This window comes from Pseudophryne corroboree, chromosome 5 (genome assembly GCF_028390025.1).
Source record: "Pseudophryne corroboree isolate aPseCor3 chromosome 5, aPseCor3.hap2, whole genome shotgun sequence".
In the NCBI taxonomy this organism is placed as follows: Eukaryota; Metazoa; Chordata; class Amphibia; order Anura; family Myobatrachidae; genus Pseudophryne; species Pseudophryne corroboree.
The window spans coordinates 431,364,784-431,436,872 of record NC_086448.1 but is presented as its reverse complement, the minus strand read 5'-3'; positions in this window follow the sequence as shown (position 1 = coordinate 431,436,872).

The window sequence follows — 72,089 nt, the reverse complement described above, 5'->3', positions numbered from 1 at the left end:
CAATGGTTTGAATTAGGTAGACATTGAGGAGTTTATCAGGTAGAAAAAATTGCTCATCTGAAGCTAGACACTTACAAATATTCAGGGTTATTACCAAGTGACCTTGCTCAGCTACTCTTTAGAGTAGAATAGGGGCAGCAAAGCCAAAGAGTGGATTGAGATTGAGGAACAAATTATGCACATACTGGTTAATATTGTTCCATAGGTACCCAACCATCCTAAAATGTTTCTGCCCACCATCATCTCCACCCTCTCCTCCTAAAAAAGCCTCTCAGAAGTCAAGTCTATCTCTTAACGGTCTCAATATAAAAAAAAAAAAAAATTTAATAAAACACATTAGTAATATACATATGAAAAAGTAAACAATACAATATGGAAAGTAAAAAATAATACATAAATTAAGATACAGTACAATATTAAAATGGATTTCTAAAGGGTGTCCACAGGATTTCTGTGAAACTTGAAATCAAAAGTTTCTTGTCACAGCACCATTGTTAATTTTAAAGAATGCTCAAAACAATGTATATAAATAGAATCCAATTTGGTGCCACTCCAGAGAGCCTTCCTTCTGTATTGCAAGCTTGCTGAAAATAAAGGAGGGCTGCAATCACTGATAGAAGTGCAGGGTTGAATACCTCTGCTTACTCTAACAGCCCAACAGCAAGCATAGCAGTGTGGACAGTAAGAAATGGTATCAGGTCAACACTAGTGATGAGCGCCTGAAATTTTTCGGGTTTTGTGTTTTGGTTTTGGGTTCGGTTCCGCGGCCGTGTTTTGGGTTCGACCGCGTTTTGGCAAAACCTCACCGAATTTTTTTTGTCTGATTCGGGTGTGTTTTGGATTCGGGTGTTTTTTTCAAAAAACCCTAAAAAACAGCTTAAATCATAGAATTTGGGGGTCATTTTGATCCCATATTATTATAAACCTCAAAAACCATAATTTCCACTCATTTTCAGTCTATTCTGAATACCTCACACCTCACAATATTATTTTTAGTCCTAAAATTTGCACCGAGGTCGCTGGATGACTAAGCTAAGCGACCCTAGTGGCCGACACAAACACCTGGCCCATCTAGGAGTGGCACTGCAGTGTCACGCAGGATGTCCCTTCCAAAAAACCCTCCCCAAACAGCACATGATGCAAAGAAAAAAAGAGGCGCAATGAGGTAGCTGTGTGAGTAAGATTAGCGACCCTAGTGGCCGACACAAACACCGGGTCCATTTAGGAGTGGCACTGCAGTGTCACGCAGGATGTCCCTTCCAAAAAACCCTCCCCAAACAGCACATGACGCAAAGAAAAAAAGAGGCGCAATGAGGTAGCTGTGTGAGTAAGATTAGCGACCCTAGTGGCCGACACAAACACCGGGCCCATCTAGGAGTGGCACTGCAGTGTCACGCAGGATGGCCCTTCCAAAAAACACTCCCCAAACAGCACATGACGCAAAGAAAAAAAGAGGCGCAATGAGGTAGCTGTGTGAGTAAGATTAGCGACCCTAGTGGCCGACACAAACACCGGGCCCATCTAGGAGTGGCACTGCAGTGTCACGCAGGATGGCCCTTCCAAAAAACCCTCCCCAAACAGCAAATGACGCAAAGAAAAAAAGAGGCGCAATGAGGTAGCTGACTGTGTGAGTAAGATAAGCGACCCTAGTGGCCGACACAAACACCGGGCCCATTTAGGAGTGGCACTGCAGTGTCACGCAGGATGTCCCTTCCAAAAAACCCTCCCCAAACAGCACATGACGCAAAGAAAAAAAGAGGCGCAATGAGGTAGCTGTGTGAGTAAGATTAGCGACCGTAGTGGCCGACACAAACACCGGGCCCATTTAGGAGTGGCACTGCAGTGTCACGCAGGATGTCCCTTCCAAAAAACCCTCCCCAAACAGCACATGACGCAAAGAAAAAAAGAGGCGCAATGAGGTAGCTGTGTGAGTAAGATTAGCGACCCTAGTGGCCGACACAAACACCGGGCCCATCTAGGAGTGGCACTGCAGTGTCACGTAGGATGTCCCTTCCAAAAAACCCTCCCCAAACAGCACATGACGCAAAGAAAAAAAGAGGCGCAATGAGGTAGCTGTGTGAGTAAGATTAGCGACCGTAGTGGCCGACACAAACACCGGGCCCATTTAGGAGTGGCACTGCAGTGTCACGCAGGATGTCCCTTCCAAAAAACCCTCCCCAAACAGCACATGACGCAAAGAAAAAAAGAGGCGCAATGAGGTAGCTGTGTGAGTAAGATTAGCGACCCTAGTGGCTGACACAAACACCGGGCCCATCTAGGAGTGGCACTGCAGTGTCACGCAGGATGGCCCTTCCAAAAAACCCTCCCCAAACAGCACATGACGCAAAGAAAAAAAGAGGCGCAATGAGGTAGCTGACTGTTTGAGTAAGATAAGCGACCCTAGTGGCCGACACAAACACCGGGCCCATTTAGGAGTGGCACTGCAGTGTCACGCAGGATGTCCCTTCCAAAAAACCCTCCCCAAACAGCACATGACGCAAAGAAAAAGAAAAGAAAAAAGAGGTGCAAGATGGAATTGTCCTTGGGCCCTCCCACCCACCCTTATGTTGTATAAACAAAACAGGACATGCACACTTTAACCAACCCATCATTTCAGTGACAGGGTCTGCCACACGACTGTGACTGATATGACGGGTTGGTTTGGACCCCCCCAAAAAAGAAGCAATTAATCTCTCCTTGCACAAACTGGCTCTACAGAGGCAAGATGTCCACCTCATCATCATCCTCCGATATATCACTGTGTACATCCCCCTCCTCACAGATTATCAATTCGTCCCCACTGGAATCCACCATCTCAGCTCCCTGTGTACTTTGTGGAGGCAATTGCTGCTGGTCAATGTCTCCGCGGAGGAATTGATTATAATTCATTTTAATGAACATCATCTTCTCCACATTTTCTGGATGTAACCTCGTACGCCGATTGCTGACAAGGTGAGCGGCGGCACTAAACACTCTTTCGGAGTACACACTTGTGGGAGGGCAACTTAGGTAGAATAAAGCCAGTTTGTGCAAGGGCCTCCAAATTGCCTCTTTTTCCTGCCAGTATAAGTATGGACTGTGTGACGTGCCTACTTGGATGCGGTCACTCATATAATCCTCCACCATTCTTTCAATGGTGAGAGAATCATATGCAGTGACAGTAGACGACATGTCCGTAATCGTTGTCAGGTCCTTCAGTCCGGACCAGATGTCAGCATCAGCAGTCGCTCCAGACTGCCCTGCATCACCGCCAGCGGGTGGGCTCGGAATTCTGAGCCTTTTCCTCGCACCCCCAGTTGCGGGAGAATGTGAAGGAGGAGATGTTGACAGGTCGCGTTCCGCTTGACTTGACAATTTTCTCACCAGCAGGTCTTTCAACCCCAGCAGACTTGTGTCTGCCGGAAAGAGAGATCCAAGGTAGGCTTTAAATCTAGGATCGAGCATGGTGGCCAAAATGTAGTGCTCTGATTTCAACAGATTGACCACCCGTGAATCCTTGTTAAGCGAATTAAGGGCTCCATCCACAAGTCCCACATGCCTAGCGGAATCGCTCCGTGTTAGCTCCTCCTTCAATGTCTCCAGCTTCTTCTGCAAAAGCCTGATGAGGGGAATGACCTGACTCAGGCTGGCAGTGTCTGAACTGACTTCACGTGTGGCAAGTTCAAAGGGCAGCAGAACCTTGCACAACGTTGAAATCATTCTCCACTGCGCTTGAGACAGGTGCATTCCACCTCCTATATCGTGCTCAATTGTATAGGCTTGAATGGCCTTTTGCTGCTCCTCCAACCTCTAAAGCATATAGAGGGTTGAATTCCACCTCGTTACCACTTCTTGCTTCAGATGATGGCAGGGCAGGTTCAGTAGTTTTTGGTGGTGCTCCAGTCTTCTGTACGTGGTGCCTGTACGCCGAAAGTGTCCCGCAATTCTTCTGGCCACCGACAGCATCTCTTGCACGCCCCTGTCGTTTTTTAAATAATTCTGCACCACCAAATTCAAGGTATGTGCAAAACATGGGACGTGCTGGAATTTGCCCATATTTAAAGCACACACAATATTGCTGGCGTTGTCCGATGCCACAAATCCACAGGAGAGTCCAATTGGGGTAAGCCATTCCGCGATGATCTTCCTCAGTTGCCGTAAGAGGTTTTCAGCTGTGTGCGTATTCTGGAAAGCGGTGATACAAAGCGTAGCCTGCCTAGGAAAGAGTTGGCGTTTGCGAGATGCTGCTACTGGTGCCGCCGCTGCTGTTCTTGCGGCGGGAGTCCATACATCTACCAAGTGGGCTGTCACAGTCATATAGTCCTGACCCTGCCCTGCTCCACTTGTACACATGTCCGTGGTTAAGTGGACATTGGGTACAGCTGCATTTTTTAGGACACTGGTGACTCTTTTTCTGAGGTCTGTGTACATTTTCGGTATCGCCTGCCTAGAGAAATGGAACCTAGATGGTATTTGGTACCGGGGACACAGTACCTCCAACAAGTCTCTAGTTGGCTCTGCAGTAATGATGGATACCGGAACCACGTTTCTCACCACCCAGGATGCCAAGGCCTCAGTTATCCGCTTTGCAGTAGGATGACTGCTGTGATATTTCATCTTCCTCGCAAAGGACTGTTGGACAGTCAATTGCTTGGTGGAAGTAGTAAAAGTGGTCTTACGACTTCCCCTCTGGGATGACCATTAACTCCCAGCAGCAACAACAGCAGCGCCAGCAGCAGTAGGCGTTACACGCAAGGATGCATCAAAGGAATCCCAGGCAGGAGAGGAATCATCAGAATTGCCAGTGACATGGCCTGCAGGACTATTGGCATTCCTGGGGAAGGAGGAAATTGACACTGAGGGAGTTGGTGGGGTGGTTTGCGTGAGCTTGGTTACAAGAGGAAGGGATTTACTGGTCAGTGGACTGCTTCCGCTGTCACCCAAAGTTTTTGAACTTGTCACTGACTTATTTTGAATGCGCTGCAGGTGACGTATAAGGGAGGATGTTCCGAGGTGGTTAACGTCCTTACCCCTACTTATTACAGCTTGACAAAGGGAACACACGGCTTGACACCTGTTGTCCGCATTTCTGTTGAAATACCTCCACACCGAAGAGCTGATTTTTTTGGTATTTTCACCAGGCATGTCAACGGCCATATTCCTCCCACGGACAACAGGTGTCTCCCCGGGTGCCTGACTTAAACAAACCACCTCACCATCAGAATCCTCCTGGTCAATTTCCTCCCAAGCGCCAGCAACACCCATATCCTCCTCATCCTGGTGTACTTCAACACTGACATCTTCAATCTGACTATCAGGAACTGGACTGCGGGTGCTCCTTCCAGCACTTGCAGGGGGCGTGCAAATGGTGGAAGGCGCATGCTCTTCACGTCCAGTGTTGGGAAGGTCAGGCATCGCAACCGACACAATTGGACTCTCCTTGTGGATTTGGGATTTCGAAGAACGCACAGTTCTTTGCGGTGCTACTGCTTTTGCCAGCTTGAGTCTTTTCATTTTTCTAGCGAGAGGCTGAGTGCCTCCATCCTCATGTGAAGCTGAACCACTAGCCATGAACATAGGCCAGGGCCTCAGCCGTTCCTTGCCACTCCGTGTGGTAAATGGCATATTGGCAAGTTTACGCTTCTCCTCCGACAATTTTATTTTAGGTTTTGGAGTCCTTTTTTTACTGATATTTGGTGTTTTGGATTTGACATGCTCTGTACTATGACATTGGGCATCGGCCTTGGCAGACGACGTTGCTGGCATTTCATCATCTCGGCCATGACTAGTGGCAGCAGCTTCAGCACGAGGTGGAAGTGGATCTTGATCTTTCCCTAATTTTGGAACCTCAACATTTTTGTTCTCCATATTTTAATAGGCACAACTAAAAGGCACCTCAGGTAAACAATGGAGATGGATGGATACTAGTATACAATTATGGACGGACTGCCGAGTGCCGACACAGAGGTAGCTACAGCCGTGGACTACCGTACTGTACTGTGTCTGCTGCTAATATAGACTGGTTGATAAAGAGATGAGGTAGTATGTATGTATAAAGAAGAAAGAAAAAAAAACCACGGGTAGGTGGTATACAATTATGGACGGACTGCCGAGTGCCGACACAGAGGTAGCTACAGCCGTGGACTACCGTACTGTTCTGTGTCTGCTGCTAATATAGACTGGTTGATAAAGAGATGTAGTAGTATGTATGTATAAAGAAGAAAGAAAAAAAAACCACGGGTAGGTGGTATACAATTATGGACGGACTGCCGAGTGCCGACACAGAGGTAGCTACAGCCGTGAACTACCGTACTGTACTGTGTCTGCTGCTAATATAGACTGGTTGATAAAGAGATGTAGTAGTATGTATGTATAAAGAAGAAAGAAAAAAAAACCACGGGTAGGTGGTATACAATTATGGACGGACTGCCGAGTGCCGACACAGAGGTAGCTACAGCCGTGAACTACCGTACTGTACTGTGTCTGCTGCTAATATAGACTGGTTGATAAAGAGATGTAGTAGTATGTATGTATAAAGAAGAAAGAAAAAAAAACCCACGGGTAGGTGGTATACAATTATGGACGGACTGCCGAGTGCCGACACAGAGGTAGCTACAGCCGTGGACTACCGTACTGTACTGTGTCTGCTGCTAATATAGACTGGTTGATAAAGAGATGTAGTAGTATGTATGTATAAAGAAGAAAGAAAAAAAACCACGGGTAGGTGGTATACAATTATGGACGGACTGCCGAGTGCCAACACAGAGGTAGCTACAGCCGTGAACTACCGTACTGTACTGTGTCTGCTGCTAATATAGACTGGTTGATAAAGAGATGTAGTAGTATGTATGTATAAAGAAGAAAGAAAAAAAAACCACGAGTAGGTGGTATACAATTATGGACGGACTGCCGAGTGCCGACACAGAGGTAGCTACAGCCGTGGACTACCGTACTGTACTGTGTCTGCTGCTAATATAGACTGGTTGATAAAGAGATGTAGTAGTATGTATGTATAAAGAAGAAAGAAAAAAAAACCTCGGGTAGGTGGTATACAATTATGGACGGACTGCCGAGTGCCGACACAGAGGTAGCTACAGCCATGAACTACCGTACTGTACTGTGTCTGCTGCTAATATAGACTGGTTGATAAAGAGATGTAGTAGTATGTATGTATAAAGAAGAAAGAAAAAAAAACCACGGGTAGGTGTTATACAATTATGGACGGACTGCCGAGTGCCGACACAGAGGTAGCTACAGCCGTGGACTTCCGTACTGTACTGTGTCTGTTGCTAATATAGACTGGTTGATAAAGAGATGTAGTAGTATGTATGTATAAAGAAGAAAGAAAAAAAAACCACGGGTAGGTGGTATACAATTATGGACGGACTGCCGAGTGCCGACACAGAGGTTGCTACAGCCGTGGACTACCATACTGTACTGTGTCTGCTGCTAATATAGACTGGTTGATAAAGAGATGTAGTAGTATGTATGTATAAAGAAGAAAGAAAAAAAAAAACACGGGTAGGTGGTATACAATTATGGATGGACTGCCGAGTGCCGACACAGAGGTAGCTACAGCCGTGAACTACCGTACTGTGTCTGCTGCGACTGGATGATAAATAATGATATAAAAAATATATATATATCACTACTGCAGCCGGACAGGTATATATTATATAATGACGGACCTGCTGGACACTGTCTGTCAGCAGAATGAGTTTTTTATAGAATAAAAAAAAAAACACCACACAAGTGAAGTCACACGACGAGTGTTTAACTTTTTCAGGCAATCACAATATAGTATACTACTAACTATACTGGTGGTCAGTGTGGTCAGGTCACTGGTCAGTCACACTGGCAGTGGCACTCCTGCAGCAAAAGTGTGCACTGTTTAATTTTAATATAATATGTACTCCTGGCTCCTGCTATAACCTATAACTGGCACTGCAGTGCTCCCCAGTCTCCCCCACAATTATAAGCTGTGTGAGCTGAGCACAGTCAGATATATATACATAGATGATGCAGCACACTGGGCTGAGCAGTGCACACAGATATGGTATGTGACTGAGTCACTGTGTGTATCGTTTTTTTCAGGCAGAGAACGGATATATTAAATAAAACTGCACTGTCTGGTGGTCACTGTGGTCAGTCACTAGTAAACTCTGCACTCTCTACACTTCTACAGTACTCCTAAGCTCCAGTAAATCAGGTCAATCTCTCTCTCTCTCTTCTAATCTAAATGGAGAGGACGCCAGCCACGTCCTCTCCCTATCAATCTCAATGCACGTGTGAAAATGGCGGCGACGCGCGGCTCCTTATATAGAATCCGAGTCTCGCGAGAATCCGACAGCGTCATGATGACGTTCGGGCGCGCTCGGGTTAACCGAGCAAGGCGGGAGGATCCGAGTCTGCTCGGACCCGTGAAAAAAACCATGAAGTTCGGGCGGGTTCGGATTCAGAGAAACCGAACCCGCTCATCTCTAGTCAACACCCCAGGATCTTATATAGAATCCAAAACTGTGAGAATCCGATGCAGAGATGATGATGTTTTGCCTTATTTCTAATCCAAACAAGGCAGGAAAAAAAGAGCCACCGCTTGGATTCACTCAGATTACTGAATTTTGCGTGGGCTCGGATCTCTGGTATCAGAGCCCACACATCTCTATTCAGAAGATCATTAAACTTGTTCAGAACATTGAAATGTGTACCCTTGGAGGCTTGCTTAGCTTGCCACACTTTAGGAAAGGTTACTGTTCCCAATAGATGTCCACATGGATAGCGTTCTGAGGCAGTTTAGCTATGCTAGTCCAGGGGGGTCCCATGTTCTGAACTTCAGCCATAACTATTTAGGCTATGTAAAACTTTTCTGTTATAACTAAAGGTAAACTGATTCACTGAAAAATCCAATTACTAGTACTATATTAGAAACATGAAATAAACTGAATTGTGGTAAATTACTGGAGTCTGTGGACCTGATTCAAAGATGTCATGTACACATATATCATTGCAGCCCCAATCCCGACAATCACTTTGTGAATAAATCCTCTCTGGTTCTGCCATCACAAGACCATTGTGGTAGCGCAATTCTTATGCATGTGCAGTGGCAAAAAAATTGCTTAATTGTGTACTACCTCGGCATTGCATCCATCTCTGAATCAGGACTACAGTACATTGTTTTAAACAAAAATGCAGGAAGGCTCTGATTTAGATTCACACGCAAAATGGCTGCATCTCAGGCCACCTTGTACACATGAAAATAGATGAAAATCTCCACCTGTAGTCAGATATTAATGGTTGCACCACTCCTAAACTGTACATCCATATGTGAGAACAGCCATCATAACTTTCAGCACACATTTGCACCAGCCCTATACTGAGTACAAGAGATCCATCTGAAATCTCTGGATCTTTGCATATGCTTACCACGGACAAGGACACAATTCTGTCTATCTGTCCTCAACACACCCACAGAATGCCATGTTACCATCTACAGATGTATCCTTATACATCTAGTCTCATTATATCATAAAGTGCAAGATGCCTGGCATTTTTGAGCTGCCAAGTCCCATGCAACTGTGCTAATGAGGAGACTGCGCTGATTGATTTAATATATAACACTTGTATATTGCGTGTGACTGAGTCTGTATATGGAGCAGAAGAAAAATTTGTATTGGAAAAAAGCTGCATCTATCTGTACACATACAGAGACTTAGTTGCACACAGATATATAAGTGACATAAAATAAATTCATCAGCACAGTCTCCTTATGTGTCCTAGTCACATTGCATAGCGATTAAGACACATTTTCAGCAAAATAAGCTGCAAACAAAATACCCAGCAATACAAGATTCTCACACGACCTGGCATATCAAGAAGGGCTGTTTGGTGTGGCTGCAGCAAAAATGTATGAGGGCACATCTGTAACTTCTGTGCTACTTTAAATAACTCAGAGATTATTATTATTATTATTATTATTATTATTATTATTGTTATTACTTTTATTATTATTATTATTATTATTATTAGAGATGAGACCCAGCCGCACATAGCATTTAGAGCCAGGATCTGAGTCCAGATCAGATTTTCCTGCCTGACTTAGATCCTAAAATGAAGCAAAATGTCATCCTCCCGCTGTTGGATTCTCATGGGTTTTGGATTCTATAAAGGTCCCCATTATTGTGACATTTTCACTCTGGCTGTGGAGCTTGTATCGCACAGACATGTCCCATGTCCATGCTGGGTCTATCCAGGGGTGCTGTTCTGACAATCCAGGGGTACTTTGCTATGCTGTCCATAAAGGGGCTGCTGTGAAAATGCAGGGGTGCTATGTCCATCCATAAAGGGGCTGCTGTGTCCTCCATGGGTGCTCTGTCCATCTAGATGTGCTCTGTCCCAGTGTAAAAAAATAAAAGCTAATATCTAATTTTATATATATATATATATATATATATATATGTACATACATACATGTAATGTAACACTGTAGGTGGAACCCCAACTGTAGGTGGCCTGTCCCCAGGGGTGCTTTGATGTATATAAAAAGATGCTGTAACCATCCCTAGGGGTGCTTTGCTGTACATAAATGGGTGCTGTGTTGTCCATCAAGGGGCTGCTGTGCCCATACAGGGGTGCTCTGTCAATCTAGGGGTGCTCTGTTGGTCCATCAAAGGGCTGCCGTGTCCTTTCGGAGTGCTCTATCTATTCATCCAGAGGCTCTGCCACAGTGTAAAAAAATAAAAGCTAAAAATATTATTCAATACATATATTTTTTTGTGCTATACCCCAGTGTACTATACTATTATTTTGACAATGCCAGTCAGACTGCAGTGTAATAATCATACACATACTGTGATGCTGTAGTTCATACTGAAGTGTAATTTTCATGCAAGCATTGTGACACAGTAGGTAATACCCTAGTGCATTCACATAAGCGGTGAACAAAGTTTAAAAAAGTTAAAGAAAGCTAACTTAAAAAGGGCATTTTTGAATAAATTCTATTGTGTGCTGTACCCCACTGCATTTGTGTTTGCTGATATGAATGTTGAGAGAGCAGGAAACACATACTAGTGCTACAGCTGCTGCCACCAGTCATGATGATAATAGTCCATCAAAGTGACCATCTAAAGCCAATGCTCAAGGGTATAGAGGGCTTAAGTAAGGGAAATAATTTACAGTGCTAAAGAAAAAATCAAAAGGAAAGTTATCTGCAGAAAGACATAAAATTGCCAATATGCACTTCACCACACATAATGGCAAGGAAAGGATAAGGCATTGCCCTTTATTTATGACTAGTGGTTCTGCCTCTGATGACAAATATAAGTTCTTTTCCCTGTAGAGGAGGTATTAAAATATTTAACTTGTTCGGGCACAGGAACCAACTGTATGCTCAGAAACATAACAAATCCCTGAAAAGAGTCAAAGGATGTCTGCAGGTTCCATGTGTCAGCCTGGCCTTTCAAATACTGTGCTTGAAGAGGTTCCTCCATTCACCATTTGTGTTCTCTGTGCAAATGTGGGGATGAGTAGCACAAGTTCACATGCTGACATATAAATTGAGGATGCTACTGGCTGACATATAAATTGAGGATGCTACTGGCTGACATATAAATTGAGGATGCTACTGTGGAATTGCACCAGGATAAGGAGTATATTTGTGTAGCTGGTGATAAGGATTATGAGGATGTTGATAAGTATGTTGATGCCAAGGATGTTGTTTCTTTAACTCAGGCAATGGTGGAAATGTATTGAATGATGGAATGAGTTGTGGCCAATGATATGAAAAAGCCCATTTTCATGCCAGGGCAAAAAACAAAAAAGCCACTTCTTATGTGTACAATTATTTCTACCAATATCCGGACAACATTTGTCAAGCCATCTGTACAATTTGTAAAGCAAGAGTAAATAGAGGCAGGGATCTTAACCATCTAGAAACCTCCTCCCTGTTACATCACTTGCAGCATATTCATCAAAAGATTTTTGTAAAATTCAGAAACTTTGGATAAAAATGTACCAACCAGTCCAGCATCACATAGCTCCCTTCTCTCTGCTATATCCAAGTGCCAACAAACTGTACCACCAACACCTTCATCATCAGCATTCTCAATAATGATCGGAAGTACTCCTGCATCCAATTTCATAAGCATTACTGACTCCTCTCCTATCAGGGATTCATCAGAAGAATCCTTGAGTGCTATGCCTGTTACTGCTGGTGCTGTGAGTGGATCTTCATCCCAGATGGGGACCAGGAGGTCTACTTGTAGTTGTTTGATGAAACAATTGACTGTTAAACAATACTTTTCAAGCAGAAGCAAGTATGACAGCAGTCACCCAGTTGCACAGCGGATTACTGATGCCACAACAGCTATGCTGGTATTAGATGTTCATCCAGTGTCCGCCATTAATGCAGTGGGTTTTAGACAGTTAATTGAGGTCCTGTGTCCCCACTATCAAATCCCATCTAGATTCCTCTTTGTTAGAAAAGCAATTCCCAGTCTGTATAAGGACATTAAAAAAAACTCTTATTAGTGTCTTCCAAAATGCCATTGTACCCACCATCCACTTAACCACAGATATGTGGAAAAGCAGGACAGGGCAAACTAAAGATTACATGACTATGACAGCCCACTGGGTAGGTGTATTGCCATCAGCATCATAAACAGAAACAGCAGCAGCATCCAATAAATGCCAGCTCATTCAGAGGCAGTCTACTGTGTGTATTATCGGTTTCACTAACAGGAATACCACTGACAACCTCTTAGAAAAGCTCAGGGAAATCATTGCAAAATGGCTTACCCCGCTTAGACTATCCTCAAGATTTGTGATTTCTGACAAGGGCCCTCATTCCGAGTTGTTCGCTCGCTAGCAGATTTTAGCAGCATTGCACATGCTAGGCCGCCGCCCTCTGAGAGTGTATCTTAGCTTAGCAAAATAGCGAACGAAAGATTAGCAGAATTGCGAATAGAAAATTCTTAGCAGTTTCTGAGTAGCTCAAGACTTACTCCTACACTGCGATCAGCTCAGCCCGTTTTGTTCCTGGTTTGACGTCACAAACACGCCCTGCGTTCAGCCAGCCACTACCCCGTTTCTCCAGACACTCCCGCGTTTTATCCTGGCACGCCTGCGTTTTTCCGCACACTCCCAAAAAACGGTCAGTTTCCGCCCAGAAACACCCACTTCCTGTCAATCACACTCTGATCACTTCAACGATGAAAATTCTTCGTTCGGACGTGAGTAAATCTACTAAGTTTTGTGCTAAAATACTTAGCGCATGCGCACTGCGTACCATGCACATGCGCATTTTTGCCTTAGTCGCTCCGTTGCGAAAATCAGCAACGAGCGAACAACTCGGAATGACCCTCAATGATAGCAATATTGTGAGAGCATTACTGCTGGGTGAATTCCAACATGTCCCATGTTTTTCTCACACAATTAATTTGGTGGTGCAAATTTCTTCTAAAAAATTACAGGAGCATGCAGGAGATGCACTTTGTGGCCCAAAAAATTTTTATTACAGCACCTGCAAGTAATGTTGAATTTGTCCTACCATCAGCTGAAGCAATAGGTAGTAACTAGGTGGAATTATACCCTTTATATACTTCAGCGGATGGAGAAGCAGCAAAAAGCCATCCAAAGCTACACAATGACCTATGACAATACTTTCTGTGTTTTGCAAGGTTCTCAAATCCTTTGAAGTTGCCACATGTGACGTTAGTTCAGACACTGCAAGTTTAATTCAGGTAATTATTATAAGACTCAGAAATGCAGCTGGAGAATCAGAAGGAGGAGTTGAAATTAATTGATTCTGGTAAGCATGTCCGACTTGTATATAAAGCCCTTCATTCATTTTGCCAGGATCCAAGGGTCATCAATCTCTTGAAATCAGATCACTATATTTTGGTGACCATACTTGATCCTGGTTTTATCATACTTTATGCCTTTCCTTCCAATGGACACAAATCTGAAGTGATGCAAACAGCTGTTGGTGAGCAAATTGTCAGCTCAAGCAGTACGTGACAAGGCAACATCTCCTCCTTCACTTTCTCTGGCAACTTCGGCTGCCAGAAAGAAAAACTAAATTTTCCTAAGGGACCTGCTGATGGTGATGTAGATCTATCAGCGAAAACTTTGACATTTGGTCTGGACTGTAGGAACTGCCTTCCATTAGTGACATGTCTACCATGACTGTATATGATACGGTCACCATTCAAAGAATGGTTGATGATTATTTCAGTGATATCATCCAAATAGGCATGTCAACAGTCCCTTTAACTACTGGCAGGAAAAAAAAGGCAATTTGGAGACCCTTACTGGCTTTGGTTTACTTAAGTTGCCCACCCTCCATTGTGTACTCAGAAAGAGTTTTCAGAGCAGGCAGGAACCTTGTCAGTGATCGGCTTAGGAGGACACTTCCCCAAAATGTGAAAAAGATGATGTTTAGCAAAATGAATTACAAATTCCACAAATAAGAACTCTACTAACATTTATGTCCAAAAAATGCAGAGGCACCTGTAATGGTAGATTCCAGTGGGGACAAATGAATAGTCTAGGAAGAAGAAGATATACACACTGATGTGGGTGAGGAATCAGATGATGATGATGATGATGATGATGATGAGGGTGGTGACATATTGACTATGTAGAGCCAGTTTGTGTACGTAGAGACCATTGGCAGCTTGTTTTATGGGGCCCAATCAAAGTGATTGATTTGTTAAACTTTGCATTTCCTGTTTGCATTATGCTTTATTTGGAGTTTTGCTGACTGTCTTCTTGTGTAGATGACAAACATTTTCAGAGTTAATTAATCACTTAACTGATGATTTTTTTCTCTCCAAAAAACGCTCTGAAATTGCTGTTTTTTTTTCAACGAGTGAATTAGGTTAAGAACATGTAGTTAACCTTATCCAAAATGATTTTAGTGAAAAAAAAGGTTTTTTTTTATATTTGAAAAAAAAAATATAATAATTGTTTTAAACATCGGAACATCAGTCATCACCATCAGAACTTCACAACCATCAGAACATCGTGGCCATTACAGCTTTCATTTAAAAAGAAGGGCAACCACCAGGTACACAGTGGGGTGGGGGCGGAGTTTGGGGTGCTTAATTAACGCTTTCCAAGCGGTCATGTCGTGCTACCAATTAGCAGTGCTTGGCAACATAACATGCACTGGGGGAGGGTGCAGGGAGGCAGAGGGACCTTCTGGTCCCTCTGACAGCAGCAGCGGAGGGAAGTTTCCCTTCCCTGCTGCTGCATACACTGTCTATCCGACTAGACACATCCTCTGCGAGCAAGTGCATCTGATGCGACCATGCCATGCAAGTGATTAAGCTGCCACCCTGTCTGCCACCGCAGTGCCATTGTTACCAAGATGTGCTATGTTGGAAGTTTAAGTGCCACATGTTTGTGCTGCATGCAACTCAGGTCCCAAGTGTGAAAATACACCTAAGGGTGCATTAGATAAAAAAACAGATACAGCAATGCTAAATGAGACATTTGTTTGTGACAATCCACTGAAGCTAAACCCTCTAGAGGATATTGATGATCCACAAATATATTTATATATTTGCAGGTGTTTGCGTAAGTGCATGTAATAGATGTAAGAGGAACAACAAAGGATTTTCACCATTATTGCTAGAATTGGGAGGGGGAATGGGGGTTGTGGGGAAACTCACTGTTGCTATTTGCCCTGTTTGAAGATTTGGTAAATCTCTTAATTTTTGTATTTCCTGAAACCAGAAGGATAGTAAGATGGAAACTGAAAACCTACAATTCAAATGTAACACTGTGGCCTATGGACAAGATCAAAGAAACATCAAATAGTGGTCTTTCATATCTTACAAAATAATAATAATAATAATAATAATAATAATACATATTTTTATAATCATCGTCATCATCATCATCATCATCATCATCATCATCGGATAACAACAATAGTTAATTTTTTAAACATAACTGCTACATTGTGGTCCGTACTGTGCATTGTATATTTGCAAACAATGGTTAGAAAAAATATCATATGTAAATCAGCTGTAGAAAAGTGATTCCAAGTTACAATTTTATCAGGAAAATTAATAGAGCATTTAACTTACTTTGCCAAATAATGATTTTTGAAGACAACATTGATTTATATAACATGGGAGCGCATGTGTTTTATAAGAACACAAATAACCCTGCACAGCACATTATACTTTTACATTATTTTAAGTAACTGTTAAGAACAGTTTCTTTTGTATTAACTGAAATACCCTTTGAATTAATTATATCACTGTATTGTTATGGAATAATTAATAAGAAATATTATACATTCTTTTTCTGTGAAAAAACAGTTACCTTTGTTTGTCAAACACAAGATTTATTCAATTAATGACCATATTTAGGAAAAAAAACAGTTTAGGTTTTTAGGATTCTATTGAATTCAATGAGATCTCATGGGATCTTGTCACCAAGAAGTGTCACAAAATCCTTAATCCTGGGATTATAGTCATAGAAATCATTGCTACACATCAACTCATGCAATATGCTCTGTAAAAACATGATCAGATCGTCTCATGATCAGATCATCTCTCAGTATTTGCCTTTGTCTTAAATAATTTTAGTTTAAAATCAAAAATTATATTTTATCTTATTTTGCTCCAATAATTGTATCTTCATGCAGAGCTGAACATTGGCTACATTCTCTGGTGGGCAACATGAACTCTGAGAAGGGTTAATCAGCTTAGGCTCAGGTGAACTTGCTTTGGTTTTGATTCACTTCATTGCCCCTCTATAATAGTTATTAGCAAGCTTAAGGACCTTTGGGAGCTTAGTGATAACAATGCTTCACCATGGAAGGTGGGAAATCATTATGCAAATATGGCTGCTCTAATGCATTTCAGTCACACATAGTTTCCATACTAATCCTTGGGGTTGGGAGAGGTCAGGAGGTCTGCAAGTCTTTCATCAACACCACAATTTTTTCCCTTCATTCTTTTTAATTAACAGATCTACACAATGACATAAATATGAAAGATAGAAGGTGAATAAAATATTATTTTCATGCACGGCTACTTATTTTTAATTGCCCTGTCACTTATTTTTATTTAGAACCACTGTCTAATTCTGTTTTGTCTCTATAGTGTAGAGTAATCTCTACTTATCCCTCATCCTCCCATTCCATGTCTACTGCCATCTTTTCTGCTCAGAGCTACAGTACTGTATGTCATCTGCACTCACTTCTTCTCAGAATCATGCCAGCTGTACTCACTTCCTCATAACTCAATTTCAGCTGCATTCACTTCCTCTCAGCTTAATGTCAGCTGAACTTGCTTCCTCTTAGCTAAGTGTAAGCTACACTCACTTTTATTAATAATAATAATAACAATACAGGTTGAGTATCCCATATCCAAATATTCCGAAATACGGAATATTCCGAAATACAGAATTTTTTGAGTGAGAGTGAGATAGTGAAATCTTTGTTTTCTGATGGCTCAATGTACACAAACTTTGTTTAATACACAAACTTAATAAAAATATTGTATTAAATTACCTTCAGGCTGTGTTTATAAGGTGTACATGAAACATAAATGCATTCTGTGCTTAGACTTTGGTCCTATCATCATGATATCTCATTACGGTATGCAATTATTCCAAAATACGGAAAAATCCGATATCCAAAATACTTCTGGTCCCAAGCATTTTGGATAAGGGATACTCAACCTGTAATAATAATAATAATAATAATAATAATAATATTTATCTACAGTTTGCTCCAATAATACGTAGGACATAAGACATACACAGTAGATAAGTAACAGAGGGTTGACAGTAGAAGGGACTGTCTCATGAGAGCTTAGGACTTTATTCCTGAATGAAAATATTGTGTACATATGGGTGATTCAGAGTCAAGCAGAGCTCTGTAGCTTTAGGCTATATAGAAAATGGGTGTTTGTGGGTGCAAGTGGATGTATGCAGAGAAGATTTTCTGCACCATTAGGATAGACTTAAACGCATAAGATCAAGCTGCTGGGTAATTGTATACACAAAGATGCATGCAACATAATATGTAATACTGCCATAGACTTCCATTTGCATAGTGATAGTATAGTGCAGTGGTTTCCAAACTTTTTTGAATCACGGCGCCCTAGTATATCAGAATTTTTTTCACGGCACCCCTAGGCCAAAAAATTCTAATTGATAAATTTAGAAAGAAATATTACATTAAGTAGATCGCATTTATATTTCATCCTTAGGGTCAGTTGTGTGGTGAGGGACAAGATTTGCTTCTGTTTGGCCACATATTTTATGACTGGCAGCCACCAGCACTGGTTTTGCCTATTATATTGACCATGAATAATTTGAATTGGTCCTGGACCACCAACTCAGGGCACCCCTAAAAGTGTCCCGAGGCAACCCAGGGAGCCACGGCACACAGTTTGGGAAACTCTGGTATAGTGTGTGCAGTGCACGTATGCAGAATCATATGCATAAATGTATGCAATGCATGAGTGACTCAAAAACAGAGCCTTATAATCTAGTAGGGATGGAAAAAAGACAGTGCATAAGAAGGAAGGAGAACTGGAATGTTGGTTGTAACAGCAGCAAGCAAGTGTGAGTGTGGCAGACTATGGTAAATACAGTAGATGGGTTTTAAAAAATAATTAAAAACTTTGAAGGTTATGGGAGATTGGAGAAATAATGTTTCAACCTGCGCTCACCTTATAGGGTGTTGATGATGTGTGGGTATAATATACAATGACAATAGGTGTATTACATAAATTGTCCATTATTGAGACACAATGCTCAAATTACATACATCAAGCTAATTATTTCATGCTGTATGTTATATATAAGCAGTGGTGAGACAGCAGTGTAGAGTATGTATAACTTTTGATAACATAAGTCTATATGAATACAGAATTGTGTCAAAAAAACAAAAACAATTTGCAGATCAAAGTATAACAGTGGGACAGTTCATTCGGTCCCAGATGTTCCATGACGGTATCAACTGGTAAGTATGTATATTGTCAGATTCAGAGCTTGTGAACCAAGTCCTGTAATTCCTGTGTCCCAGATGTCCAAAATCAGCTGGGAGTTTATCAGTTTCAATGACGCCCAAAGTGTGGGAACAGTACAAAATCCTACGGGAAGCTATGTGCTGGTGGGTCGGCGTCCTAACCCTCCAGGTTCCAAAACTTACCCACTTCAGATGGTTTGTGATGCTGAGGATATCACCTCCTGGGGAGTTCTGCCCACTGGACTGTCATTAGTTCCATACCCCTTACTACAGTCCCAAAATGGCACCAGATCATGCTGGGGTGCGCTGGTGTTCCTCCCTGCTAGATAGGCAAGAAATTAAATGGATATTTTCTTTAAACACAATGTCACCAAAAGGTCTAAACATAGACTTTAACAACAGCATTCTCATTGGTTAACTCTAAAAACATGTAATCGATGAGAACACTTACAACTAGGCACAGCATTCACAATATTATACCAAATATTATATATTGACAAAAACACTAGCATTGGATCCAGTACATTATCCAGCAACTTACCACATGTTCACAATACTAACTCTCAATAAAGCAGCCATGTAAAGTCAGTATTACATGTAAACACAACTCAAAAACATACTACCAACGGTCCAGCAGGCAACAATTACCAGGAGGTGATATCCTCAGCATCACACAGCATTGGAAGTGGGTAAGTTGTTGCACCTTAAATGTCGAGATGCTTGATGTATTTAGTCCAAGATTGTGCCTCAATTAAGGACAATATACATAATATGCCTATTGTCATTGTGTATTATACCCACACATCATCAACACCCTACAAGTTGAGCACAGGTAGTAACATTGATTTACCATATGTTATCGAGCCTGGACAACTCCTACCACTGGCTGCTCCCAAAGCAGAAGTTATAGATACATTGCTACACTGATATCCTCACCCCTCTGAAGATTGGAGAGTACCATAGATTTGGGGTTTGTGACTTTGAAAAGGGAAAGATGATCAGATCCATTTTGGACATTGTCTTAAATAATGTTAGGACATCCATCTGGAGATGTTGGAAAAAGCTGGGCATGCCAAATAGTAGAGAAGGGAATAGATGTGGAGAAGAAAGTAGATTTCAAGGTTGACATGGAGGGGGTACTCAGACTGAAGGAAATTATTAGATTGTACTGAGCTTGAAGGAGAAAATTAGATGGAACTGAGGGCCTAATTCATAGCTGATCACTGCAACGGGAGCGAACACAGCCTAAAGCCCATAGTCTTATGTGCAAGTGCTGTGGCTGTACTTCGCGTGCGCACACAGTGAGATGCAAAAGCTCACTGGTGCAATCGCCTCTGCCTGATTGACAGGCAGAGGCGGTCGTGGGGCAGGAGGGGTGTGCTGGCGGCATTCGAACAGCATTGGGGGGGCGCAGTCTGGACAACGCAGGCATGTCCAAACAGTTGCTGCAGCGGGCCGCGGCAGCTGCATTACATCACATGCAGCTGTTGTGACACAAAACATGGCAGGTAGCTGCCAGCCACCAGAGCTAGGCTGTGTAGGCAGGGAGCAGGTGCAAAAGCATCATCGCTGTGTGATGCTTGCACACCTCTTGGCGGGGGTAGGGATTGACATGCGGGATGGACTAGCCCTGTGCTGGGTGTTCCCCCACATGTCAGAGATTGTGATCATAGATGTGCTATTTTTAGCACATCTACGATCAGCTCTGAATCACCCCTTGAGTCTGAAGGAATAAATTAGACTACCAAGTTAAGAGATACAGTACGTGGAGGGAAAAGCTGAGGACAGAGTGGAGAGCATGATGAATCACAATAGGAAAAGGGAGTAAAGAGAAGGTTGACCTAAAAGTAGAAACAGTGTCAGAGTTGCTAGAAAGGCAGGAAGTTCAGCGCGAAGAATTTTGTCATGAAGACTGATGGTGTAGATATAAAATAGAGTAGGGTAACATAGTTTTCACTGCTGATGATTTTTACACCCTTGTTCTGAAGCCAGTTTTGGTATTTGTGTTTGACACATTCCAATTAGGGATGAGCAGGTTCAGATTTTGGAAATCCGAACCCCACCAAACACCATTGATCCGAGTCAGGAACTTGGTTCCCAGAACGAGGCAAAATTTCATCATCCTGGTGTCGGATTCTCACGAGATCCAGACTTTGTATATTTTGCACCTCCCACCCTGACATCTTCACTCCAGTCCTGGAGAGTGTAGCGAGAGGACGGGTCTCCTCAGTGTCTGTGTGGGAAAGTGGCGTGGGGTGGTGAACTGCTCTTTTGTATAATTCCAGTGGTGCTGTCTTGTGCTGCATCAGTCCAGTGGTGGTGTCTTGTGCTGCATCAGTCTAGTCACAGTGGTGGTGTCCTGTGCTGCCATAAGTCCAGTGGTGCTGCTGTATAAGTCCAGTCAAGTAGTGCTGTCTTGTGCTGCATCAGTCCAGTGGTGGTGTCTTGTGCTGCATCAGTCCAGTGGTGGTGTCATGTTCTGCCATAAGTCCAGTGGTGCTGCTATAAAGTCCAGTCCAATGGTGCTGCCATATAAGTCCAGTCCAGTGATGCTGCCATATAAGTCCAGTGGTACTGTCATATACGTCCAGCGGTACAGCCATATAAATCCAGCGGTACTGCCATATAAGTCCAGCTGTACAGCTGTATAAGTCCAGCGGTACTGCCGTATAAGTCCAGCAGTACTGCCGTATAAGTCCAGTGGTACTGCCGTATAAGTCCAGTGGTGCTGTCCTGTGCTGTATATTATTTACTCCAAATAAAGGGGTTATTAATATTTAATCCAAATAATTTTTACAGGATTTGCTCTGTGTGGTGTAGGGGTACACTTTCCTGTGCTACATATTATTATAATAACTCCAAATAAAAGGGTTATTATCCAAATAATTTTTACATGATTTACCCTGTGTGGTTTAGGGGTACGCTCTCCTGTGCCGCATATTGTTATATAACTCCAGAAAAATAATGGAGAACAAAAATTTGGAGGCTAAAATAGGGAAAGGTCAAGAACCACTTCCTCCTGGTGCTAAAGCTGCTGCCACTAGTCATGACATAGATGATGAAATGCCATCAACATCGTCTGCCAAGGCCGATGCCCAATGTCATAGTAAAGGGCATGTAAAATCCAAAAAGCCAAAGATCAGTAAAATGACCCAAAAAAATAAATGTAAATGCTCTGAGGAGAAACGTAAACTTGCCAATATTTCATTTACAACTCGGAGTGGCATGGAAAGGCAAAGGCCCTGGCCTATGTTCATGACTAGTGGTTCAGCTTCACATGATGATGGAAGTCCTCATCCTCCCACTAGAAAAAATGAAAAGAGTTAAGCTGGCAAAAGCACAGCAAAGAATTGTGTGTTCTAAGATGGTATCACAAATCCCCAAGGAGAGTCCAAGTGTGTCAGCAGTTGCGATGTCTGACCTTCCCAACACTGGATGGGAAGAGGTGGCTCCTTCCAGAATTTGCACACCCTCTGCAAGTTCTGGATGTAGCACCCAAAGTCCAGTTTCTGATATTCAAATTTGAAGATGTCACTGTTGAAGTACACCAGAATATGGATGTAGCTGGCGCTGAGGAGGAAGTTAATGAGGAGGATTCTAATGGTGATGTGGTTTGTTTAAATCAAGCATCAGGGGAGACAGTAGTTGTCCATGGGATGAATAAGCTCATCATAATGCCTGGACAGAAGACCAAAAAATTCACCTCTTCGGTCTGGAATTATTTCTATCCAAATCCGGACAACTACTGTCTTGCCATATGTACCTTATATAAAGGTGTAATAAGTAGGGGTAAGGACATTAACCACCTAGGAACATCCTCCCTTATACGTCACCTGCAGCACGTTCATAAAAAGTCACTGTTAAGTTCAGAAACTATGGCTAAGACTGTAATCAGTCCAGGGACACCTAAATCCCTTTGTCCTGTTGCAGCCAAGTGCCTGCAAACTACACCAGCAACTCCCTCCTCATCAATTTCCTCCTCAATCAGGATTGGAAGTAGTCCTACAGGCCATGTCATTGGCATGACTGACTACTCCTATCTGGGATTCCTCTGAAGGATCCTGCATTACTACGCCTACTGCTGCCACTGTTGTTGCTGCTAGGAGTCGTTCATCATCCCGAAGAGGAAATTGGAACACCACTACTTCATTCACTAAGCAATTGACCATCCAACAGTCCTTTGCAAGGAGGATGAAGTGCAACATCAGTCATCCTGTTGCAAAGCGGATAACTGAGGCCTTGACAGATATGTTGGTGTTAGATGTGTGTCCAGTATCCGCCATTAGTGCAGTGGTATTTAGACAATTGATGGAGGTAGTGTGTCCCTGGTACCAAATCCCATCTAAATTCCACTTCACTAGTAAGGCAATATGAGGAATGTACAGAGACATCAGAAAAAGTGTCCTTGGTGTCCTAAAAAATGCGGTTGTACCCACTGTCCACTTAACCACGGACATGTGGACAAGTGTAGCAGGGCAGACTAAGGACTATATGACTGTGACAGCCCACTGAGTAGAGTGGCACCAGTAGCAGCATCTTAGAAACACAAGCTCATTCCAAGGCAGGCTACGCTGTGTATCACCGGTTTCAGTAAGAAACACACTGCTGACAACCTCTCAGAGAAACTGAGGGAACATCACCCAATTGCTTACCCCACTTAGACTCTCCTGGGGATTTGTGATATCAGAAAACACCACCAATATTGTGCGGGCATTAAATTAGGGCAAATTCCAGAATGTCTCATGTTTTGCTCACACAATAAATTTGGTATTGTAGCATTTTTTTGAGAAACGACAGGGCCGTGCAGGAGACGTTTTCAGTGGGCCGAAAAATGTTGGGACTCTTTTGCCATTTAGCGACTGCGTGCTGAAGACTGGAGCACCAGCAAACACTCTTGAACCTGCCTTGCCATCACCTGAAGCAAGAAGTTGTAACACGGTAAAACTCAACCCTCTATATGCTTCAGAGGATGGAGGGGCAGCAAAAGGCCATTCAAGCCTATACATCCACCTATGACATAGGCAAAGGAGGGGAATGCGCCTTACTCAAGCGCAGTGGAGATTGATCTCCATGTTGTGCAAGGTTCTCCAACCCTTCGAACTTACCACACATGAAGTCATTTCAGACACTGCCAGCTTGAGTCAGGTCATTCCCCTCATCAGGCTTTTACAGAAACAGCTGGAGAAAGTGAAGGAGGAGCTAAGATGGAGCAATTCTGCTCAGTATGTGGGACTTGTGGATGAAGCCCTTCATTTGATTTGCCAGGATCCGAGGGTGGTCAATCTGTTGAAATGAGAGCACTAGATTTTGGCCACCACGCTCGATCCTAGATTTAAAGCCTATGTGGTGTCTCTTTTTCCGGCGGACACAAGCCTGCAGAGGTGCAAGGACCTGCTGGTGAAAACACTGTCAGCTGAAGTGGAACATGACACAGCAACAGCTCCTTCTTCATTTTCTACCGCAACTGGGGCTGCCAGGAAACAACTTAGATATCCGATTCCTAACCAACACGCTGGTGGCAATGCACGGAAGGCAGGACCAACTTTGGACATCTGGTCCAGATTGAAGGACCTGCCAACATTTTCTGACATGTCTACTGTCACTGCATTTGATGCTGTCACCATTGAATGAATGGTGGACAATTACATCGATGACAGCATCCAAGTAGTCAGACAGTCCGTACATGTACTGGCAGGAAAAAGAGGCAATTTGGAGGCCCCTGTAAAAAATGGCTCTATTTTACCTAATATGTCCCCCTCCAGTGTGTACTCCGAAAGAGTTTTTAGTGCAGCCGGTAACCTTGTCAGTGATAAGCGAGGGCGGTTACTTCCACACAATTTGGAGAAGATGATGTTCATCAAAATTAATTATCAATTCTTCTGGGAAGACCAGCCTCCAGAAAGTACTGAGGGACCTGTGGTGGTGGATTCCAGTGGGGACAAATTAATACTCTGTGAGGATGTACCAACACTGACGGGGATGAGGAATCAGTCGATGAGGATGAGGATGACATCTTGCCTCTGTAGAGCCAGTTTGTGCAGGGACAGATATATTGCCAGCTTGTTTTGTGGGGGCCCAAACGAACCAATAATTTCAACCACAGTCATGTGGCAGACCCTGGTGCTGAAATGATTGGTTTGCCAAAGTGTGTGTGTCCTGTTTATACAACATAAGGGTGGGTGGGAGGGCCCAAGGACAATTCCAGCTTGCACCTCTTTTTTTTTCATTATATGCTCTTTGGAGCATTGCCGGCTTGTTTTGTGGTGGTCCAAACTAACCAATCATTTCAGCCACAGTCGTGTGGCAAACCCTAGCACTGAAATGATTGGTTTGTTAAAGTATGCGTGTCCTGTTTATACAACGTAAGGGTGGGTGGGAGGGCTCAAGGACAATTCCATCTTGCGCCTCTTTTTTTCTTTGCATTATATACTCTTTGTGGCCTAGTTTTTCAAACTGCTATCCAGTCTGCCACTGCAGTGCTACTCCTAGATGGGCCAGGTGTTTGTGCCGCCCACTTGTGTCGCTTAGCATAGTCATCCAGCTACCTCGGTGCAACCTTTTGGCCTAAAAACAATATTGTGAGGTATAAGGTGTTCAGAATAGACTGGAAATAAGTGGAAATGAATGTTATTGGGGTTAACACTAGCATAGGAACATAAAATAAACAAATTCTGTGATTTTAGCAGCTTTATGCTTTTTTCACAAAAAATACAGATCCAAAACCAAAGCCCGCAATGGTGGTTTTGGCAAAACCAATCCAGATCCAAAACATGAAGAAAGATCCAGATCCAAAACCAAAACACAAAACACAAAAAGTGGCCGCTGCACACCCCTAATTCCAATAAATATTTTTTTATTCTGTACCAACACAAATTACATTTCTTTCTTTCAAAGAACATTGCAGTTTCAGAAATTCACATTAGTCTTTTAGTAGATTCATACACTTCAAAAGTTTGCCAAAATAGTTTTTAATGTACAGTAATTTCCAGAAAGTTAACCATATACAAATGTGATTTTCTTTCTTTTTCTAAAATCAACTAATAAATACTTTATTGTTCTTGATTTACTATTAATTCACTGTTCCAAAAGTATGATTTCACGAAAGCTCAGCACTTGATAATGATAATACATTTTTATTTTGCTAATTTACACCAGTAGATGACATAGACATAAGTTTCAAGGTGGCCTAAAAACTGCAGGATTTGGGTAGTTGAGGATTATTAAAGTAAGAAAAGGATAAGCACATGAGGGAAGAGGGCCCTACTCGTGAGAGCTTACATTCTAAAGGGGGGGGCAGACAGACAGGGGTGACACAGATGGGGTAGACCGAGCATGGGACAAAGGATTTGGCTGGGTTTGGTAAGAAGTGGGTCTTAAGAGCCCGTTTGAAGTTCTGTAGGGACGTGGAGAGTCTGAGGGGGAGAGGTAAAGAATTCCAGAGAAAGTGAGCAACACGTGAAAAATCTTGGAGATAGGAGTGGAAGGAAATAATCAGAAGACAGGAGAGTCGGCGTGCAGCAGCAGAGCAAAGAGGACGGGTGGGAGAGTAAAGGGAGATAAGTTCAGAGATATAAATGGGAGAGGAGTGGGTGAGTGCTTTGTATGTGAGTGTGAGAAGTTTGATTTTTGAAAGGGAAGCCATTGAAGGGCTTGTAGGAGAGGGGAGGTGGATGTAGTGTGTTTGGTGAGGAAGATGAGCCAGGCTGCAGTATTGAGCATATGTTGGAGTGGAGAGAGGTAATTGCCAGGGAGGCCAGTTAGGAGGAGATTACAGTAATCCAGTCTGGAAATAATCAGTGAGTGAATATTGGTCTTGGTGGCATCCTGGGTGAGAAAGGGTCTGAACCTGGAAATGTTTTTGAGATGAAAATGACAGGTTTGTGAGAGATGCTGAATGTGTGGTTTGAAAGAGAGGGAGGAGTCAAAGATTACGCCAAGACAGCATACTTGGGGGCCAGAGGAGATAGCCATCAATGGATAATGAGATTGCGGGAGGTGAGGTTGTGTGGGAGTTTGGGAAGATGATCAGCTCAGTCTTAGACATGTTGAGTATAAGAAAGCGCTGGAACATCCAGGAAGAGATAGCAGAGAGACAATTGGAGGTACGAGTGAGGAGAGCCGGGGAGAGATCAGGGGAGGAAAAGTAGATTTGAGTGTCATCAGCATAGAGGTGATATTGGAAGTTAAAAGAACTAATGAGTTCACCTAAGGAGGACGTATGGAGAGAGAAAAGGAGAGGACCAAGAACAGAGCCTTGGGGACACCAACATTTAGAGGAAGTGTGGGGGTAGTGTCATGAGAGGAGACAGAGAAGGAACGATCATAGAGGTAGGTGGACAGCCAGGAGAGGGCAGTATCACGCAGACCAAGAGAGTAAAGGATTTGCAGAAGTAGAGGGTGGTCCACAGTGTCAAAAGCAGCAGAGATGTCAAGAAGAATAAGCAGTGAGTAGTGGCCCTTAGATTTGCCTGCATGGAGGTCATTGCAGACTTTTGTGAGGGCAGTTTCAGTGGAGTGGAGAGAACGGAAACCAGACTGGAATGGGTCAAGCAGTGAGTGAGAGGAAAGAAAGGTAGTAAGGCGATTATAGACAATACGCTCAAGGGGTTTGGAGGCAAAAGGGAGGAGAGAGATGGGTCGACAGTTGGAGAGGGTGTTTGGATCAAGGGTAGATTTTTTAAGAATAGGGGAGACAAGAGCATGCTTGAAGGCAGAGGGGACAGTGCCTGATGAGAGGGAGAGATTGAGAAGGTGGGCAAGATGGGAAGAGGCAAAAGGAGAGAGGTAGCGGAGGAGGTGGAAGTGGATAGAGACAAGTGGGGAGGAGGGGGGACAGATGAGGGTCATGACTTCCTCACCAGATACGTGGGAGAAAGATGTCAGAGTTGGTGAGAGGGAAGGGGATGGTTGGCAAGGGATGGGTGGTGGATGATGTAGAAGAAGCCAGAGTTGGAGTGAAATTGCATCCACTATGTCCCAGCAGTGCAGTATCGGATGCAGTTAATATGCCAAAGCTGAATGTTTCAGCTGCTGTTCCCTCCCCTCCATTCCAGCTCCTTCTCCCACACACAACTGCCACCACTGGAGAGGTGGTACAATTGTGATTGATAGGAAAAGTACAATCTATTATAGAATTTCAAACAGAGGCTCTTTAGTATGATCACTCAGAATAACATGTCCAACTAAAACCACAAATAATTTTTTATTATTAATGTATTTCCAACACCATCAAGAGTAAATATAAAAACATTTCTCAGTACCAAGCATTAAAATAACAACATAGACTGGATATGATAGATAACAGGGGTACAGGTAAGGGCTCAACCTAGCAGGATCACACATTGTCGAGTCATATAATGTAGTTTACAAAATGACATAATTTATATAAACAATGGGATTCAACTGCAATTACTGTCAACAGTCATTGGGCAGTTTGGGTACTTTCTATGCTAACAATGAAAATCAAGTGATTGATTTTTGCCTTAGACAATGTATAGGAGCTTGCACTGTGTGATTGCCAGCACTGCATTTATTTAAGCACATGTCAGGTTTCCATTGTAAATGATAATCATCAGTATGATGTGCTGTGTTGTGGCCTTGAGCGACTAATGCTGTCAGACATTCATGTGAATGTTATGCCATGAACTGAACAGTATAAAAAGTCTTTGTGACAAATCACATATTTAGAGTAGAATTAGTAAGTCCCTCCTGAAAAATTGCAATTGTACTACAGTATGTTGCATCATTGAGATACAGTATCGATAACCCTGTGCAGTGCAGTAGGGAAGACACGTAAGTGTTAAAAATGTCAATACCAGCACTGGGTGATATTTTAAACAATTGCAGATGGCAAAATGCTACTTGCAATTGACAGCAGCATCAGCTTTAAAAAGTGTTTTGACAGGCTTCATTGTACAATGATTAATTACCACGAGGCTTCCCTCGGTATTCCAATTTCCTTGCTCTTTCAGCTCATGGCTAAGGGTGGTATCTGAAACTGTAGCTCCAATTACACTGTACTACAGGAAATGTCACTTTTTCAGTCTATCAAAGTACCAATCAGAAATGGACCATATTCACTAGACTTGAATATTTCTATTGCCAGATGAATATTAACACATTTTCTTTGTGTTTTGTTCTATAACTTGATATACGCATTGAGTTCTGAATTGATTGATATTGGGAAAAATATGGGACTTGCATTACTGCACACAGGTACAAAATGAGATGAAAGGACAGAACCAGTAAGTGGGCTAATGGCACATGCACACCCTCATCTTTTAGCCTGCCCTGTGTTTTCACATCTGCATTTATTTTAACTTCCTTACATGACGTGAAAGTATTTTTTTCTGTTAAGCTTGGTGCACACTAAATGATGTGTGTCCCAGCCAACAGAGTGGCACAATGTAAAGTGGCACAATGTAATGATACATTGTGCTACCATATAAACTGGACAATATATTGTACGGCATAATTACATGCTGCATGTAACTGCAGTGGCGGATTTCCCAATAGGCATGTGAAGCCGACACAAATCCTCTTTTTAGTTGCAGAGCTTTGGCACCTTACACCATACACATCAGGGATAAGCTATACTGATGGCAAGGCGGTCTGCTCTCAGAGGGATAAGGATAAGCTGTGAGACTAGAGATAGCCATTGGTGGGTTACACATTGATGGTCACCATTGATGGTACCATTGATGAGTAACATTGATGGTGTTAAACCATCTGCAAGGGAACCATCTATGGTTTTACCCACTGATGGTTACCCCTGCTTTACTATTCAATATGTCACGTGCCAATGAAAGAACAGGGGTGGAGCTTCATAGGAGAGTCAGGGGCAGAGCCAATTTCTGTGTCCTGGCATCCTGCAAAAACAATATTCAGTGGCTGTGTATCATCTATGGTGGGAAACCATCTGGTTCTCCACCATCAATGGGAAAACTATTCTTCATTGGCCATAGACCATCGATGATTTTGAATCATCAATGCTAGATGGCCATACCTATGCGAGACATGGAGCAACACTCAACAGACAGGGCAAAATAGTACTGGGAGTCCCTATGAGCTGTGTGCTGTGATTGGGGTACAACAGATGTCCTGGAGAGCAGCTCTGTGTGCACAGAAGATAATGCATGTAATCCACATGAGGCACTGTTAAACAGGCGGGAGATTCAGCACAGCAAGCGATGATCAGCATTGAGAAAAGTCAGCTTCCACAACATCTAATGCTGGAGATATATTTAAGATAGACACAGGTGGGTCCCATGAGGAGAGTTCTACAAGTGTCTGGTACATGCATCCATACACAGGCCAGTGACAGCTGCAGCCATGGAGCAAGAAATGCAGGTAATGTTGGGCCACTGGAGCTGTATATTGGAACTGGGTGAGGATGCTATAACCACCACAAGCTGGGGGAGCCTGGCATAGGATCACTGTAGCAGCAAGTTGTGGGCTGGTTGAGGAGCACTTGAAGGGTTGGATGGAGAGTAGGCTGTTATCATCCGCAGGGTAAGGTCACTCTACAGGAGGGGATGAATGGTAACAATAAGATCCACAGACACTCCTAAGCACAAAGATATGTAGAATGAGGGACATGAGTATCCCCAAAACACATGTAGGAGCTGCTGAGAAGCATGTCTGCTCCAATAGACAGTTAAGCCACTCCGCCTCCCCCTACCAACTGATCCTTTATTTTATAAAGCACCAGCAGTGACTCACTTATGTGTTACACTCAGCAACATACATGCAGATGTCACCTAACTTATCATGTAATTAAGGGGGACATGTACTAAGTAGTGATAAAAGTGGAGAAGTGAGCCAGTGGAGAAGTTGCCCATGGCAACCAATCAGCAGTGACGTAACATTTATAATTTGCATACCATAAAATTATACAGAGCAGCTGATTGGTTGCCATGGGCAACTTCTCCACTGGCTCACTTCTCCACTTTTATCACTGCTTAGTACGTCCCCCTAAGTTTTACACACATATGTGTTTTCATTACAATATATGGCTCTTTAGGTAAATGAAAATAGCACAAACATACACTCAGATAAATTGTGTGACAAATGTCTATCACCTTATAGTGGTTTCCAAAGTGGTTATGTATTGGTGGGAGTGGTGCAGGAGGCTTAAGAGATACAGGGGGTAGGAGGCTGGAGGGGACACTGGGGTCAAGAGTCTCAGTTGCTCTGTGATAACATTGGTTATATTCCTACACAAACATGCATCTTCCAAATCAGGTGATGTCCTACATAAGTAATGAATACCGGCTGAACACACTATCTGCCCAGTAGGGGGGAATTTCTTCAGAGAAACCATAGAGGTAATGTGAATTTTTTTTTTTATTTCACACAAAAAACAGTATAGACTCTTTATCCAGGCCCGGCAGGGGTCTGGATCAACTGCTGAGGCTGGTAAAAGTATTTTTTTTTTATATTTTGGAGGGGGGTGGCCACGTCTCTCAGATTTGGCCATGTTCCCACCTGTATTCTGACAGAACAAAGGTGGCTTCAGCCTTGGGATGAGCCGACTCCAGCTGTCATTAGGATGGTGGAGCATGAGCCAGCAGTGACACTATCATGATGTGTGAATGAAGTGGGGGGCAACAATTATGTGCCCAGGGGTGATTTGACCCCTATATCTGCATCTGTGCAACAGCCTGCTGTCGTCTTCAGGAGAGTCCCATTTAGAGGCCTCACCCAATGCAGAGTCAGGGAGCTTAACATAAAGGGGCAGGGATCCATGGGAGGAGTGGGGCTTCATGTCCTGAACCCCATTTTTTCATCACTTTGGGGGTTCAGGAGGTGGGGCTACCCCCCAGGGAGTGCCGTGGCTGCATTGCCGGCTCCTACACAGTGTCAGGACCCAAGTGCTGCACATAATGTAACAGTGCAGCACCCGGCTCCTGTCACCTAGCAGGAGCCAGCATTTTGGTGTCCCCTTGGCGGGTGACACCCGGTTGCAGGCTGCACACCCCTTGTGACACCACTGGGCCCATCTGATGTGCAGTACACTAAGCAATGTGTACAATGGGCCTAATTCAGATGTGCTTGTTCTTGCTACTGTTATTGCTATGCTTTGCCATACACAGTTGCCATTATATGCTTATATGGGCAGAAGCTAACCTCAACATATGGACGCCTACTGCTATCATTAATTTCCGTTCACTGGTATGCCGGTACCATCACATTGCAAAGTCTGAGTGCATCTGTTGATGTGCAGGCAAAGTTGCTCTCAAGGTACACAGAGAGCTCTCTAGATCGCAACTGCTACTGTAAGTTGTGAACGCCCACAAAACCCCATCTGAATGACCATGACATGCCTCCATTTACCCGGCCACTCCCTATTCCCCACCCACAAATGCTGTTCTCCTGTTACTCACTTTGTGACTAATTCCTCGTTGTGACCATAATCGCAATTACTAGCTGCATATGCACACTGAGGCTCAGATGCATGCACAGTAAGAAACATATGTCAATTTGCATCCAATAGCAGCTTTACGACACATCTGAATGAGTCCCAATATATCATTATGATACACAATGAGACAATATATTTTACACTATATAGCTTAGTGCAGTGGTTTCTCAAGGCAACCCAGGTTTTAAGGTTATCCATGTTTAGGCACAAGTGACTTAGGGTCTAATTCAGACCTGGGGGTATATTTACTAATATTCGTGTTTTAGGCGTTTTTAAGGGAGTTTGAACTCGAATGGTATCGGGTGCATTTTACTGCAACTTTTTGAATCCTGATACAGTCATTAACTAAGCTGCCAAGTTTGCAACATTCGTATTTTCCGATGTCGATGTATTTTGTGTTTTTTTTAAGTATTTTTGGCCGTAATACACTGTTTCATTCGTGTTTTTCTGTTTTTTACTTGAAATGCGGCAGGGTTTTTAAGCAACTACGGCCGCATTTACACTTTTACTTTCGTTTTTCACCTTCGTTCTTGATTGGTTGTGTTACAGATGTAGGAGTGTCTGTGCGCAACCATATAAATACGCCCCAAACCGTCCGCACCTTGTGGGTTTAGTTAGTGGTGAGGAGAGAGGTTGTGCTGTGGAGTTTGGTGAGTAGTGGTTTTTTGGAGGAGTTTTTTTATTGCGAGTTCTGAGTGTTGTATTGTGTTTGAAAGTAGTCTTGTCATTCTTGTAGTCTTGTATTTTTTGGGTTTGTCTTCTTTTTTTGTCCTAGTGGGGTTTTTTTGAGTCTCAGTGTTTGTTTGTTTGTTTGTTTGTTTGTGTGTGTGTGTGTTGTGTTGTGTTGTGTTGTGTAGTGGTAGTGGAGTAGGCTGTTTTTTTCTTTGTTAATTGTTGTTAGTCCAAATTATGTCTGACTCTGAGGTGGCTGAGGTGGGTGAGGTGAGTGATGTGAGTGAGGTGAGTGAGGTGGAGGGTGGGAGTGAGGTGGAGGAGGTGAGTGAAAGGGAGGAGGTTAGTGAGGTGGAGGAGGTAGGTGAGGTTGCTGCTGCAGCCTCGAGTGACAGTCATGCTGCTCCGCAGCCATGCACCACTACAAAGACTGGCCGCAATGTTAAATTTACTTATGCGGAAAATGTGGCATTGGTGCGGGAGCTGATGAAGTATCAGCGGCAGCTATTTGGGCCTGAGTCAGCAAAGGTAACATCACGTAGGAAGTCGGTGCTGTGGGCCAAAGTTGTTACTGCAGTGAATAGTGAGGGGGTGTTCAAGCGGACGGAGGACACGTGCCGCAAATGGTACTATGACATCAAGCGCCGTTTGAAAGCAAAAATGGCCAAGGAGGCGAAGTTGGCTCGGAAGACCGGTGGGAGTCATCCCAACATTGCCAGACATCTGGACTACGAGCAGCCCATGCGGAGCCTAATACCTCCAGAAGTTGTGTCTGCAACACATGTCCGTGATTCAGATCACCCAAGGCAGGCTGGTGAGTATGGATTATTTTGTTGTAACATACTCTGTTTTTTTTTTTTTTTTCCAGATTATGTGTGTCATGTTGCCTATTGCGTAACTTGCATCTTGGAGTAGACGAAAGTAGCAACCTTGCCATTTTTTATTTTTACTACTAAACCCAATGTAGCACATAACATGGTTTTTGGTTTAAATTTTTAATTTGGGTATAGCTTTATGCAGACTTAAATTATCAAACACAAAACATGTCCTTCATCACATGTACTTGTTATAAATTTGAACTGTGTATGTCAGGGATGTTGACCCTATCTCCCTCCAGCTGTTGTTAAACTACACATCACAGCATGCCCTACAACAGTTTAAGCATGGCAAAATAACAAAACTGCAGCAAGGCATGCTGGCATGTCTAGTTCAACAACAGCTGGAGGCCTGAAGCTTACCCATCCCTGGTGTCTGTATTTGCATTTTGCATACTACATGGTATCAGACACAGTGGGGAAGATGTATTAACCAGGAGAAGGCACAAGGAAGTGTTTAACCAGTAATATGTGCAAGGTGTTTTAAAGGCACCAGACAATCAGATCCAATATGTAAAATAACAGTTAGGAGCTTATTGGCTGGTGCGTTTTTCACCTTGCATATATCACTGGATTATCACTTCCTTATTCCTTCTCCAGAATAATACATGTGGACCACATTTTCAGATGTGCTATGCTGGTAAAGGCATAATTAAATGAGGAGACAGTGGCATGTGCAAGGTAATTGATGCAACATGTAATATTTGTGTTTGTGATGAAATCATAGTTTTTAGCGGTTGCCTGCTGTATTTGATACTTTCGCCAACACTACTTTATCACTGTCTTATGTGTTTGATAGTTGTACAAATGTGTTTATTCTTTACGTTACTTTTGTTGTGATGGTGGACTAGTGTGTGTTTGTTGGGACACTTCACAGAGGTGTTATAAAATGAAAAATCAGACTATTTAAAGTTAATTGTATAAGCAATATGTTTTGGTTATCTAGTGTTGTTTGATATAGTTGGTATAGTGGGCCATGTATGTGTTCTCTACATTTAGTCCTGCATATCACTATCCTGAGTGTACATGTGTATTTGGCAATCTTGTATGTTTTTTATTGTAACATTTTTAATGTCGTTGGACAGTGTTGCCCAAGAAAACAACTGACCAACCTCAGGTCAGTCCTATGACATCGGATGATGATGAGGCTGCGGCAGCAGGTAAAGTGCCCATTGTAGTGCCGGTTTTGTTTGTTAAGGAATGTTACTACAATATTTGTGTTTGTACAAATAGAACCTTCAATACAAGGCACTGCGAGCAGAAGACACCCTCCCGAACCCCACAAAAAGCGCACACACGTCCCACCCAAGAGACCACGGTTGGATGTCCAGCCCAAAACACAGGAGGTTCCACCAACACGAAGAATATCAGTAGTCTCTTCCATATCACCACAGCAAATTTTACAGACTCCACCAAGATGACAACCACACTCCCCTATCTGGATGGTGAGTAGTCAACTAAAATATAATAAGTGATTAGTCATCTGTAAATGAGTGCAAAAATTATTGTGGAAAACTGAAGACACAGTACAACCAACAAAACGTACTGAAAAACAACAACCACTAAATGGCTACAAAGTGGATGTTTGTTTTTCACCAACATTCAATATATGTGTGTCTACTTCAGCCATACAGTTGTAGATTGTCTGGAAGATGCGGCAACAGAAACAGATGGCCAAGCGTGTCAAAGAGTTAGTGTGTGATCATTGTTGTGTGTTGATGCTTTTACATACGTTAGTTTTAACATGCTAAAATATTTTACTCTTAAATTTGGTTATAAAAAATTATGGCCTTTGTTAACCAGCAAACCAATTTTTCGTGGAGTATGTCATAAATAAAAAAGTAAAAATGTTGTTGCTCTTCCATTGATAGAAGCACCAAACCAACAATGAGAGAGCCATGTCCAGCCTTTAAAGGCAGTAGTGATGTTGCGGTTATGCAGATTATGTCGAAGATGCATTCACTTGTGTGTAGTGACCTTTGTTTTGGCAACATTTTAAAAACAGATATGGCTAAATAAACCTAAATGCTTTCTCCTTCCAGAATCCAACAACGAGCCCAGCAGTCCACCAACACAACAACAAGAAAGTGAAATGGAGGAGACATTTGTGTTACAACTGCAGCCAATCACTGAAGAAAACACCGCCCCAGCACCTGTGAGTACTCCTCCCCCACAACACACACCACCAGCACAATTGACCCCAACAACACCAGTACCCCAAGTCCCGGATCAAGTTTTTTGGGACAGTTGGGCTACACAGCAGGCCACTAACCAGGACTGCCTGCGTAGACAGACACAAATCTTAACAAGCCTGCCAAATCACCTCAGGCGAATAAGCCACAATATCAGCAGACAAAACGAATCCACCACGAGAATAACAAACACAATTGAAATCATGCGTACAGACATGACCCAAGTAATGGGCAACTTACAATGCATAATGGATGAGCAGCACAGACAACAACAAAGCTATATCAATATTAGGGAAAACAAACAAAGCCTCATTGAAAGTATATCACGCAGCATGGATAATCACACGGCAGCAACACGGGAACTCAATGCCACACTCAACAACATCAATGAATCCCTCAGGGCCCAGCAGCAACACTAACAAAGCACCAGTTCTGCATCAACTACTAATGGCCTCACCAAGAAGGCGCTCCACAAGAACACGCACGCACGACAGTGCTAAAGACAAAGCAGCAGCCAAGCAGCCAGCCTCCCAAAAATAAAATAAGGAAGTAGTGCTTTGTGTGTTGGATACAAAAAACAAAACAAAACATAACTGGATGATGGACACTACAGATTGGCCTGTTAGCAGCATCAAACGGACAAAAACATCTTTAATTAACCAAAAACTAAGTTTCTAATATCATTTGTCCTTGACACTGCTCGTTACCACTCTTACCCCTTTTTTGAGCCAGTCAAATGTTAACTGGGATACACATAGTGTTATGCATGCAATAATGAGGCACCAGTGTTTGATTTTCTAATGATTCAGTATCCAAATTCTAATCAATCTCTCATACATCAGCCTGTATAATGCACAGGCATGCACATAGGCCCTCATTCCGAGTTGTTCGCTCGGTATTTTTCATCGCATCGCAATGAAAATCCGCTTAGTACGCATGCGCAATGTTCGCACTGCGACTGCGCCAAGTAACTTTGCTATGTAGAAAGTAATTTTACTCACGGCTTTTTCATCGCTCCGGCGATCGTAATGTGATTGACAGGAAATGGGTGTTACTGGGCGGAAACACGGCGTTTCAGGGGCGTGTGGCTGAAAACGCTACCGTTTCCGGAAAAAAACGCAGGAGTGGCCGGAGAAACGGTGGGAGTGCCTGGGCGAACGCTGGGTGTGTTTGTGACGTCAACCAGGAACGACAAGCACTGAACTGATCGCACAGGCAGAGTAAGTCTGAAGCTACTCTGAAACTGCTAAGTAGTTAGTAATCGCAATATTGCGAATACATCGGTCGCAATTTTAAGAAGCTAAGATTCACTCCCAGTAGGCGGCGGCTTAGCGTGTGTAACTCTGCTAAATTCGCCTTGCGACCGATCAACTCGGAATGAGGGCCATAGTGATATGCATGCAACAATGAGGCACCAGTGTTTGATTTTCTAATAAGTCAGTATCCAAATTCTAATCAATCTCTCATACATCAGCCTGTATAATGCACAGGCATGCCCATAGTGATATGCATGCAACAATGAGGCACCAGTGTTTGATTTTCTAATGATTCAGTATCCAAATTCTAATCAATCTCTCATACATCAGCCTGTATAATGCACAGGCATGCCCATAGTGATATGCATGCAACAATGAGGCACCAGTGTTTGATTTTCTAATGATTCAGTATCCAAATTCTAATCAATCTCTCATACATCAGCCTGTATAATGCACAGGCATGCACATAGTGATATGCATGCAATAATGAGGCACCAGTGTTTGATTTTCTAACGATTCAGTATCCGAATTCTAATCAATCTCTCATACATCAGCCTGTATAATGCACAGGCATGCACATAGTGATATGCATGCAACAATGAGGCACCAGTGTTTGATTTTCTAATGATTCAGTATCCAAATTCTAATCAATCTCTTATACATCAGCCTGTATAATGCACAGGCATGCAAAGTAACACATCCCCTATACAAAATAATTTATTGGGTGGTGCTAAAAGGTTTATTGTTGTATACTTCAATAACAGTACTGTTCAACAAGCAAATGTCCGAATATGGGCAAACAACAATGGGTGATTAATGTTTGTAGTTTTTTTCTAAGTTTGTCAGTAATGTCATGCCATGTTTGCAAGTGCTACAAAGGCGTTGTATGATCATTAGTTTGTATGCTGATAAATAGTACAACATCCATGAAAAAACAAAAGTTAGGTGTGTAATAATGGGCCAATATTGTTGGTTGTGTTGTGTTTTGAAAATATGCTGATTTTAGCAAGCTATCAGAAGCTAATAAAACATTTTGAATGGTACTAAGTTTGTGTCCCTTAAACACCATGGAACAACACATAGAGGGTCTGATGTACTCAGCATGGGGAAGAGCATAAAAAAGGCCTGCGCTGGCTCCGAGGAACCTGGACAACCTGCTGACCATGTTCTGTTTCCTGGCCCTGGTTCTTCAAGGCTGATGTCTGAGTCTCAGGAATAGCACAAGACACAAAACAACATTACACCATAGCACAACAGCCATTTCTGAGTGTGTGTTTTTTAAAATGGGCCTAAAGTCCTTTTATTGTGCTGAATTGATGTTGAAGTTGTCACACATGTAAACACGCTAGGAAAAAGCAGGTCTATGTTTTGCTGCTTTTTTTAACGAATTGCAAAAAAATACGACTGCAATTGAGCACTCAGAGACTAACACCCAAATACGAATTAATAGTGAATACCCGTGTTGTATGAAATAACAGCCACGTTTGACCGATGGTCTATTCATTCGTATTTCTGAACTTTGCCGTTAAAACCATTACGAATAGCCCAAACACTGCCGAGATTTGTGATTAGTGAATTCCCGTGTTGGGACTTAGGAAAAAAAACACAAATCGGACAAACTCAGATTATTAGTAAATATAGGCCCTTATCGCTATGCTACAAATTACACTGTCCTGCAATCAGATAGTCGCCGCCCAGGGAGATTGGAAATTCGCCCCGTGCAAGTGTGAGATTGCATGTGTATGCTGTGTGAAAATTCCCCTCAGTCAGTGGACAGCTGTAAAACTGCTTGCATCACACTCACTATCTAATGTTTTTCCCATTCTGTGCAGTGTGTGCAGTCTGTGCATAGCTCAATACTTACTCTCCTTCAGTGCGAAGAAATCAGGCTGATCGGGGTCGAGCTGTCACACCTGCCCTGAAAACACTTAGGAACGCCTGTGTTTTTACAGACACTCCCTGAAAAGGGCCAGTTACAACCCACAAACGTTCTATTCCTGTCAATCACCTTGTGAACAGCTGTGCGATCAAAATTTTCACACCATACTGTCGCTGTTTGGTGATGCGCATGCGCATTGCAGTACATACGGATGTCTAGTAGTTCGATAATCACCTGCTGTGCGAAAACACACAGCAGCAATCAGGTCTGAATCGAGCCCCTAACTCGTAACTCAGTCAGTTTGATTATACCATCAGTGCTGCGCAATATGTGTGTGCTTTATAAATAACTATAAACAAATAAATGTTCCTGTTTTTAGTACAGTATGAAGTGTTCCCAGCTGCAGAGTGCAAATATGTTACAAGTAAATGTTCTATAGTACCATCACAGTATATATTTATAGTCATTGTTTTTGTCATGTTAAAATTTTGCTGGTGCTTGAGCCACACTGCAACTTAAATTTTCTTTTAATTTTATTGCTATGCATTCAGTCTGTCTCTAAATCATGTTACACCATCAAAAATCATATCCAAAATATGACCATACCTTACAAAAGACACTGCAAAAACTGTAATCCATGCTCTCATTATCTCCCACATTGATTATTGCAATAGTCTCCTTACTGGTTTTCAGAGCTGGCCCTAACCAATATGATGCCCTAGGCAAGATTTTGGCTGGTGTCCCCTAGCACCACCGCTGGTTCCGCCTCTGACCTTGCACCTCTTTCCTAGCACCATCACCCCTCACCCATAGCAGTCCTTATTTTGGTGTTTGTACCCCCTATATTTTAAATAGGTACACTTCGCACATTTGGCGCACAGCCCAAAAAGGGGTGTGTTTTTGCTGGCAAGGGCCATGGCCACACAATAGTAACCCCAATTACAATTACGCCACACAGTACTGCAACTTTTTTCACATTTGATCATGCGATAGTGTACATAATTCATATTACATCCCACAGTAGTATCACTTTACCTTATAAACGTTACTCCTCACAGTAGAGACGCTTATTCACATGACATCAAACTGAATTGCTCCTTATTCACATTGCACCACACCATATTGCTCTTTATTAACATTAGACGACACAGTAGTGCCCTTTCTATACGCAACGCCACATAGTAGAGCACCTTATACACATAATGCCACACATTAGTAATGTATTTATACACATAATTCCACACAGTAATGCCCCTTACACATATAAGACACATTATTTATGTCCTTATAAACATAATGCGCCTTACACATTATGACAACCTTTATTAATGCCCGTTTACACTAGTGATGTGCAATTTTTCGGGTTTTGTGTTTTGGTTTTGGATTCAGTTCCGCGCCCGTGTTTTAGATTCGGACGCGTTTTGCCAAAACTTCCCTGAAATTTTTTTGTCGGATTCGGGTGTGTTTTGGATTCGGGTGTTTTTTTGCAAAAACCCCTCAAAAACAGCTTAAATCATAGAATTTGGGGGTCATTTTGATCCCATAGTATTATTAACCTCAATAACCATAATTTACACTCATTTTCAGTCTATTCTGAACACCTCACACCTCACAATATTATTTTTAGTCCTAAAATTTGCACCAAGGTCGCTGGATGGCTAAGCTAAGCGACACAAGTGGCCGACACAAACACCTGGCCCATCTAGGAGTGGCACTGCAGTGTCAGGCAGGGTGGCACTTCAAAAAAATAGTCCCCAAACAGCACATGATGCAAAGAAAAAAAGAGGCGCACCAAGGTCGCTGTGTGACTAAGCTAAGCGACACAAGTGGCCGACACAAACACCTGGCCCATCTAGGAGTGGCACTGCAGTGTCAGACAGGATTGCACTTCAAAAAAATAGTCCCCAAACAGCACATGATGCAAAGAAAAAAAGAGGCACACCAAGGTCGCTGTGTGACTAAGCTAAGCGACACAAGTGGCCGACACAAACACCTGGCCCATCTAGGAGTGGCACTGCAGTTTTCTAGCGAGAGGATGAGTGCTTCCATCCTCATGTGAAGCTGAACCACTAGCCATGAACATAGGCCAGGGCTTCAGCCGTTCCTTGCCACTCCGTGTCATAAATGGCATATTGGCAAGTTTACGCTTCTCCTCAGACGCTTTTAATTTTGATTTTTGGGTCATTTTACTGAACTTTTGTTTTTTGGATTTTACATGCTCTCTACTATGACATTGGGCATCGGCCCCTGGCAGATGACGTTGATGGCATTTCATCGTCTCAGCCATGACTAGTGGCAGCAGCTTCAGCACGAGGTGGAAGTAGATCTTGATCTTTCCCTATTTTACCCTCCACATTTTTGTTCTCCATTTTTTAATGTGTGGAATTATATGCCAGTATCAATAGCAATGGCCTACTACTATATATACTGCGCACAACTGAAATGCACCACAGGTATGGATGGACAGTGTACTTGACGACACAGAGGTAGGTAGAGCAGTGGCCTTCCGTACCGTACTGCTATATATATATATACTGGTGGTCACTGTCAGCAAACTGCAAAACTAAAATGCACCACAGGTATAGAATCTAGATGGATAGTATACTTGACGACACAGAGGTAGGTAGAGCAGTGGCCTTCCGTACCATACTGCTATATATACTGGGTGTCACTGTCAGCAAACTGCAAAACTAAAATGCACCACAGGTTAGAATCTAGATGGATAGTATACTTGACGACACAGAGGTAGGTAGAGCAGTGGCCTTCCGTACCGTACTGCTATATATACTGGTGGTCACTGTCAGAAAACTGCAAAACTAAAATGCACCACAGGTATAGAATCTAGATGGATAGTATACTTGACGACACAGAGGTAGGTAGAGCAGTGGCCTTCCGTACCGTACTGCTATATATACTGGTGGTCACTGTCAGCAAACTGCAAAACTAAAATGCACCACAAGTATAGAATCTAGATGGATAGTGCAAAAATGGCATTTATGCGCATGCGTATGGCCCGCAATGCGCACGCGCGACATACGGGTACAAAGCTCTTTGTGGTTGTGCACAGGTTCTAGCGAAGTTTTCCTTCGCATTGATGGCCGCAAGAAGATTGACAGAAAGGGGGCGTTTCTGGGTGTCAACTGATCGTTTTCAGGGAGTGTTTGCAAAAATGCAGGCGTGTCTGAAAAAATGCAGGCGTGGCTGGGCGTCCGCTGTGCGGGTGTATGACGTCAAATCCGGACACAAATAGGCTGAAGTGATCGCAAGCGCTGAGTAGGTTCAGAGCTACTCTGAAACTGCACAAACTGTTTTTGCTGAGCTCGGCTGTACATGTGTTCGCACTTCTGCTAAGCTAAAATACACTCCCCAGTGGGCGGCGGCATAGCGTTTGCACGGCTGCTAAAAACTGCTAGCGAGCGATCAACTCGGAATAACCCCCAATATCCTTTACACATATACCGCACATTATTAATGCCCTAATACACATAATGACACACATAGTGCCCCCTACACATTTGCTGCACATTAGTGCCCCTATACACATATTAACACACATACAGTAGTACTCTTTTACACATATGTTGCACATTATTAATGCATTTTTACATGACACACATAATGCTTCTTACACATAATCCGAACACTACTGCACAACCAACCCACTCACATGCACACAGCACTCACACTACCACTAACACTGTGACCTCTGCCTCTGCTTGGACACAGATGTGTCCTCATAAATCTTGCCTCAATGCTAACGTTGGGTACCTTTCTTTTTATGAAAATGCATCTTACTTGCATTGCTATGTAGTTAGGATGCACAAGCAGCTTCTGCTGATTAAAATGATATGCAGCATACCTATATACTGTGTGAGACTGTGGCTGTATCTGCATATGAAATGCTACACACAGAAAATAGGCATGCCGCATATAATTTTAATCAGCAGAAGCTGCTGATGCCCCAAGGCATATCAAATGCCCTAGGCAATTGCCTAGTTTGTCTATGCCTATGGCCGGCTCTGCTGGTCTTCCCAAGAAAAGACTCTCACCACTACAATTCATTTTGAATGCAGCTGCAAGGCTAATCTTCCTAATAAGGTGCTCATCATCTGTAGATCCACTCTGTCAGTTCCTGCATTGGTTGCCTATATTCTACCGTATTCAATTTAAAATACTTCTACTTACATATATAGCTATTAACCAAACTACACAAACATATATCTCTTCTCTTACCTCAAAATATCTCCCAACTTGACCTTTCCGCTCTGCACAAGGGGGGTAATTCCAAGTTCATCGCAGCAGAATTTTTTTTTAGCAGTTGGGCAAAACCATGTGCACTGCAGGGGGGTGGGGGTGGGGGGCAGATATAACATATGCAGAGAGAGTTAGATTTGGGTGGGTTATTTTGTTTCTGTGCAGGGTAAATACTGGCTGCTTTATTTTTACACTGCAATTTAGATTTCAGTTTGAACACACCCCACCAAAATCTAACTCTCTCTGCACATGTTATATCTGCCCCCCCCTGCAGTGCACATGGTTTTGCCCAACTGCTAAAAAATTTCCTGCTGCAATCAACTTGGAATTACCCCCAAGATCTGTGTCTCTCATGTGCACGGATTACTCACTGTCATTCACAATTGCAGGACTTTCTTCAAGCAGCACCAAACCTATGGATTGCCCTCCCACGCACAATAAGACTCTCCTCTAGCCTCCAAACTTTCAAGCATTCCATGAAAATTCACCTCTCCTGAAAGCCTATCAAATTCCTGAATCACTCACATTACCTTTAGAAGCATTCATATCTAATTACATCCCATCAAGACTGCCTTTGCAATCTGGTGGTAATGCTATGCTATAGATAGTGCCTATCCTTGTGTATCCTCCTTATTCCCTATAGACTGTAAGCTTGCGAGCAGGGACTTCCTACCTCTATGTCTGTCTGTTATTACCCAGTTCGTGTTATCACTGTTGTTTCATAAAACAGCTAAAATCACAGAATTTGGGGGTCATTTTGCTCCTACGGTATTATTAACCTCAATAACATTAATTTCCACAAATTTTTAGTCTATTCTGAACAACCCACACCTCACAATATTGTTTTTAGGCCTAAAAGTTGCACCGAGGTGGCTGTATGACTAAGCTAAGCGACACAAGTGTGCGGCACAAACACCTGGCCCATCTAGGAGTGGCACTGCAGTTGCAGACATGATGGCACTATTCAAAAACTAGTCCCCAACAGCACATGATGAAAAAAAGTAAAGAGGTGCAATTAGGTAGCTGGATGGCCAAGCTAAGCGACACAAGTGTGCGGCACAAACACCTGGCCCATCTAGGAGTGGCACTGCAGTTACAGACAGGATGGCACTTAAAAAAACTAGTCCCCAAACAGCACATGATGCAAAGAAGAAAAAGAGGTGCAAAATGGAATTGTCCTTGGGCCCTCCCACTCACCCTTATGTTGTATAAACAGGACATGCACACTTTAACAAACCAATCATTTCAGCGACAGGGTCTGCCACACGACCGTGGCTGAAATGACTGGTTTGTTTGGGACCCCACCAAAAAAGAAGCAATCAATCTCTCTTTGCACAAACTGGCTCTACAGAGGCAAGATGTCGACCTCATCCTCATCCTCCAATTCCACACCCCTTTCACTGTATACATCCTCCTCCTCTTAGAGTATTAATTCGTCCCCACTGGAATCCACCATCACAGGTTCCTGTGTACTTTCTGGAGGCAATTTCTGGTAAAGGTCTTCCCAGAGGAATTTATCAATCATTTTGATGAACATTATCTTCTCCACATTTAGTGGAAGTAACCTCCTACACCAATCGCTGCGAAGGTTACCGGCTGCACTAAACACTCTTTCGGAGTACACACAGGAGGGGGGGGGGGGGGCTACTTAGGTAAAATAAATCCAGTTTGTGCAAGGGCATTCAAATTGCTACTTTTTCCTGCCAGTATAAGTACGGACTGTCTGACATGCCTACTTGGATGCTGTCACTCATATAATCCTCCACCATTCTTTCAGTGGTGACAGAATCATATGCAGTGACAGTAGACATGTCGGTAATCATTGGCAGGTCTTTCAGTCTTGACCAGATGTCAGCTTTCGCTCCTGACTGCCCTGCATCACCACCAGCTGGGGGGGCTAGGAAATCTTATCCTTTTCCTTGCAGCCCCAGTGGCTGGAGAAATTGAAGGACGAACTGTTGACGGGACACGTTCCGCTTGAGTTGACAATTTACTAACCAGCAGGTCTTTGCACCTCTGAACACTTGTGTCTGCTGGAAAGTGAGATACAACGTATGCTTTAAACCAAGGCTCGAGCAAGGTGGCCAAAATGTAGTGCTCTGATTTCAACAGATTGACCACCCTTGAATCCTGGCACAGTGAATGAAGGGCTCCGTCCACAAGTCCCAAATACTTTGCGAAATCGCTCCATCTTAGCTCCTCCTTCAGTTTCTCCTGCTGCTTCTGCAAAATCCTGATGAGGGGAATGACCTGACTCAAGCTGGCAGTGTCTGAACTGACTTCACATGTGGCAAATTCGAAGGGTTGGAGAAACTTGCACAAGATTGAAATCATTCTCCACTGCGCTTGAATCAGGTGCATTACCCCTCCTTTGTCTATATCGTAGGTGGATGCATAGGCTTGAATGGCCTGTGGCTGCTCCTCCATCCTCTGAAGCATAAAGAGTGTTGAATTCCACCTCGTTACCACCTCTTGCTTCAGTTAATGGCGGGGCAGGTTCAGGGGTGTTTGCTGGTGCTCCAGTCTTCGGCATGCAGTAGCAGAATGCCGAAAGTGGCCCGCAATTTTTTTGGCTACCGACAGCATCTCCTGCACACCCCTGTCATTTATCAAAAAATTCTGCACCACCAAATTAATTGTATGTGCAAAACACGGGACGTGCTGGAATTTGCCCACATGTAATGCATGCACAATATTGGTGGCGTTGTCCGATATCACAAATCCCCAGGAGAGTCTAATTGGGGTAAGCCATTCTGCGATAATGTTCCTCAGTTTTTGTAAGAGGTTGTCAGCTGTGTGCCTCTTAAGGAAAGTGGTGATACAAAGCGTAGCCTGCCTAGGAACGAGTTGGCATTTGCGAGATGCTGCTACTGGTGCTGCTGCTGTTGTTGCTGTGGGAGGCCATTCATCTACCCAGTGGGCTGTTACAGTCATATAGTCCTTAGTATGCCCTGTTCCACTTGTCCACATGTCCGTGGTTAAGTGGAAACTGGATACAACTGCATTTTGTAGGACACTGGTGACTCTTTTTCTGACATCTGTGTACATTCTCGGTATCACCTGCCTAGAGAAATGGAACCTAGATGGGATTTGATACCAGGGACACACTACCTCAAGCAATTCTCTAAGTGCTACTGAACTAATGGTGAATACCGGACGCACGTCTAACACCAACATAGCTGTCAAGGCCTCAGTTATCTGCTTTGCAAAAGGATTACTGCTGTCATATTTCATCTTCCTAACAAAGAACTGTTGGACAGTCAATTGCTTACTGGAAATAGTACAAGTGGTCTTCCGACTTCCACTCTGGGATGACAATCAACTCCCAGCAGCAACAACAGCAGCAGCAGCAGCAGCAGCAGCAGCAACAGTAGGTGTACCACTCAAGGATCCTACGGAGGAATCCCGGTTAGGAGAGGACTCCTCAGTCTTGACAGTTAAATGATCCTGCAGTACTACTGATTGTTCCTGACTGAGGAGGAAGTTGACGTTGAGGGAGTTGGTGGTGTGGAATGCTGGAGCTTGGGTACAGGAGAAAGAAGGGATTTAGGTGTCAGTGGACTGCTTTGCTGTTATCTAAAGTTTCACAACTTGACACTGACTTATGATGAATGCACAGCAGGTGACATATAAGGGAGGATGTTCCTAGTTGGTTAACATCCTTACCCCTACTTATTACAGATTGACAGAGGCAACAGATGGCTTGACACGTGTTGTCTGGATTTGTGGAGAAATAATTCCACACCGAAGAGGTGGCTTTTTTGGTAGTTTGCCCCGGCATCACAATAGGCTTCTTCATCCCATGGACAACAGGTGTCTCCCCCAGTGCCTGACTTAAACAAACCACATCACCATCAGAATCCTCATCGTCAACGTCCTCCTCAGTGCCAGCAACACCCATATCCTCATCCTGGTGTACTTCAACAGTGACATCTTTAATTTGAATATCAGGAACAGGACTGTGGGTGCTCCTTCCAGCACTTGCAGGGGCATGCAAAAGGTGGAAGGAGCCACCTCTTCCCGTCCAGTGTTGGGAAGGTCAGGCATCGCAACTGCCAACACACTTGGACTCTCCTTGAGGATTTCTGATATCATCTCAGAACGCACAGTTCTTTTCTGTGCTCTTTCCAGCTAAACTCTTTTCATTTTTCTAGCGGGAGGATGAGGTCTTCCATCGTCACGTGAAGCTGAACCACTAGTCATGAACATAGGCAAGGGCCTCAGTCACTGGAATGACTTATGAACAGGACACTACCACTGGTCTGATGAAGCACAACACAACAACACTCTAAGGGACTTGTGGTTATTCTTATTATTATTATACGGCAGCAGTGGACATATAGCAGCAGCATATACAACTGTGACTGCCTCATCACTGGAATGACTGATGGACAGGACACTACCTCTGGTCTGATGCAGCACAACACAACAACACTGTAAGGGACTTGTGGTTGTTGTTGTTATTATTATTATATGTCAGCAGTGGATATATAGCAGCAGCGTATACCACTGTGACTGCCTCTTCACTGGAATGACTGATGGACAGGACACTACCTCTGGTCTGATGCAGCACAACACAACAACACTGTAAGGAACTTGTTTTTGTTATAATTATTATATGGCAGCAGTGGACATATAGCTGCAGCATATATCCTCACTGGAATGACTGATGAAGAGGACACTACCACTGGTCTGATGCAGCAGAACACAAAAACACTGTAAGAGACTTGTGGTTGTTGTTATAATTATTATACGGTAGCAGTGGACATATAGCAGCAGCGTATATCATCACTGGAATTACTGATGAACAGGACACTACCAATGATCTGATGCAGAACAACACAACAACACTTTATACAGCTACACTGGATATATGGCAGCAGAGAACACCAACATTGTTACTGGCTGGACTGATACAGCACAATACACTGACTACACTGGACTGGACAGCACAACACAGCACCACTTAATACAGCTACACTGGATATATAGCAGCAGAGAACACCAACACTGTGACTGGCTGGACTGATCCAGCACAATACACTGACTACACTGGACTGGACAGCAAAACACAGCACCATTTTATACAGCTACACTGGATATATGGCAGCAGAGAACACCAACACTGTGACTGGCTGGACTGATGCAGTACAATACACTGACTACACTGGACTGGACTGAGCAGCACAACACAGCACAAGACTTGCCAACCCCACTTTCCCTCCCCCACACAGACACTGAACACTGAGGACACGTCCTCTTAATACACTCTCCGAGACTGGAGTGAAAATGCCCGCGACTCGCGGCTCCTTATATGGAATCCAAATCCCGCGAGAATCCGACAGTGGAATGATGACGTTTTGCCGCGTTCAGGTTTCCGAGCCAGGCGGGAAAACCCGAGCCGGGCTCGGAACCGAACTCGGAAGACAAAGTCTGGTAGGGTTCGGTTCTCTGAGAACCGAACCTGCTCATCTCTACTAGTTATTACCAATAATGTGGACATTATATCAAACACTAAATTTGGGGAGACCATGGGAAACAGTGATCACTATATGATCACATTCAACGTCAGTTTCAAGAAACACAGCTATTAGGATCAACCAAAACATTAAACTTTAGAAAAGCTAAATTCAATATGCTGAGAAGGGCACTAAACAACATTGACTAGGAACTCTTGTTTCATGGTAAAGACACATCAGAAATGTGGGATGCTTTAAAAGGGTTGCTCAATAGCAATATTCACAAATTCATTCCCATGGGCAGTAAACACAGGAGTACTAAATTCAAACCAATTTGGCTTAATATGGAGGTCAAAGAAGAAATGGCTAAAAATAGGTGTGCTTTCAAAGCATTTAACTCTAATGGAGGGGAGGAGTCATTACAGTACTACAAGGAATGCAACAAAAGTTGCAAAAAAGTAATAAGAGCAGCTAAAATTGTAAACGAAAAGCAAATCGCTATAGAGAGTAAAATCAATCATAAAAAGTTTTATAAATACATAAACAGTAAAAGGTTAAAAAAGGAGAATGTAAGCCCAATAAAAGATCAACTGGGATCCTTGATAAACAATGGCAAAATGAAAGAGGAAATATTGAACAATTTTATTTAATCAGTTTTCACTAGGGAGGATCAGTCAGTGATAGTTGTGCATAATGCCAGTGAAGGTAATGTCTCTTGGCTAGATGCTTGTTCAAGCGAGGAAGTAGTCCTGGAGAGATTAAGCAACATAAAGATTAATAAATCACCTGGCCTAGATGGTTTTCACCCAAGGGTTATTATGGAGCTTAGGTCACAGCTAGCAAGACCCCTATACTTGATTTTCTATAGTTCAATTAGATAAGGCATGGTACCGAAGGATTGGCGTATAGCTGAGGTAGAGCCAATATTTAAAAAGGGAACTAAAAATCATCCTGGTAACTATAGACTGGTTAGTTTAATCTCTATAGTAATTTAAATATTAGAAGGAATTTTGAAGGATAGCATAGAGGAGTATCTGCAGACTACTAAGATTATTAGCAAGAGTCAGCATGGGTTTGTGAAGAACAGGTCATGCCAAACTAATTTAATTAGCTTCTATGTGGAAGTGAGCGATAATCTTGACCAGGAAAAAGCAGTGGATGTGGTCTATTTAGATTTTGCAAAGACCTTCGATACAGTGCCTCATAGTTGGCTGATCATCAAATTAATGGAGTTTGGCCTAGGAAATACTATTTGCACATGAATAAGTAATTGGCTTGATAACAGGGTACAATGAGTCAATGAGTCAATGGAATGTTCTCCAGCTGCGCACCAGTAGTCAGTGGAATACCACAAGGGTCCGTACTCGGCCCGCTACTGTTCAATATATTTATTAATGATCTAGAAATAGGCCTGGAAAGCACAGTGTCAATCTTTGCAGATGATACTAAACTGTGTAAGGTAATTCATTCATAAATCCATGTGGAAGTCTCTACAAAAAGACTTATTTAAACTAGAAACCTGGGCATCTAAATGGAGAATGAGGTTCAATATAGAAAAATGCAAAGTATTGGGAAAAAAACAAACTTGCATCCTACACGTTAAATGCGGAAAAGATAGGGATAACAGTAGTGGAAAAAGATTTGGGGGTGCTCATAGATAATAGGCTTAATAGCAGTGCACAATGTCAACATTCAGCAAAGAAGGCAAGTAAGGTGCTTGCGTGCATAAAACAGGGTATTGGGACAAGGGACGAGTATGTAATCCTGCCACTGTACAAATCATTGGTACGTCCGCACCTGGAATATTGTATTCAATTTTGGTAACCACATTATAAAAAAGATAGCGGGAAGCTTGAAAGAATTCAAAGGTGCGCTACTAAACTGTTTAAGGGTTAGATACACTGAAATATGAGGAAAGGCTCACTAGGTTAAATATGTATATACTAGAAAAGAGGCATCTAAGAGGAGACATTATTAATATATTTCAATATGTAAAGGGTCATTACAAGGAGCTAGCAGGGGATTTGTTTATTAAAAGAACTCTGTATAGGACACGTGGGCACTCGCTGAGGCTAGAGGAGAGAAAATTCCATGCACAACATAGGAAAGGGTTCTTCACGGTAAGGGCAATAAGGATTTGGAACTCCCTTCCGGAGAAGGTAATAATGGTGGACTCTGTAAATGCATTTAAAAATGGATTGGACAAATTTCTAACTGAAAAAAGTATCCAAGGCTATAGCATTTAAAATATTGTCATTAAATATCTGGGAGTGATATGAATTATAGTTGTCAATTGGTACTAAACAATTACTTCAGCAGGTACATTATAATGTGCACAGCTTAGTACAGAATACAGGTTGAACGCGATAGACATTTTGCCTCTTTTCAACCTCATTAACTATGTTACTATGTAAATAAATACAGTGCAGAGAATATTAAAGCTCACCCACTCAAAGCAAACCTTATTCGTTTGAACATTAAAAGCAATGTTAAAGTACCATACGCACACAGGCGCAATACAGCGAGGGGGTGGGGGAGCTACGATGATGCGATTCAGCATGAACCATATCATCAGGTCCCCCTCGGACCGCCCACTTGTGCTCTGCTGTGGGTGGCCATGGGAAGGGAGTGTGCGGGGAGCTAGGAGCGGGAGATTTGCCCTTCTTTCTGGGGGGTCGGGAGTGCCACCCAATTTTAGGGAGCCTCCCATCCATTCTTGGAGGGTAGGGAAGTATGATTTGCATACTGACTAGTATAGAGGAAAACTGGCTCTCCGGGGATCTGCTCTCAGTCCATGTATCGGCGTTACTGATTGATTGTGACATCAGCGACTGAATGTGTGATGCTGAAAGCTGGGTGTCTCTAAACATTGTCTCGGCATACATGAAATTGCCAGCAGCTCCCTTGTGTGCCAGTCCAGTTCCAGATTAGTTCCAAGCAGCTGGTAAGGGATTACATGGGGGAACTGAAACTGGTGCAATGTACCACCACAATGTTTGCTGCAAATATTATTGTTTAAAATGGAAACAAAATATCACCAATTTTCCTGCACTACTCAGTAAAATAATTTCAATAAAAAGGAGCGTACAGCAGGAAGGGTCTGTTTTGGATACATTTTATTTCCATGCTAACAATAGACAGTCATTGGAGGATGTTTCTATTATCCCAGACTAAGGGGTCTACTTACTAAGACTTGGATGAAGATAAAGTGGATGAAGATAAAGTACCAGCCAATCAGCTCCTAACTATCAGTTTTCAAACACAGCCTGTGGCATGGAAGTTAGGAGCCAATTGGCTGGTACTTTATCTCTGTCCACTTTATCTCCATCCAAGGCTTAGTAAACAGACCCCTAAGGTTGCAAAATGGATTAGTTTTGCAAAATACAAAATAACAAACTATATGGATACAGATATCTAAACTTCGCCTAGTTTATGTGGTTGCTTAGCTCTGTTGATTTTAATGTATCACAGTACTGTACATGTTTGTCTTTTATTTCTAACACTTGAAATTGATTCTTTTTCTTTCTCTGTTATCCTTTCTTTTGTAGGCATATAGTCCAGGCAAAACTTGGAAAACTGTTGAGTGACTGCTGTTAAACTTATTTATCAAGTAGGAAACTGCTGCTTAATGACTTGCTGTCTGGAGGATTACAGCTTCCTATGTCTTTACAAGCAAAGACTAGTAGTCATTTGTCTACAGAAAAATCAAGGGAATTATAATTCTTGGCCCTTTGCCTGGGCCATTAATGTATGTCAACTAACAATACAATGCACAATTGCTGGTTCTGCATTCCCTACTTCAGTATAATTCTTAAGACGCATTTATTTAAATAACCATTGTAATAAGGAATTAGACATTCCTATTATTTTATTTTAATGAACTTAAGTAAAATACATTAAGAGGACTAGGAAAACTGGAACAGAACTTTCATAAATCCCTTTTTAATGGGATATGTCATATTAAAGTATTAAAACTAGTTTAATTATCTTTATTTTCTGTAGCTTTTCTGTTAGCTAAATGATCGTATTAAGCAACACATGTATATTATAATTCAATCATGTTATATCATTCCTAAGCATTTTATTATTCCGGAAAGCTCAAAAACACATGTTGAATGTTAACTAAAATTGAAGATATTTTTAATGTTTATTTTAATATAGCATGTGGTATTGGAGTGGTGTTGTGCTGTGTGTGTGTGTGTGTGTGTGTGTGTGTGTGTGTGTGTGTGTGTGTGTGTGTGTGTGTGTGTGTGTGTGTGGTACTTTAACATTGCTTTTAATGGTCGAACGAATAAGGTTTGAGCTTTGGTGTTTTTTTTAACTTTTCATTAGGTTACTTTCTTCATTTGTCTCCAATCCTTCATTCTGTTGCAGTTCACCACTACCAAGGAGAAGATCTTAGTTATACTACTGCACAATTCAGTAATACACTGGTAAATTACATGGTCAAAAAATTCCAGCTTTAATACAAACTCATTATTTTTGTATGCCAGCTAATAGACAACAGGAGTTAAATTCAGGAGACCTAAACTTGTCATTACTGCAATAGCATTTCTTAAGATCTTGTAAAAGTTTTTAGAGTTTTTGTTATAAATACATGTTCCAATCAGTACTATATTTAATGATACAATTTGAATGCATATAAAATGATTTTTTTTATTGCATTGAAAATATGGTTTTATGTCATTAATATTTTTCATGGTATTGAAACAAAAATAAAACCCATTGGACTTCATTAGCAGGGAGCTCTTTATGCGGCCACATTGGGAATTTGAATAATTTGCTAGTGCAATGCTAATGTGAAAATATGCATGGTTTCACATCTCAATGTTACACTATTTCCAGTTATAGATGCAGTATCAGTATTAAATTGGCCATACTCATAAAGATTATCTTTCCAGCTATCCAAATATTGAAGTTAACTGGTTTGAATGACAATCTGGTAATATATAAGAACAAATGATAATCAACAATTTGCTCCAAAACACTGGGAATTGGACAAAAATGGTCATTCAGACAAATTGGTTAAAAATGGTTTTAGCCAATTTGTTTGGCTGACCATTTGTGTCTGTTTTCCAGTGTTGGGGAGCAAATATTTAATTGTCATTTGCTCCCATACATTACAAGAATTTAATTCCAACCAGCACACTAACTTGATGGTTAGAAAAAATATTTAGGTGTATTTATTTATTTATTAACTGTTTCTTATATAGCACAGCAAATTCTATTGTGCTTTACAATTGGAAACAACAGTGATAAAAAAAATCAATTGGACACAACAGTCATAAAAAAAAAACTACATAATAATGGGCATTCATAGAGGTAGCAAGGTCCTACTTGCAAGCTTAAAATCTATAGGAAAGTAATAATTGATACACAAAGATAGGTGTTATCTGTTGCATAAAGGTCTACCTGATTGTGAAGGTTTTTGGTGGACTGTATGATATGATCACACAGCAATATTGGCATGGGGTCAGGAGGATGGGAAAGTGAAGAACAAGAAAATATGGGAGGATATGAGTGGGGAAACAATTAGATAGAAAAGTTTATGAAAGTTTTGTGGGCATTTCCAGAGGTTAATAAGCTTGCCTGAGCTGAGTTTTCAGGGAACAGTTGAAGATTTGGAGACTAGAGGAGAGTCTTATTGTGCATGGGGAGGGAATTCCACAGAGAAAGTACTGCAATCATGCATAATAATAATAATAATGAAGTGTGTCCTGTTTTCTACATGCATGCACAGTGGAAGGCATGGTATAAGCCACCTCTCCAATGGATTCCACTTCTAGATCAATGGGACCAGAGGTGTTTATTTCTACTTGGAGGCCAGAGGCAAGCTAGTTGTTGGTTGCCCATCCCACCAGTCCCAATCACTACCAACACCTCAATCCCAACAGCACTCAGACACATACTCCCTCTAATCCACATTTACTGCCAACACCCAAGCAGAACCCAGTCACACCCACCCCCAATTCACTATCAACACCCCAGTAGCATCCAGTCACACCCACATTTACTACTATCATCCCACCAGCACTTGGACATACATCCCCCCTCTCACCTTCACTTCCAACAATTTAGCAGTACACAAACACACACTCCTTCCCAAATTAACTACTGTACCCACACCCTAGCACACAAACACTGCCTGTTGCTGATCACTGTATTTCATTCTGGCTGTATGCTGCTCTCACAGCCATAGTAACAGCATACACAGCAAATCCTGCATGTGTAAGCTAACAAAGGACTGAGGGATCATGCATTTCAGCCTGTGCCCTGTCCCTTTTATGTACATTGATGCTTTTTCCTTGCTGATGACCCCTCCATAGGCTGGGTGGTACTCAAGTTTGGGACACTGGGAGAGAAAGGAATAATTCCCTTTACTAGCTTTTAAATATAGTTTAAGATCTTATTTCTTCATATACATATATGTCCTCATACATCTTTGCACTATGCATGCCAAATAGCCTTTCTTGGTGCACCAGGATCCTTTTAAATTACCCATGGCAAGCATCCATTAATCTCATGATTTGTTTCTTTTTTGTACTGCTACAATTACAAGATGCAATAAAATTACATTGTTACTGCACACTGACTACTGGAGCTTTTGGTTCTTGTACATCTGTTTGCAAATCTGTGTAAAAAAGGTTCTGATACTAACAGCTGTGGCTATACCTCTCACCATGTTCTCTTATACTGAATTAGCAACTTCATACGTAGGTTGTACCAATGTTTTTGCATCAAAAGTCGTAACCTATTATCTATGGTGCACTGTGATTGCCTTTTTATGTGACTATGATGCAACTAAGATGCAAAACTTAGTTTGCTGCAATACCGACGTATGAGTATGTCAGTCACACTAAGCATCTCACACCAGGGGCCGGATGTAATAGCTTGCAAGACTCTGACCAAACTAGTATGTTTTTTTAAAGTAGCAAACATTTGCAAGGCAAAACCTGGTTGGTTTTGCCTTGTAAACGTTTGCTACTTTAAAAAAACGTATGAGTTCGGCCAGAGTCTCGGAGTTCCGGCCGTCTCGCAAGCCATTACCTCCGTCACCATGTGTGATGCAAAAATGTATTGAGACTAAATATAAACTAAAAAAACTATAAATCTCATATTTGTATTTTAGAAAACAATGTATTACTTCCTCGTCTTCGTCACAAACCTATCCTTAACATGTAGTTACAAACTGTATATTTTATCAGTACAAACTAAAATAAGGAAGTCATTGATCTTAGTCACTTGTCTAAGTACTTTATCCCTCTGTCTTATTCGGTTCACACTCATCTGTCGGGGAAACAATAGCTATGTGAATGGTGTGACAAGGCGTTTCTCTAAACTGGTGTTGTACTTTAGAGTTGACTTGATGGTGACAGTATTAAGTAGTGTTTGTTTAAACTGTTTAGTACAATGCAGAAGATTACAGAAAAGGTGACCTTCATACAAGGATTGATAATGAGGCACAACACCAGAGAATTTCATAGTTACACATATACAGTTCACACATACAATTGTACAATTATAATGGAAGGTAATTTACAGGTACTGTAACTTAATGATTAAAAAACACATATATTTTTCAGGGATGTCAATTACAATAACACTTTCTTGGATTTAAAATGCTTTGACTAAAAATATAATTATCATTCATTATACTCAGCCATATGTAGCATATTTTCTGTGTACTTTAGAACATATTGTCTATCCTTATTATAATCATAAATTATGCAACATTTGCTGTTTGTCCATCTGTACTTAGGGTTTGACAAGCAGGACTAGTACCAGGAGTTCTGGAGCCTGTTTCTTCAAACACTCTGACCTCTCCATATGTCTCTGTACTATTTACAGATCTCAAAGAATGCCATGAACCCCTTTAGAACATTAGGAAATTAAATCAATTATATGAGTAACAGATCCACATATTTTGGTGATCCATGGAAATTATTAAGAGGTCAGAATGGTGTGCTGCACTAAAAAATCCAGGATTGCAAAGGTTTTGTAAGTGTAAATAAGCACGTTGCACATTGCATTTATATTTATATATATATATATATATATATATATATTTATATATATATATATATATATATATATATATATATATATTTAGTACTTTACAAATTATTCTCCTCCCCCTAATATAAGAACCACATGGTTCCCAAGCCTACCACTTCTGCCTGCATTGCCCTCTGTTTTCCGGGGATAAAAACAAGAGGTTTAAATGTAAACTGTATGCAGTGTAAGGCTGGTGATATAGGGGGTCATTCCGAGTTGTTCGCTCGTTGACGATTTTCGCAATGGAGCGATTAAGGCAAAAATGCGCATGCGCATGGTACGCAGTGCGAATGCGCTAAGTATTTTAGCACAAAACTTAGTAGATTTACTCACGTCCGAATGAAGAATTTTCATCATTGAAGTGATCGGAGTGTGATTGACAGGAAGTGGGTGTTTCTGGGGGCGGAAACTGGCTGTTTTCTGGGAGTGTGCGGAAAAACGCAGGCGTGCCAGGATAAAACGCGGGAGTGTCTGGAGAAACGGGGGGAGTGGCTGGCCAAATGCAGGGCGTGTTTGTGATGTCAAACCAGGAACTAAACGGCCTGAGCTGATCGCAATCTGTGAGTAGGTCTGGAGCTACTCAGAAACTGCTAAGAATTTTCTATTCGCAATTCTGCTAATCTTTCATTCGCTATTCTGCTAAGCTAAGATACACTCCCAGAGGGCGGCGGCCTAGCGTGTGCAATGCTGCTAAAATCTGCAAGCGTGCGAACAACTTGGAATGACCACCACAGTACATTGACCATACTGTAGATTTACCAGTAACATACATCAATCTCACATTCTGTAGCAAATAGTTAGGAAATATAAATATATGTATAAAGTGCTGTGACTGGTACGAGTTAATGTCTTCTTAACTTGGAAACATCTTCTGTTCTACCAAAAGAGGAATGGAATCAATGTTTTTATTGGCATTTTTCTTTAATATGCTAAGATTTGTATTCGTGACAAAGCACAAACAGTATTCTATTTATTAATAATTAATTTCTATATGCTGACAATGCTTTTCAGGTTATCCTTGATTATTGTTTGTAATTTATGCGTTTATGACAAGGCCATATTTCTAAGTTTTACTACTGTATGGGATTTATTTATCAATCAACCTTTAGTGGTTTTGTCACAGGATATAGAATTGCTAAACATGCATTGGCTTTCGGAAACAAATTGCCATTTTAAATCCCATAGCCAATTCGCCATTTCATAAATAATTCGGTATTTTTTGTTGAACTGACAATATTGTTTAACGACGTGGTACCCAAATAGATTGTACATAATTATTTTTTTCCCCCCTCTGGATAGGTAAAGTATTCTGTTAGCATCAATGCTATATAAATAACATTTGATGTTCAATGTATGTTATTATAATAAAAATGCATGCCCAAGTCTATTAATTTCATTTTCTTGATTATAGAGATAGCCAATGTTTGTATGCTATTGCTAAGTATGGGTATGATTGTGTTAAAAGAGCATAAAAAACTCTATCAGCTTTTTTATTTATTTCAATTTCCGTTAACAAATGGGTTTATCTCAGCAGCAGTGTAACTTGGAACTAACAACAGCTGACATGTCAGCCACTACTTAATGGAGGTTGCACTTCATAGATCAGTGTTATCAAGTAGCATAATATGAAACAAAGTTCCAAGGGATTCAGTATGAAAACCACTCTTCTTTATCATCATTATTGTGACATTTCCTGTTATTATTGAGGAAACACAAATATACATTTAGTTTTTTCTCATTAATATTGGGGGTAATTCAGAGTTGATCGCAGCAGCAAATTTGTTAGCAGTTGGGACAAACCATGTGCACTGCAGGGGGGGGGGGCATATGTAACATGTGCAGAGAGAGTTAGATTTGGGTGGTGTATGTTCAAACTGAAATCTAAATTGCAGTCTAAAAATAAGGCAGCCATTATTTATCCTGCACAGAAACAAAATAACCCACCCAAATCTAACTCTCTCTGCAAATGTTATATCTGCCACACCTGCAGTGCACATGGTTTTGTCCAACTGCTAACAAATTTGCTGCTGCGATCCACTCTGAATTACCCCCCATTGGATTCTTCATTAAATACATCACCCAGCACCGATCCTCTTTGTACCCGTACGACGTGCCTGCGCATTGCGGTGCATACGCATGCGCAGTTTTGCAGAGACTTAACCTGATCACAGCGTTAAAAAGAAATTATTGTACAAATGCGCTGCCTCAGGTGCATATGCAGCCCACTTAAAACCAGAGGAACTCTGACACAAAATTCCATAAAGTGACAATGGCATAAAAAGATGTTAAAAGTAGGCGCAAACACCATATACAAATCCTTACATAAGAGTCCTTATGGAAAGACAGGAGTGAAATCTCAATTCTATGTATTCAGTGTTCTGAAGTCCCTTGTCCACACAGACTCAATGATGTGAAGTAGTTCTTTCTCTCAATAAAGAAGAAAAATTCATAGTGCAGATCAGCTTGACAGGGACAACGGATTTATTTTACATAGAACACTCACAAGATTCATAATAAAACAAGCATATAACCACTGCAAGTGGATAACAAGGGGGTGCTGATTTCTGATATCTTCTAATTACCCTCCCAGGATGGTACAATGGGAAGCACTGGAGGTCCCGGACACCACAGCAGTACACAGGAAGTTGAAGAATCAGGATCAGTTCACCCACAGTCCAGGCAAAGGCTAGCACCACCTGCTTAACGCGTTTCGGACCCGTTTGGTCCTTCCTCAACTTCCTGTGTACTGCTGTGGTGTCCGGGACCTCCAGTGCTTCCCATTGTACCATCCTGGGAGGGTAATTAGAAGATATCAGAAATCAGCACCCCCTTGTTATCCACTTGCAGTGGTTATATGCTTGTTTTATTATGAATCTTGTGAGTGTTCTATGTAAAATAAATCCGTTGTCCCTGTCAAGCTGATCTGCACTATGAATTTTTCTTCTTTATTGAGAGAAAGAACTACTTCACATCATTGAGTCTGTGTGGACAAGGGACTTCAGAACACTGAATACATAGAATTGAGATTTCACTCCTGTCTTTAACATCTTTTTATGCCACTGATCACAGCGTTGCAAAAAGTTGCTAGCGAGCGATCGGAATGACCCCCATTGTCTCTTAGGGTGAGATATATTAACCCCAAAAATGCAATCAAATGTCCAAAAATTGCAGTTTTCTGAGGTTTGCTACATTCTCTTTATACAAACTGGTACTGCAGTCCCCAAAGAATTCTATAGGGCTGCAAACTGCCAGTATAGAATACTATGGGCTTGTTGCCTATAGAATATTATAGACTTCTTAACACAGACTTCCACTGAGAGGGAAGGATCCCTCTCTGACTACGCTTTCCCCGCATGGCTTTCACATGTACAGGCTGAAGACTGCGCATGAGCAGAAAGGACTCCAGTGTCATAAATGCCTAATGCAGAGGAAAGCTGATACTGAAAAATCTGTCCTTTGCATTTCTAATCCCAAATGTACATGCATACAGAATCAGTAATACTGCTATGCATATGGTGGGATGCGGTCAGGATGCTGGCAGTCGGGATTCCAGCAGTTGGAATTCCGATGCCAGAATCCCAACACGTGGCCCGAGTGCTGGCACCGGAACTCCAGTAGTGGTTGAAATGCCTACGCTGGAATCCTGACACCTGGCATCCCAATTGTAATTATGTAGGGACTGGCAGTGTTAGGCCACGTGGGGAGTGGTTAGGTGTAGGCACGCCTGGGGACAGTTAGGGTTAGGCTGCAGGTAGTGGGGGTTAGGGTTAAGGGTTACAATGCGTGGGAGGAAGTGTTAGGTTTAGGCTGAGGAGAGGGAGGGTTAGGTTTAGGCACAACTTTTTGTGTGTTGCGCTGATCATCCCACTCCCCATCATATTGCAAAGTTTGGGTTAGACAGCAGGTAGTGAAGGTTAGGGTTAAGCACCACCGGGGAGGGTTAGGATGCAGGGAAAGGAGGGTTAAGTTTAGGCTGAGGGGAGGGGGATTAGGTTTAGGCACAACTGGGGAGGGTTAGGCTGTGGTGGGGGGTTAGGGGGTTAGGCAGTGGGAAGGAAGGGTTAGAGTATTGAGGGAAGGAAGTATACTTACCTAGACTTTCTCGGGATTCTCTTATTGGGATGCCATGGCCCGATTTATGACTGCCAGTATCCCAAACATTGGTAAATCATATCACACCCCATGTGTCAAATGGCTCAATGTATTGCAGTCAAAATTATATGCTTGATACATTCTGTCCTTAAACTAAAATGAATACAAAGGACAAATGTTACTGCATACCACTCACTGGTCATCTCACGACTTGACTACTGCAATGTCCTCCTCACTGGCCTCGCTTAATCCCATCTTGCTCCCCTCCAATCTGTCCTGAACTCCGCAGCTAGGCTTATCTTCCTCTCCCGCTGCACCACATCTGCCACTCCCCTTCAACAAAATCTACACTGGCTCCCATTCCCCTACAGAATCCTCTTCAAACTCCTCACCCTCACATACAAGGCCATTTCTAATTCCACTGCTCCCTACATCTCCAACCTCCTTTCCCTTCATACTCCCTCCCGCCCCCTACGGTCGACTAATGACTGTCGCCTCTCCACCACCCTGGTCACTGCTTCCCATGCACGAGTTCAGGATTTTGCCCGTGCTGCACCCCTTCAGTGGAACGCACTCCCCCTTCTCCATTAGACTCTCCCCAACCTTGCAAAGCTTCAAACAGGCACTAAAAACCCACCTATTCATCAAAGCATACCCTCCCGATGCATAACCCAGTGCTTAAGCCGCGCCTCCACTCCCCTGCCTCATGCCGTGAACATCTCAGCTTTGCTTGCATACTGCCATCAGGCTACCTCCCACTTGCCTGCACCTCTTGTCATCTGTCTGTCACCCCTCCCCAATAGATTGTTAGCTCTTCAGAGCAGGGCCCTCTTTCCTCTTGTTATCTAAGCCCTCGTCTCAACACATTTCACTCACTACTCTCCCCTACTCAACGACCATCTTTATCCTGCTAGTAAAGGCTCATCTCCATCTATGGCCACCAGCCTCTAGTAGTACGATGATCACTCCCTCAATACTTACATCTTAGCTGTATTATGTCTTGAGAATGTGTGGTGCTCTGTTACCTGTACTCTATTTCTGTTATTTATTTACTGTAATGCAATGTTTTGTCCCCTGTACTGTCCTTTGTACGGTGCTGCAAAACACATGTGGCGCCTTATAAATAAAATGTAATAATAATAATAATAATACTAACTACAACCTTCTTTTATTTCCTCTTGTTCAGTATATTCCTGCCCTTGCAAAAACCTACTTCTCCGGTGGTGCCTTCTTTTCCATTCTGCATCATCTTAATGCTGATGCTAAAATCATGTCTCCAATGCTGGTAATGTTTTCCCTATGCCCTCCTACAGTGCATGCATAAGCCAATAACACAAGGCCCAGTAAGTTCTTTCAAATAATTGGCCTAAGAAGGAAAGCCACACAAAAGCAAGGGAAGGAGCATTTGCTGAAGCCTGCCTGGTTTAGAAGAGTCTTCATATCCCCTGCAGGCCAGTTAGAATATTGCATTATGTTTTCTACAAAAACTGATAACTCACACAAACACTTCAATGCCCATAATGGACTATCAGGATGCAGAAAGCTCAAAAATTAAAGGGACTATATTAGAAATTAATTATTTATTTGCAGCAACAATTTCATTCAATTCATTTCATTTATTAGAGGATATTTATGAAAATGTGATACGTTTGATAGAAGACATAGCAACCAATAAGATTTTTGGATGCTCTGTATTACAGGCAACTTTTCTATACACCACAGTTTCTCAATGTCCCCATTAAATGCAATTGTGCATCCTATGTTGAATGCATGTGACACAAAATGGACATAGACCCTCATTCAGCTCGGATTGGTAAAGTACAAAAATCACAATTGAGTGATTTTTGCACTTATGCGCTTTGCACAGCGGCTAAAAAGTGCGTGTGCAAACTGGCAAAGGGTGATGGCATCCCGGATGGATGCAATCGCACTCTGAGTGACAGCGGTGGGGAGCGGCGATGGACCATTGTGGGGGAGTGGTCCGGCCAATCCAGGCATGGTCCATTTGTTTTTGGGGTGGCTGCGTAACATCACATGCAGCTTCTCCAATGAAACAGATGGCAGTGGTGTGGCTGAATATGCAGCCATGCTGCGTATGTAAGGGACATATGCTATTTCATGGTCAGCGATGCGATTGCAATTAGATTGTGATTGCAACGATGGGTGGGACTTGGCAAACTGGACAGCCTTGCCCTGTGATGGGCGGCCCCCAGCATATGATCACAAGCAGTAGCAGATTCTGCAATTTAGCAGAATCTGCTACTGAACCTGAATAGGGTCCATAGACTGGTGTATGCTAACTCTTAGCTAATACTTACACGTAGAATACAGAAAATAGGAAAACATAAAAAAGTCACCTTGCAGGTTGTTTGGCTACAAGGCATAGCCTGTACATCATGTATGCATCATGGCATTTGATTTACCAATGTCTGGAATTGTGCAAGAGGAATTCAGCACAATCCTTCCACAAGAAATTCACTCAACTAATGACTGGTTGATGTTGTGGTAAAACACTGTCTCTGAGGTCTTTACATTGCTATCTAAAACAAGGTGAAGGATATTTCACCTGATTTTATTCCCTTCTACTCCTGCTTGGTAGCCATTGCCTGTGCTATTTGAACCATTGAACTCCCAAATGTGTATTGCGAGGATTAATGAGTGGTTTATCCACTGCACCCTGAATATGATATACAGTACTGCTCTGTGGAGTTCTTATAGGTTATGTTTTTATGAAACTGACTGCTTGTTCAACAGGTTGAATTTTGTAGATATTTAAATTGAACTGCTCACCTGTTTTGCCTTGCACATTGAATTAATGCTCATTTATCATGCTTCTGGTGAAATGTATGTGCTTCATTCCAGTGCTGCTGTTTGCTGCTAATGTTTCCCCTATGCCCTCCATGCTGGTAGCATCTAAGATACATGGAACATTAGCAGGTTGAGTTGTCTTGGCTATCCTGCCAAACATACCCCATCAGTCAATCCCTCTCAATAGCTCGCAGTGGTCTCTTTTGCTGTCATGTTAGACTTAGGGGGTAATTCAAACCTGATTGTAGCAGTAAATTTGTTAGCAGTTGGGCAAAACCATGCACACTGCAGGTGTGGCAGCTATAACATTTGCAGAGAGAGTTAGATTTGGGTCGCTTATTTTGTTTCTGTGCAGAGTAAATACTGAATGCTTTATTTTTACACTGCAATTTAGATTTCAGTTTGAACACACCCCACCCAAATCTAAAGGGGGGTACTCACGGAGAGATCCATGCTTAAAATCTAAGCAATCTGACTAGATTGCTTAGATTTTAAGCACAGATCACTCGTGTGTACCCCTCACAGCGATAGCGATGCGCGCTATCACCGGTGCTAGATTGAGCCTGCATGCAGGTCAATCTAGCATGTCGCTCATTTCACCCGCTGGGTGAAATGAGCGGCACCCCATCCTCCTCCGCATCACTCAGTACACATCACGCTGTGCTGAGCGGCGGGAGAGATGTGTGCTGAGCGGTTCGCTCAGCACACATCTCTCCCGTGTATACTAGCCTTAACTCTCTCTGCACATGTTATATCTGCCCACCTTGCACTGCTGTGCTGCTACAATCAGGCCTTTAGTTATACCAATCAGAGCAGTCTAACATTTTTATATATAAGTAGCCCTACTGGGATGTTATTTGTTTATGAGCCACATACAGTATCTATGGAAAGTCTTGCTTTCAATATGCTTGGCTTTCAAAATGTACCTAGGTGTTTTTATGGAGCGTATCCAATTACCTGCGGTTATGGACCGTGGGTAATTGCTTCACTTGGGGCTATCCAATCAGTACTGATAAGTCGACATGAGCCACGGCTTATTGGGGACTTCGTTTAACCTGCCTCTAGCACGCGAAACCAAATCCCGGAAAGCAGCCCTGTTTTGTGCAAAAACAGGGCTGCGGCCAGCGAAAACAGACAGGTTTCACTAAACCTGTGTGTTTTTATGAGAAAATTTATTTTTTTACGGGTGATCTAATCGGATAGTTTGTAAAAAAAAGATCAGTAAAACATTAGGAAAAAACACGAAAAACAGACGTTTTTCACTCCTGATGTTTTATCGTGGGTAATTGGATACCCCCTATGTTTTTTGTCCAACACCTGTACAACAAATTCTTATCTATAACATATTTTATTTCCAATCAAGATACAAATTTTTCACCTAGCTTGTAGTATAGTAAATACCCATTTCAAATTATGTGCTCTCAGGTCTTCTATACAGTAGATCTGTATGCAATGTTGTTTAAAAAATAAATAAATTATTTTTACCTTTGTTATCTTTGACAAAGAGAAAGACTAGTTTATCAAACATTTAATTTGATTTACATTGCTGGCAAAATAAAAGTTAACTGAATGTGGCTATTAACAATAGATTGCTTTATATCTTTCTTTTGTGCATGTATGGAAAAAACCTGAGAAATCTGTGCAATAGTTCCTTATTCCAATTTTTTTCTCTTTAATTAAGTCTTATTCTGTGTACATTGGAGAGCCATGAGGAAAAACACACCATATGAATTAAATCTTCTATAATTCATTGTGCTAACTGGGGAAGAAAATTGTATGACTGACATTCTTTTTTATTTAGTGCTGTTTAGTAACTAGCATAATGATAAGTGATGGTAATTTCCCTTAAAAACCTTAATGAGTGGATCATTACTATAGTGAAATAGCTGGAAAACTTTAATCCCGTAGAGGCGCAGCGCCATGCTTGGCTGTGCAATAACCAGACAGAACTCTCAATGAGATTCCCAAGCTTCTGTTCCCTAGATAAAATTTTCTCTCACTCCACTTTTGCAAAGGTAATGAGGAGGTAATGAGGCTTGACTTGAATTTTTTCTGCACTTGCTTCTCTTCATTCCCCAGCAGGTTCCCATAGGATAGAATAAGATGTAGGATTTATATAAAAGCAGTGGTGATAGATAGATGGAGGAGCTGAGCCATGCTATTTGGTTTTGGATTTTGCTTGTATGAGAAAGGGGTTCAGATAAATTCAAAGTTCTTTCAGCACTGTCAATTCAGTCTGATAGTTTCCACAGAATTAGACAATTTGACAATATGCAGCTCTTGTCAGACTTGCTGAATGTTTATTTTGTCACTGTGCTGATTCTAAACACTGACCTTTCTATGCCACCTTCCTTTCCTATTTTCTCTTCTATAACGGCACAGTGATGCATTCTTTAAGTAAATATTAAAATGGCAAAATAAGGTACACAGGAGTGCTGCATTAGATCATTAGCTTAATTTAAACTGAAAGGTCTTTGTTGTAAATTGGGGCGGGAAGAGACCTGGGGACCTTTGCAAAGTATTTTGCTGGCAAGCTTGTTGAGATTCGATTGCCTTTGTTGTGATAATCTGAAATTAATTTGCACTTGAACCCATCTTTCTTCTGGGCTCAATTTAAACACGGTTATAATTATGCACCCTGCATGAAATTGAGAACAGACATTGATATGACAAGGCAGAATATTTTAATTCCCCAGGTAGTGAAGGCTTTTTTCCCCACTTATCTCACAAGGTAATAAAACAAAATGTTTCAGTGCATAGGCTTAAGAGAGAGGTATTTGCCTGAGGGTAAACCATAATAATCAGTGTTTAGCTAACATTTACTCATGTACTTTCTCAGTAGGTCAATCTCTTTCTTTTAAGGTGATGTGAAACTTCTGCTAATATCAGTTGGTATGTACTTGCTATATGATAGATAGATAGATAGATAGATAGATAGATAGATAGATAGATAGATAGATAGATAGATAGATAGATAGATAGATAGATAGATAGAAAATGTCTTGTATCAAATCCCATTTTCATGCATTTTACATTTATTAAAGAGACAACCTCCTAATTTCTGCAATTGACCTTTCTAGTAGCCTCTTCTTGTTCTCTGTATATGCTGTAATAATCTTATCAGGATTCTTTTAGTTTTAGTACAGATTAGTAGTGTTGTTGGTGGGAATCTCATTAACTACAGTAAATCTTTCTCCTTTTGTGTTCTACTTTGGAATTATAATGTACAAAAAGGCCACCAAGGTCATTGCCCTGGGCATAAATTCTTTGAAATCATCATTCTGTTTAAAGAATCCACACTCTTTTTTTAATTAAATGTTTTAAATAATCACTTCAGTATCCTTACAGTTAGTGGATGGTGTTTGAAGGCAGCAGGTACTTGTTTTCTCACAAAGAAAGATTTCAGCAGTGGTCATTAATCTGATTAGTGCTGTCTTCAGATGCAGCTCCATAATATCTTCTGTCTTAATTAGCAAGCAAAAGGCGAGAATGAATAGGAGCTGTGCTTTTTATATGCTGAGTAAATTGTACAGCAGGGGCAATCAACTAATAAAGGCTGAACTCTTCCACAATTCATTTCAATTATTTGTTCACTTGTTGCAACTAATTGTACTAATCCAAGAGTAATAATAGTAAGACATAAGAAAATAATTGACAAAATTGGGTATCAGTGTTACTGAACATCCATTATGCATTCATATACATCGTGTACATTTACTGTAGAGTATTGTGATCTAATTAGTTTATAAAGCCACAAGTTTTATTACAAAAACATATCATGCCTTAAGATCTATGGTGACTCTGGCTAAAGCTTGGACTACATAAAACGTGATACAAGGACGTGATTTAAAGTCATGTCATACACCAGCACTCTTGTACCAAATGACACTGACTCGCTAGCCATTAATCAAAGCAACCTTCACTAAACAAAGCAAGCAGTTTTATTCCACTTAAGATACTATTAACTGTTCACATTATTGATCGAATGTTTCTTGGGTTTCGTTTCCTGAAAGTTTTATACAGAACAATATACAAATGCCGCTGCAAGGCCGTGGAAATTAAATTGCCAACTATCAGTTCACTGTCAGCTAAGGTGAAGCTAAAGTGTATGGCAAGATCTGGGGATGTTGTCTTGACTTAATCTCTTTCTTGTGTATCTGGAATCTGTTTTGAATCCTCCCAAGCAATTTACTGTTCATTCTTGTCATTGATCTTTATCATCCAAATGGGTCTGAATGAGCATCTATGAAAAATGACTTTCAATGTGATAAATTCCACTCTGTTTTGTCTCCATTCCCCTTAATTGGATAGACCTAAGTCATTAAATGGTCCTTTTAACTTCATGTCTCTCCTGAATTACTGCAGATTTTATCTTAGCCCTTTCAAAAACTTGTACTTTAACAGAGATGTTTCTTTTTTAAAACACTACTTTTACAAAAATATTTAAATTATGCCAAAATTGCAAATATAATTTACAGTTTTATCTGTCCCATTTAGAGATAGTTTAATGAGCCTAATATAGCTAAACAAACATGCCATAATTTCATGGAGAGTGTCTTTCAATGAGTTTATCACTTTGTTATTTAGGGATTGTGAGTGTAGACATAGATATGCAAACCAAAACAATAACGCATTGTATTCTTTGTATGGGATGTAAAGATGTCAGGACATAAATGCTTTGAACTCTAGACTACTTTCTGAGTCACAGAGTAAATCATTTCACTGCCAGGTATGTAATTAATACTGTAACGTGTGCTAGTCTATTAATATTCCCTATGTACCTTGAAAAAAACTATCATCTATCACATTTCGAATCATTTCATGAATTATGTAACATTAAACATTGATTGTGTTATCATTCATAAATCATGTTAATATATACGCAATTTAGCAAAAAATATACATATAAAAATACAACTGGTCAAAACTTTTAGAACTCCTTTTTTTTCAAGTATGTACTAAAATTTAAGTAATTAAAGACTACTGGCTAATATAAAAAGGTACAAAGGTAAGCTGCTAGAGGTTAAATAAAAAAGTATAGGTTAGCAAAATCTGAAAAAATAATGTAAAATTCAGACTTATAAAAAGGACCTTTGTCAAGGAAACAATCAATGGGTTAAGAACTTGCAGCTGTAACTGAAGCATTGAAAAAGAGGCTTGTTGTGCCATGAACCACCGCCAGTCTACAACTGAAAAATGTCTTACAAATGGAATAATCAAAATATAAAATCTTGGGTTCATCAAACAGGGTTTTTGTGCACTGTCAACTAGGGAAATGGATGATTCCTTATTAAGTAGGGTTTATGTACCTAAAGATGTGTTTAAGCCGAATATGTAAAGAAGTAATGCTTTTAATAGCAAAACATGCCATGCTCTGCTATAAAAATCTTTAACCTTTAACATTTTGGGTTTAAACACGCTGGAAAACAGCGGCTTTTACAAGCCATTATTCAGTTTATAAACCCTTATGGCACTGGCAAACATGGAAGAGGAAGTGTGATGGTCTGGAGCTCTTTTGCTGGATCCTGACTCAGCCTGTTGCCCAGAGGGATTGATTCCACTAGTCAACATGGCTACCACCTCATTCAGCTGTTTTGGGATGAACTGGACAGAAGGATGAAAGAAAAGCAACATACACTTGCAACACATTACAGATAACTTTTTGCAACAGTGTTGAAAAGAACTTCCCAGACAATGTTTGATTTCCACTGTAGAAAGAATTTCAGAGTGTTTTCAGCAGTAATGTCTGAAAATATGGCTAGTTTAGAATAATGATGTGCACCAGAAATTTTTCGGGTTTTGTGTTTTGGTTTTGGATTCGGTTCCGCGGCTGTGTTTTGAATTCGGATGCGTTTTGGCAAAACCTCCCTGAAATTTTTTTGTCAGATTCGGGTGTGTTTTGGATTCGGTTTTTTTTTTACAAAAAACCCTCAAAAACAGCTTAAATTATAGAATTTGGGGGTCATTTTGATCCCATAGTATTATTAACCTCAATAACCATAATTTCCACTCATTTCCAGTCTATTCTGAACACCTCACACCTCACAATATTATTTTTAGTCCTAAAATTTGCACCGAGGTCGCTGGATGACTAAGCTAAGCGACCCAAGTGGCCGACACAAACACCTGGCCCATCTAGGAGTGGCACTGCAGTGTCAGACAGGATGGCACTTCAAAAAAATAGTCCCCAAACAGCACATGATGCAAAGAAAAAAAGAGGCGAAATAAGGTAGCTGTGTGACTAAGCTAAGCGACCCAAGTGGCCGACACAAACACCTGGCCATCTAGGAGTGGCACTGCAGTGTCAGACAGGATGGGACTTCAAAAAAATAGTCCCCAAACAGCACATGATGCAAAGAAAAAAAGAGACGCAATGAGGTAGCTGTGTGACTAAGCTAAGTGATTCAAGTGGCCGACACAAAGACCCAAGTGGCCGACACAAACACCTGGCCCATCTAGGAGTGTCACTGCAGTGTCAGACAGGATGGCACTTCAAAAAAATAGTCCCCAAACAGCACATGATGCAAAGAAAAAAAGAGGTGCACCAAGGTCGCTGTGTGACTAAGCTAAGCGACACAAGTGGCCGACACAAACACCTGGCCCATCTAGGAGTGGCACTGCAGTTTTCTAGCGAGAGGATGAGTGCTTCCATCCTCTTGTGAAGCTGAACCACTAGCCATGAACATTCACCAGGGCCTCAGCCGTTCCTTTCCACTCCGTGTCGTAAATGGCATATTGGCAAGTTTACGCTTCTCCTCCGACGCTTTTAATTTTGATTTTTGGGTAATTTTACTGAACTTTTGTTTTTTGGATTTTACATGCTCTCTACTATGACACTGGGCATCGGCCTTGGCAGGCAACGTTGATGGCATTTCATCGTCTCGGCCATGACTAGTGGCAGCAGCTTCAGCACGAGGTGGAAGTGGATCTTGATCTTTCCCTATTTTACCCTCCACATTTTTGTTCTCCATTTTTTAATGTGTGGAATTATATGCCAGTATCAATAGCAATGGCCTACTACTATATATACTGCGCACAACTGAAATGCACCACAGGTATGGATGGATAGTATATTTGACGACACAGAGGTAGGTAGAGCAGTGGCCTTCTGTACCATACTGCTATATATACTGGTGGTCACTGTCAGCAAACTGCAAAACTAAAATGCACCACAGGTATAAAATCTAGATGGATAGTATACTTGATGACACAGAGGTAGGTAGAGCAGTGGCCTTCCGTACCGTACTGCTATATATACTGGTGGTCACTGTCAGCAAACTGCAAAACTAAAATGCACCACAGGTATAGAATCTAGATGGATAGTATACTTGACGACACAGAGGTAGGTAGAGCAGTGTCCTTCCGTACCGTACTGCTATATATACTGGTGGTCACTGTCAGCAAAACTCTGCACTGTACTCCTCCTATATAATATACTGGTGGTCCCCAGTGCCCACAATAAAGCAGTGTGAGCACAGATATATGCAGCACACTGAGCACAAATATGGAGTGTTTTTCAGGCAGACAACGTATACTGGTGGTCACTGGTCAGCAAAACTCTGCACTGTACTCCTCCTATATAATACAGCTGCTCCCCAGTCCCCACAATTAAGCAGTGTGAGCACAGATATATGCAGCACACTGAGCACAGATATGGAGTGTTTTTCAGGCAGACAACGTATACTGGTGGTCACTGGTCAGCAAAACTCTGCACTGTACTCCTCCTATATAATACAGCTGCTCCCCAGTCCCCACAATTAAGCAATAAGCACTGCAGTAGCACAAATATTATTAATAAATGGAGAGGACGCGAGCCACGTCCTCTCCCTAACATTTCCAATGCACGAGTGAAAATGGCGGCGACGCGCGGCTGCTTATATAGAATCCGAATCTCGCGAGAATCCGACAGCGGGATGATGACGTTCGGGCGCGCTCGGATTAACCGAGCCATATGGGAGAATCCGAGTATGTCTCGGACCCGTGTAAAATGGGTGAAGTTCGGGGGGGTTCGGTTTCCGAGGAACCGAACCCGCTCATCACTAGTTTAGAATGACATTTTTGATCAAAATAATAAAAATTATTTATTTTTATCTCCTATTGTTTACTTGTTTTATGCATTATTTTCTAAGTACTCTACAGTGAGACATTAAA